The sequence below is a fragment of the Salvia hispanica genome, chromosome 6 (assembly GCF_023119035.1).
Source record: "Salvia hispanica cultivar TCC Black 2014 chromosome 6, UniMelb_Shisp_WGS_1.0, whole genome shotgun sequence".
Classification (NCBI taxonomy): domain Eukaryota; kingdom Viridiplantae; phylum Streptophyta; class Magnoliopsida; order Lamiales; family Lamiaceae; genus Salvia; species Salvia hispanica.
Window position 1 is genome coordinate 14319281 of NC_062970.1, and position 72089 is coordinate 14391369.

Here is a 72089-nt window from a genome sequence, read left to right on the forward strand (position 1 = left end):
CACACCCCTATTCAAAAGTGCACGGCGGCAATCAGGCAGTTGGCCTACGGAGGCGCGGCAGACATGTGGGACAAGTACCTCCACATCGGTGAGTCGACAGCCCTGAAATGCCTGAAGGAGTTCTGTGGGGGCGTGATAAGCGTTTTCGGTGAGCAGTACACTTCGAAGCCCTACTCCCGAAGATTGTCGGAATTTGATGCAGATGCACGGGGAGAAGCATGGGTTCCCCGGGATGTTAGGCAAAGATAGATTGTATGCATTGGGAGTGGAAGAACTGTTCGACTGCCTGGAAAGGGGCCTACACGACCGGCTACAAGTCAAAGAATCCCACGATAATCCTCGAGGCCGTAGCTGATTACCGGCTGTGGATCTGGCATGCGTATTTTGGGGTAGCCGGGTCGAACAACGACCTCAACGTCCCGAACTCGTCTCCCCTCTTCAACGAGAAGTGCCAGGGCGTCGGTCCAGCCGTCTCATTTGTGGCCAACGGCAACCGACATGATATGGGCTACTACTTGGCGGATGGGATATACCCTCGGTGGCCGGTCTTTGTGAAGACGATCGACAAACAAGTGATGAAAAGAAGGCCTACTTTGCGGAACGACAGGAGTCGGCGCGCAAGGACGTGGAGCGCGCATTTGGTGTGCTCCAGTCTCGATGGGCGGCAATTAAGGGTCCAACGCGTTTGTGGGATGTCGGATGCGTTTCCCAGATAATGTACGCCTGCATTATCCCGCACAACATGATCGTCGAAGATGAAGGCGTACAACTGACTAGTTGGGTCAATGACGATGAAGCCGGTCCAAGCCACGGAACGGCCACCCCTAGTGTACGACGTGGGGTACCTCTCGATGAAGTCGGCCGCCTCAAGGAATTTGCCAACATGCGCCAAGTGGATGCTCATATTCAACTCCAAAAGGATATAATTGAAGAGTTGTGGGCACGGAGGATTGCACGGCGATAGTTTTTTTTCTTTATTATGTACCTTCTTAAATGTAATTTTTTTTATCTATGTACCTTTTTTAAATGCAATTAATGAATTTTCCCGTATATGTCTCGTAAATTTAATTCCGTAATTTAATCGTAATTTTAATTCCGTAAATGTAGTATATTTTGAATTATTTTTATTGCGGCCGGCCTATGGCTGGCCTATGGCCGGCCTAAATCTGATGTGGCAGGTGGATTTTTTAGTGTTGCTAACGTGGCAGGGGAGAGAATGGCTGGCCTATTGCTGGCCTAAGCACCATTGCGGATGCTCTTATACTACTACTTCTATATAGAAACAATAAAATGCATTACTCAAGGTGAACAACAAATTGCATTACTGATTTCTCAATGCTAAAAGCATCCGCAATGGTGCTTAGGCCAGCAATAGGCCAGCCATTCTCTCCCCTGCCACGTCAGCAACACTAAAAAATCCACCTGCCACATCAGATTTAGGTCAGCCGCAATAAAAATAATTCAACATATACTACATTTACGGAATTAAAATCACGATTAAATAACCGAATTAAATTTACGAGACATATACGGGAAAATTCATTAATTTTATTTTTTTAAAAAAAGTACATTAACTAAAAATCAAAAAAATTACATAATAAAAAAAAATCCGGGCTTCCACACACGAGCCACCACCCCACTCTACTCCTCACTAATTTATTAAAAAAATACATTAAAAAATGTTAGTATGACATGTTTCTGTTTTAGGTCTTAATTTTGTATTGGGCTAGTTATTGTTGTTTATCGCTAGATGTTGCTCTTGTACGAAATTTAGAGATAGAGAAAATCGCGTTTATATAGTTTTTCAAAAATAAAAAAAAAAGAATTAAAAAAAATTTTAAAAAAAAGAATTAAAAAAAAAAAAAAAAAAATAAAAATAGCGCTGATCGATCGGGCCGCCACAATGGCGCTGCCAGCGCATCGGCCAGCGCATCGGCTAGCCACACGCGATCGGCTAGCCCACGCCGATTTTTTCGCCGAAATTCGGCTAGCCTACTCCAATGGTTCGGCTAGCCGATCGGCTAGCCACGTCAATCGGCTAGCCGGTGGCTAGCCTACCATTGCGGATGCTCTAAGATCTAATGAATACATTGCTGTACCCTGAGATTCTATGCAGCTAAAAGGTTCACATAAGCCAAACATTTTAAGCCAACCGAAACAACATCCACGAAGCACTTTCTTTGCAGCAATATGAACAGCAAGAGACACAAATGCGACCAATATTCTACTAACATTTTACCATTTCAGAATCAGCACAAAAAATAAAAATTCAAACTTGTAAAACAACAAATTCCAAGATTTAGTCACACATTCAAACAATTGCAATTATACGACGCAAAACATATTCGTTCGGATGGCATCAATGCCAATGGTTTAAGCTTTTGGCCTTTGAATGGTTACCAAGTATCAAGAATTTTTTTTTTACAAAAACAACCGATCGAAAAACGTCCCAACTCTTCCACTGGCTACATCTACATTGCACACCTGCAAAAGAAGAAGAAAACAAGAAATTTTAAACATGAAAGAAGTCTATTTTAAATGACATGACAAGAACATTTTAGATATTTTAATAACCTATTTTAAATCTTGAATTTCCCCTCCAAGTTTCCTTCCGCCACGAAGCCATAGAACACACCCTTATTTAATACTACTATTCATCCACAAAGTTTAACTGCTTTGAAACAACAGCACACAGTAGATACAAATACGTTTAATACGCTTACTAAATCTATCAAGAAACCTTAGGTATCAAGAAGCCTTACAAGAATTAGTACCTAATTCAGAATCAAGAAACCTTTAAAGAAATAGCCTAATTGAGAATCAAAATACCTTTAAAGAAATTACCTAATTCAGAATAAAAAATCCTTGAAAGAAATTACCTAATTCAGAGTGGATTCGCCGGCGGAGAGATTAGATCGCACTGGAAGCCATTCTTCCTCGCCGATTCAAGTATCTCCTGGCGATCTGCGAGGATTTGGACGTGAAGAGTCAAACCTTCAGTAGCAAGAAGGTCAATGTCCGCTTGCTCTGTCACAAAAACCGGCTTTCCTTTCAAATTCTGTCGACACTTAGCCAGACGTTTCTCCAAAGATTTTTCCTTCTTCCGTTCCTTTTTCAGTTGCAATTCCGCCTCCTTTAGACGAATCTCGTCACGCGCTATACGCTCTCGGAGTTTTGCAGTTGAGTTTGCGAGCCTCTTCCTCTCTGCATCGGCTGCTTCAATCTCCGCATCGAGTCGACGAAGAGCCTCGAATAAGTCCATGACGCCAGGCCAAGTAGTGTGAGATTGAAAGATGCGAAGAAATTGTGTTTATGGGATTTGTTGGAAGAAGGGGAAAATCATAAATCCAGCACCTCTACATATACGAGTTTGGGCGCCCAGATTTTTGGATATACTAATATTTGCTTCTCTTTAATTCTAAATAGACTCCGTTACAATTTTAGTTGTAATTTTATTCAATTGAAAATCATTACTACTAAAATCAAATACTTTTATTATTTAATAAATAGAAAAGTGTTTCAGAAAATAGAATAATAATATTTCAATAAGAAAATGTGTTTCAAACAATACACTAGTACTATAAAACAGAAAATGAAATCAATGTTACTGCTTGTTTAGAATTACAAGTATTTTAACGCTACGTTTGAAATCATAGAATTGAGGGAGTAGAATTGGAACCTTCAATTCCAAATTCAATATTTGATATCACAAAAATATTTGAACTTGGATATGAATTGCAATCCCAAATATTTCAATTACTTGATTTTGATATCAAAAATAAAAAATTAAAATTTTAAATAGTCATAAAATTAAATAGCTTCACTATATATCACAACACACCCTGCAACACATTACAAAATTTCAAGCATCCAATTTTCTGGATTATTTTTGGGCACAAAAATAATTCAGCGCATTTTTACCATTTCAACACATATGCCCAAGCTGCTCCTATAATCAGGACAAATAATCTAACAATTTACCATTTCAGCACAAAAAATAAAAATTCAAAATTTGCATGTTAAGATTTTGATTCCAAGATTTAGTCACGCATCCAAACAATTGCAATTATACGAAGCAAAACATATTCGTTCATTCATAGAGACAAGGATGATATATTTTATTTATTTAGTTTATTTATGTTTTAGTATTATTAAGTTGTTATATTTTTATTTACTTTAAATAGTGGTTAAGATTTGATTTGTTCCTCCTTTATAGAAGATCTTTTTATACCACACATGTTATAAATATGTGTGAAGTCTTTTATTATTATCAAAAAGAATGAATTAAATTAATATTTATCATTGAGAATCTTTTCTCAAATAATTTCTCTGATCAAATTGGTGCTTCTTGCTGTCGAACTCTCCTCCTCTGTTCTGTGAGATGGATTTTTGATATTCAGAAATATTTTAATTACCAAATATAGTCAAGAACATTTTTTAACAAAAAGAAAAAAACATCAACAACGTCCCAACTCTTCTTCTTCACCAGGCTACACATGATGGCACACCTGCAAAAGAAGAAGAAAACAAGAAATTTTTTAAACATGACAGAAGTCTATTTTAAAGTACACTAGTGTTAACACCTGTGTTATGTACATGACAAAAGATTTTTAAATAATGAAAATATATTAACTTAAAATAAAGAATATAGAGTAAAAAAGTATAAAAATATATTTACAGATAAGAACTAATTTAAATAAGTACTTGTAATATTATAAACAACAACAAAAAATTATTTGTACAATTATACTTCTCTCAACCCACTCTCAACAACATTTCATATTTTAGTATAGATGATTATATACTTTTTTAATATTCGATATGAGTGTAGTATAAAATAAAAGTTTTAACAAAAGAGGAGATGTGTGGATGAAATAGAATAAGACATACAAAGAAAGAAAAATATAATACTAGTACTATTTACAAAAGAATAAAAAAAGCAAACTATTTGAAAGAATAAATAGTAGTAGTCAAATAAAAGTACACAACAACAATTAATGTTATGCAATATTGTTCTTTGTTTGATAATAATATTAATTTAGTTTCACTTTTTATCATTATTTATTGGTATTTCATAATTACTTGATTTAGCCACATTTGAATTCAATATAAACATATTTCAAATTTTTGAGAAGTAAAAAGAATATAAATATATTAGTAAATCTAAAAAGAGAAATATGAGTAATCAAAGTTAACTCAATTCTAACTATGTACTATGACTTTAATTACTTAGTAAAAAGACTTCAAAAATATATTTCCCATCGAGTAGAAGTAACACCAAGTGTACGATCTAACATCAAGAAACTAACACATAGTAAATCAAAGTCAACTCAATTCTAACTATATATAGACTTAATTACTTATTGGAAAAAACAATTTAAAAAATATATATATATAGGATTGTGATCAATTGAGATTTTTTAGGGTAATTGAGAAATAAGATGCAATATCAGCCACTCATTTTTATTAAATGAGTGGTCCAGATTTTGCCACATGGAAAATATTTTTAGATTAATTAATTATGAAATGGCAGAATGGTAAAATCATGGTACATTTTCAATAAATATTTTTTTTTATATTTCATTTTAATTTTTTTAAATTTTTTTTCAAAAAATAATTTAATTTTTTTTTAATTTTTCAACTACATATACAATTCATGTCAATTACACACTAATAATGTCAACTACATGTACAATTCATGTCAACTATGTGTACAATCCATGTCAACTACATATACAATTTATGTCAACTATACACATATAATGTCAACTACATACACAATTCATGTCAACTACACACATATAATATCAACTATGTGTACAATCTATGTCAACTACATATACAATTCATGTCAACTACACAATATAATGTGAACTACATGTACAATTCATGTAAAAAAGTATTTATTGAATAAAGTTGTTGACATTTGATATGTAGTTGACATGAATTGTATATGTAGTTGACAAAAAAAAATTAAAAAAAAAAATTAAAAAATAATAATTTTTTTTAAAATTTTTTTTAAATTTTTTTAAATTTTTTTAAAAAATAATTAAAAATAATAATAAAAAATAATAAAAAAAAATATTTATTGAATAAAGTTGTTGACATTTGATGTGCAGGCTATTAACGATAATACCCCCTAGTTGACATAAACTACATGTTGTTAACATTTCATAAATATTCTAGATGAGTGGTTGAGATTGCATCTCAATTCTTAATTAGGTTAAAAAATCTCAACTTAACAAGATCCTATATATATATATATAGGGAGATGTTAAAATGACAATGCTATTTGTGATGACACCATACCACCACTCTCAGCCGTTAGATCTTGGACAAGATGCATTTTTAACATGACACCTGGCAGACTCAATTTTCTTAAAAAAATAATTAAAAAATTGCAAAAGGCTATAACTGGGAATAACAATTCCAGCCGTTTCTCTCTTCACGCCAATTACGATCTTTCTCTTCCTTCTCTCTTTCTTCTATTTTCAGCATTAATCTATCAAATCTTTAGACCCCATTTGAAAAAAAACATGCAAAGGTGATTGATACTCGGGGCAACCAAAAAAGGGTTCATTTTTAAATTTGTCAATGAGGGTTAGATCACGGGGTTTTATTTAAAAAGACCCGAGTCACTAAAATACTTTTCCCTTTTGTAAAGATTTGATTGCAAACACGTAACATAATTCCATATTTGGATGTGAAACCGGGAAAGGGCCCTTCCAATTCGAGGGGAACTCCTTTTTTTAACTACGGTCCCCTCATTTTACACTAGTCCCAGTAGGGTTTTCGGGCCCCAGGGACCCAATTGTTTCAAATTGGGATAGCCCAAAGGGGTAGGGAATCTAAAACAAAAAAATGGCAAAATTTTACTTGAGCAAAGATTCACATTTTCATGGGAAAACACGTTTTGAAAGAATGCCCACCTCAAAAGCTAAAACCCTTCCGAAAATTTTCCCTTTAAATTGGGCTTAGATGGCCGGGGTCCCTTTAGAAATAAAAAGATCTTAATTAGATTTTTAGATATCCGTTAAGCTTAAACATGAATCATCCCAGGGGCGGGGTCATTTATTCTTTCTAAATTTTCTAGAAAAATTCTAGAATTCTTGAATATTAATTAAAAGTAGATTTAATTAAATTAGAAAAATTATCATTTAAACCAGAGGGGGCTACCTCCCATGCCATTTATTTGAGCACACTAAAAAACCGAGGGTTTTTCATGTTTCGATCGTAATTTTTAAAATTAATCATTTGACACTCTTGCTAATTTGGGGAAAAAATTTGACTTTTCTTCTAAATTAATTTGCGGGTATTAATTATTAAGTTCATAACATCGAAGGGCCCTGATTTTTAGCTTTTCCACTTCAAATTAATTAGAGGGTCAAAATTTAAAACCTACTCACCCAAAATCTTATTAATTTAATTGAGGCCCAAAAAAAGAAGAGAAGCCCAAAACTCTTCCTAACCCTCGGCCCCCCCCCTTCTCAAAACTATGGCCCCTCCCCCCTCTAAAAATCTTCCCAAAAACTAAACCCTAGTTTGGGGGGGAAGACCCCGCCTCTTCTCTCCGCGTTCGCGACCCCTTTCCCCCCCCGCCCGGGTTCTCCCGGCCGAGGATTTCCTCCTTCCCCTTTCCCTTTTCGATTTGAATTCTTCATAAAGGGAGCTTCCCTTGTGTGATCTCCCCACGCTACCACCACCTGTCGCCCCCACACCTGCAGACCCGGGACCCCGGACCTCCCAAAGGGGCCCCCTTCCCCCCCCCCGGGGGAAATTTGTCGTTCCCAAAAGGGGGCTGGTTTAAGGGGGCCCGGGGTTCCCCGCCGTGTGGGGCTTCGGCCCCGTCTCCCGATGCCATCCCGCGCCTCGCGAAAAAGGAGGGGGCGGCCTCCGGTTCCCCCCTCCCCGGCTTTCGCGGGGGTGCAGCACCCAGGGGCCCCTAAACACGCCGAGCGGGGCGGTGCCCTGGAGTCCCGGCTGCCCTCCTGGCCTCGCCGTCTACGGTGGTCTCCGAGGGAGCCCGGCCTTAAAGCTACGTTCTTATACTTCCTTTCATTATTAAGAATTTCGTTTAAAACTTGGTGTAGTAGTTATGTGACTAACGACTTGATTGTGGAGCTTAACTCACTGGAATGAGATTGAGCTTGGTTAACTTGCTATGTTAAGTGCTGCTTCTATGATTTCAAGGGTTGGAACTTCACAAATTTGGGTGAAGCCCAGGGTTTTTTGGCAAAGTTGATTCTTTGTTTTTGGTGCTTGCTATTGGTGGCAACTTAAAGTGGTTAACGGCCCCCAAAGCTCTTATACTATGTTGTGGTTGATCTAGTCATGATGCAAGATAAGGTGTTGGGGTTTTTGGAGAGTTTTCCTCGGGTTCTACGGGCCTTCAAACTCCTCGGCCTGGTTTTTCCCCCCTTCCCCCTTCTTTTTGGCTTTTGGGTTTCCCCCCCAAATTTTCGCAAAATTTGCCATGTGTAAAAGGAGTTGAATGTTGTGGGGGGGATTTTATAGTGGGTTTTGGGCGTACTATGGGGGAAATTTAAAGGGGGTGTCTCTCTTGTCTTCTATCCAACATATCTTCCCGATCATCACCCCCTTTTTCTTAATTAGTTTGTTGCTAGTTTGGGTACTTGGTTTTGGGGAATAAATCCCATTGTTTGATTGGCTAAAACCTTTTTAAGTGAAAGGGGTTTGCGGGGGCTTGCCCCCTTTTTTAATCTTGGTCTTCATAGGAAAAAAAAGGTTTTTTTTCCCTCAAGATTTATTAATTACCTTTTCCCATAAAAAAAACTTGTTTTTATCTTGCGGGTGAGAGAGGAATCTTGCTCCCACCTAGCGCTTGACGGGCTGGATTTGATGGGGCGGGGTGCCCGGGGGCCCAAATTGGGCCGGAGAAAAGGCCGAAATGCCTAAATTTATATTTTTTCCCTTTTCCCTTTTTTTCTTTCTTTAGGACTTTGATCCATGTAACCTATTCCTTAGTTGTTCATTTTTGCCTATGTAAACCATTCAAACATTTTTTTTTCCAAATGTGTCTTTATCTGTTTTAACTTGCTCACTTCTTCTTTAGTTTTTTTTCTTCGCAAAAAAAAAAGATTAAGTTTCATTAAAGGCTCGAACCTAAAACTTCCAAAAAGGGGGACGTTTTTCTAGTTCCATATTAATATATCGAAACAAACTAATGGGGCGGGGATTACACCTTTGGGCTACAAATTGCTTTTTTGACGTTTATGCTCGTGAATGACAGGCATGGAACCTCTTCACGTGAGGTGTTACGGGAATATATTTTCCGGGAAAGAATTTTTGGGATGGGATTGAAATGGATCACATTCAACACGTGAAGGATTCATTAAAAAGCGCAAACGACCACCTTGAAGAGGCTGGAAGAAGGGGCCTTGTTGAAAAGATGGTGGGAGTTCCCCCAAACCTTGAATGGTGACCTTGTTTTATAAAATGTAATAACTTTGTTTTGATTTAGGTTGAAATTCTTTTTTGGGTTTGGATTGCTTGGGTTTTTGAATTTGGTTTGCTTTTGGGTTGGGGAAAATCGCTACTTTATTTCAAGCTTATTTTTTGCTTGGTTGGGCCCTTTAAATTTGCTTATCCGGGTATTTCGTTTTTTGGGTTTGGGTTTTGCTTTTTTCCCTATTGAAAAATATTTAACACTTTAATATATGCAAGCAAAATAAATTAATGTTTTACAAACCAAGCAAATCCATAAACATAGCCAACGGAAATAAACTTATAAACCCAGCGATTAATCTAACTCATGTTAATTGTGAAAGTACATCAAGAACTATTCGAATTGAAGTAATTACGGATGGGCATGCTATTTGTAATGCTTTGGAATAAGAATCAAGCAATAAAATAAATGTAACCGAGCAATAGGTTATACGTACTATCTAAAACCTTCTTCAATACGGGTATTCCTTAGCACAAATTGTTTGTCTTAATCATAAGCGGGATGAACGATAATGGCTAGTCAAAGTGTATCCATAGTATGCGCCAACATTTTTAAAAAAGCAATTCAGTATAAAATAACATGCAATATCGATCATTCATTTGTTTGCAATAGTAATGGAATTTAGTACACCCCCTGCTAAGCAATTCTAAACGTCAACCCCCAATAAATAAGCTTAAGCAAAAGTTTGATATTCTACATCCGAAATGAAATAATAAAATATACTCAAAAAAAGAGAACATTCTAGCGCAAAATATCAACGAGATACAATGTTAAGAATAAAGTGAAGAAACAACAAAAATGAAATATAGTTCCCTAAAATTATAACTAATTTCCTACCCGACGAGTTGGGATTGTCTTTGGCATCCCTCTTCGGGCGTCTTTCTCACCATTGTATAATCGTTCCTAAAATAAATAAGAAAAAAAAGATTTTATTTTAGAACAAGCATATAATAACTTTGACCAACCCAATTTGGGTCTTTAAACCCAAGCAATCCGACAATTAGGGACATGCCCAAGCAAAGAATTAGATAGAACAAAACACTCTCATCGAATTACACGGTGATGTCTCGTATCAAGACAACAAAATTACATTAAAACAAAGCACTTACAAGGTAACAATGTGCCATTAATATGTAAAGAATCGGCGGGACCCCGTTAATAAAATGTGTACAAAATCTTCTTCCACAAAATAACCAACACAATAAAAACAACATGTTAATGCTCATCACAATTCACGAACCATGACTACAATGAAGCAAGCGGTTCTCACTCCCGAAAAAATTCTTAATGCTCATCACAACAATTGCATGAACCATATCTACAATGAAAGCAAGCAATTCCTGCGCCACACAACAATTCCTAATAACAAACAAACACCGATTCATACAAATGCAATCCAGGGAAAAGATCAAGTATAAATCACCAAAAAAACCCTAAAGGGAAAAGGTCTATCATGAGACCAATCATTTTCTAACTCAGAATAAGCAAAGAAATCAATCTTCAATAAGCAGAAATGCATTTTAATAACACCGGCATTTCCTAAATCTAGAATAAGCAAAATATCAATCTTAATAGGGAACACATACACTTTAATGATACCCAAGCAAACAACAAAATAGAACAAAGCAACAAAAACAATAAAAACAAGCAATTCTAAATGATCAAAACGTAACAAAAACGTATGAAACGAGTTTGTCATGAGACCAAGCATTTTCTAACTTTAGAATAAGCAAATAATCAATCTTCAATAAGTAAACAAATACATTTTAATGACACCCGACTTCCAACATTAGAATAAGCAAAATATTAATCTTAAAAAGCAAACAAATAAATTTTAATGACACCCAACAAACAACAACATAGAACAAAGCAAAAAATAAACTAGACCAAAGCATCCCAAAACGGGATTTGGAAGATTAACCAAGCAAAACCGATTCATACAAATGCATTCAAACCGATCGATTCATTCAATTAAATAACCGAAAAAAAAACGAATATTCAACCAGGACGGAATAATGTTGGTGAAAACAGGTCCCAAATTAACCCAATGAGGATAATCACTACTCAATAAACCCTCAAACCCTTTAATAGCGTCGACTAACCAATAATGAAACCTGGCAACTTGGATGGAGAAGACGGCGGTTGAAGGAAGCGTAAACTTCAAGCCGATTTTTGGGAACCGCGGTGTGACAATCGTCGCGAAGAAGAAGAGGCAATCGCTGACGGAGAGTTTTGGTGAGATATGCGAAAAAAGAAACCGCGGGTGTGACAATCGCTCGCGAGAGAAGAAGAACCTAAATCGCTCGCAGGGACTAAGTTTGATTAAATGTAAGCCAGCTGATTGTTGTATTTGAGATTTGGAGAGAAGGAGTCGATTCAGTTTTTTTCACGGAGTGGCGTCGTTATGGCGAGTGGAGAGAGAGAGAGTGAATCGGCGCCAAAAAACCCCGGGAGTTTCCTTTAGTTTCGAATTTAATTCCAACAAAAAAAGACACGATTACATTAAGCAATACTGATAATCACAACCAAGCAATATAAACTACATTTCTTCAATCCAATCTTAGTCATCATATAAGAATCTGGTTAAGAATGGAGTTACATTGTCACTTTTAATATAGGTATATGTGGTGTGCCTATATATATATATATATATATATATATATATATAGGAGTCATTAATGTAGTGTGTGATAACCATATAACTAAATCTCCACCACACATTTTAAAATATGTGGTGAGCAATTTATTTAACAAACTATAGTTTTATCAAATAAAACTATCATTTTGAATATATTAAGGGCAAAATTGTCATTTCAATTTTAAAGTGGTGGGAAAAAGAAAACGTCTGAGATTGCATCTCTCGGACCTAAAACACTCCAGATGAATTTCAAGCCCTACGAATGGAAAGTACAAACACTACGAATCGCATTTGAAACCTACGAATCGGAAGGAAAAATCATGCGGAATATGTGAAGAAATCATAGTTTTTCATCGAAAGGTTGGATGAAGTTTGTACTTATTTCACTTTTGATTTTTAATGATTTATCATTTCTTGCTACTTGAATTATTTTTAGATTGTAGTTTTTAGTGTAGATATTTCTTATATTTATACAATATCGTTCATGCATAACAATATGCGGTGTGTGTTTAACTTTGTTGTATTGTTTGCTTGTGTGTTGCTATGTGTTTGCATGATGCATTTAATGTAGATAAAATGATACTTTGATAAAATGGTTCAGTTATAAAATGATAGTTTCATGGGATATGGAATAAAATGATAGTTTACGAATGAAAAAATGATAGTTTCATAAGGATAAATGATACTTTATGTTTGTTTTATTGATGATCTGATCTTTACTAACTCTTTGTGTTTTGTGTGTTGTTGTGTGTGTCTGTTTTTGTATGTAGAAATTGTGCCTTTTAGCAGTAAAATGACTGGGTGCATAAAATGATAGTTTGAAAATGATAAAAATGATACTTTGTAAATAGTCGTGTTTTGTTCTACTTAAGTGACAAGTTATTCACTCTCTGCTTTTTTTAAACTCATTGAAATATAAAATGATAGTTTCGGGAAAAAATGATAATTGCCCTTGATAAAATGATAGTTTCGGATTATAAAATGATAGTTTCATGGGATATGGAATAAATGATAGTTTCATGAAATGATAGTTTTTGAGATGAAAAAATGATAGTTTCATGGGATAAAATGATACTTTATGTTTGTTTTGTGTGTGTGTCGATGCTCACTGGCTAGCCTGGCGTGTGTTTTTTGTGTGTGTTGTTGTGTGTGTCTACGTGTTTTGTATGTAGAAATTGTGTGTTTTCTTTTGATAGAAATGATACTTTGTAAAATGATAGTTTAAGTGATAAAATGATGCTTTGTAAAGTGTTTTTGTTCTACTTAAGTGACAAGTTATTCCCTCTCTGCTTTTTAAACTCATTGAAATATAAATGATAGTTTGAGAAGAAAAAATGATAATTGCCCTTGATAAAATGATAGTTTGATTATAAAATGATAGTTTCATGGATATGGAATAAAATGATAGTTTCATGGGATAAAATGATAGTTTACGAATGAAAAAAATGATAGTTTCATGATAAAATGATGCTTTTACATGTTTGTTTGTGTGTGTGTGTCTGATGCCTCACACTAGCTGTGTTTTTGTGTGTGTTGTTGTGTATCTGTTTTGTATGTGAAATTGTGCATCTTGATAAAATGATACTTTGGGTGCATAAAATGATGGTTTTGAAAATGATAAAATGATACTTTGTAAGTAGTGTTTTGTTCTACTTAAGTGACAAAGTTATTCCCTCTCACGCTTTTTTAAACTCATTGAAATATAGAAAATGATAGTTTGAGAAGAAAAAAATGATAATTGCCCTTGATAAAATGATAGTTTTGAGATTATAAAATGATACTTTGACTTTATATAATGACATAAACTATTTAACATGAAATCTTTTTGTTTATTAGGAAAGAACATTCGTGATGATGATGATGATCAACGTAGAACATTAGCGAAGAGTAGAACATATAAAAATAAAGAAAGAAAGAATAGCGATACGATGGTAAGAACTGACATCAAAGAAGAAGCGAGAAAAAAGTTGTTCAAGATATTGCGAGTCATTAGGATAGCAACTTTGGCGAGGAAGAGAATCCGACTTCTTCGTTGACATGCTGAACCTCTAAACGAGAATCAAAGAAAGGAAATCATTAGAGAGATTGGGTTTGGCATCTAAACTTGATATAAGAAGTTTCCCAAGAGCATTGGCGTATTATCTAATCAACAACTGCCGGTAAAACTTCATCAATTGAGTTGGCAGTGGGGAATCACTGTTTTTAGATGATGAAGATGTTCACATAACTCTTGGGTTCTAGATTGGATCTTTACCTATCAATAAAAGCAAATTTCAGAAAAAATACCCACATCAAAACTGAAATTGCTAAATTACGTAAAGGTGGAGAGAAAAAAATGGTGCCAAAAGTATGTTGTAGAGCAGATGGAGAGAGAGACAAGAAGGTGGTGAGTTCTTTAAATGGACTTTTATGGTTCTCATGGAGTATGCCTTGATTAGCACTCCTGGTGATGGAAATTTGAGGCCAAAAATTTTAGATTACATAGCTGATGTTGAGAAGATCAAAGAATACAATTGGTGGCTATATATATATCAGTTAAGCAAACAGGTGGAAAAAAGACCGCAGTAAAAAGATAATATTTCTGGGTGATTATCTTTGTAGTGGTAAGAATATATTTGTTTTCCATTGTATGAATCTATTCTGAGAAAAACTAATATTTAGTTTTGTTTAATGTAAGAGCTTGATTCTCTTTTGAAAAAAAAATAGTGCCAAGATGTTATACCCAACGGTGAAAGGATGGTGCAGGCGTTGAAAGATGAACAAGCGAGAAATGGAGAATTGACATTTGAAATTGCAGGTCGTATGTATGGCCAGAATATAAAAGAGCCACATGAAAGAAAATGATAAAGATGAAGAAGATGAATCTCAAGATGTAGAAGTTTTGAAGACAAATGATCATCATGATCATGATGAAGTGGGGACAACCCGATGAATGGGAGAATTTCATAAATGAATGGAAGGGAGTGCAAAGGATGTTAAAGCCTCGATGTTGAAGATGGTTGATGTCCTTGAAGCGTATGGGATAAACCTCGAGGAATCTCGATAGCTTCAAGATGTCTTGTGATACAACGAGAAATGCGATGGGATTGAGAGAAGGGTGTGGAAGCATGTTATAGAAGGGGATGTCTGATGACAATTTATAAACAATGATGAAATGATGATCTGAATGGATTGATATCATGATTGAGTTAACTAAAAGTGGCGAGAGGACATATATATTGGCTTCACTCGATACACGAATGTGATGGCCAGTCCTAGTAAAGTCAAATTTAATCGGGGAAAAGGATGTGGAGAAGGAAAGATGATGAAGAGGTGAAAAAGCGGCGAAAGCAGAGAATGAAAGCGAAAAGGAAAAGGCTAATAAAGCATTTGTAAAAAGAAAAGGAAAAAGTTTGAGAGAAAGAAGTTCGGAATGAAGAATATGAGGTAACTTTTTAAAAATGATAGTTTAAGTACATAAAATGATTGTTTATATGTTTAAAATGATATATGTTTGATGATGTTTTGGTAGTTGTTTTATTTGAAAGCGATACTTTGAATCATAAAATGATAGTTTAAAGCGGATAAAATGATACTTTTGCCTGATAAAATGATAAAATTGATACTTTTGCTGATAAAATGATAGAAATTGTGCTTTTTGCATGATAAAATGATAAAATGATACTTTTGCACGAAAAAATAATAGAAATTGTGCTTTTGCATAATAAAATGATAAAAATGATACTTTTGCATCATAAAATGATACTTTTGCATCATAAAATAGTATCCCTTCTATCAATAACAATTTATATTTTTTAAATGAAAGCATGACGAGTTGATAACATAATATCCACTGTCATCCAAGGATATAAATGTTGAAAAGGAGATGATGAAGTTTTAAAAACTGAGAGAGAGAAAAGAAAATTTGAATAGGACAAGGGAAGAAGGTGGTTTCTCAAGATCAAGATCCTCCGGTCGAAAGGAGAAGGAGAAAGTGAATTGAACAACAAACAAAATTGTTGAAGCAATGTGCTCCTGATGTCGGGCGATGTCGAAAGAAAGTGAATAAAGAAGAGAGAAATAATGTGCGGTTGATGAAAGATGAAGAAAGTGAACGGTAAGTTTTGAATTACTAATTATATTCTTATTGGGATTCTTAATAACATTATATATGGTGAAATCTCAGGTTATGAGTAGTTTATGAGAACGACAAGATCACATTGTTCAAGATTGACTTCCCGGCCTTGCTCCACGTTCATCGTCGAGGATCAACATCATAGATGCATGTTTGTGTTCCTCGGCCCAATGAAAAATTCAAATCAAAGGCATCACTTAGAAGTCGTCTTTTCATCAACACGACACCTACGGTACGATAAACGAGTAAATAAATAATAGTATTACATTAAAAATTAAAATATATTTACAAAATGTAAACATGACAGTTACAACATTACTGCCGAGGAGATGGTTGGGTGACAGTGAAGATTTTGCTGAATGAATTTGTGTCATGATTGAAAATTTCAAATGGGAAAATTATGACTGCAAGCAGAAGTCTTAATTAGATATACATTACGAGAACAAGAGATGCGTTATAATGGTAACCAGTATTTATGTGATAAGTAATAACCATTATCATTTTATGGGTCAAAAGTATCATTTTTACTAAAAATGATATTTTTAAGATCCATAAAATGATATTATTCTAAGTGATACTTTTCATCCATAAAATGAGATTTGTGGGTTATCACAATAAATATGGGTTATGATATGATCACATCCCTTGAACAACATACCTATATTTTTGAAAATGACATTTATATAATGTTTTTGAAAATTAGATATTCTTTCCAATGCAAGAAATGCGAACATTATTATATCATGCGCTTGATCTCAATGCAAATGATGGATGTGATTGACCAGTGCGGTTAGTCGAATTTACTTGAGAGAAGAAATATGAAGATACTTTGAAAATTACTCTGGTATGTTTAGTTAAAATGCATTATTAGTTAAAATGCATTGACTATATTGGTATGGGTAATATAATTTTTAATCAACCTCGTATGTTTTGTGTTATTTTGAATAGAGAAATTTAGCTTCGAACTTTTAATAGCTTGGAAATGGACTCAATCCATCAATGGGAAGAAGCGTGGCCTGTCAAACGGATACATGAATATGCCATGAAAGCGAAACGATACAAATAAAGTTGGTATTGGAATTTATGTGATGCGCCATTTGGAGACTTACATGGGTGGTCTGTTCGTAGCTGGAATTGAGGTTTGAAAGAGGAGCAGTGCTCATAAAACTCGTGCCGAGATATCTTTTGAAGCATTGCTTATTAGATACCTATGAAGGCTTTTGAGACCTGATGATAAAGAGAAGTTTGAGAATGACGGCAAAAAGAAGATATTGATGTTGAAAAGATGATTAGAGAATTTAAGCCCCCTTGTATACTAAACTTCTGTGTTGATAATAGCGTTTTGTAATAGTGGTTTGAGATATAATCACCCAAATTATCATTTATACACTTCCTGACTATGATTTTGTCATTATATCGTTTTATCGGTCAGTATCATTTCTATCATTTTATCACTGCTGAAAGTATCATTTTATCAGCTAGCAGTATCATTTTATAATTTTATAAATTGAAATGCTTTATCGACTTATATATCATTTTGTGTGAGATTAAAACATCATTTTATCTAGTTGATAGTATCATTTATCGAGTACCTATGTCATTTTCCGACTTATACATCATTTTATAAGGTTATTGTCCATTTATTCTTTATAGTATCATTTTCGAGTTAAGTATCATTTTATCGGTTATAAACAAAAAGAATGATTAATTATCAGCCAAAGTATCATTTTATCGGTCAGTATCATTTATCATTTTAGCTGTGAAAGTATCATTTTATCCAGCTGTAATTATCATTTATAATTTTATAAGCCAAAAACATCATTTTATCGGCTTATATATCATTTTTCGCATTACCGAAAAGGGTTAAGAACATCATTTTATCGGTTTATATATTAAAGAATGATGTTATCGGCTAAAGTATCATTTTATCGTCGGGAAATATCATTTTATCAACTAATTATCATTTTATCAAACTGCGAGTATCATTTTTATCGGCTTATATATCATTTTTGATGTCATTTTTCGGGTTAAAGTATCATTTTATCGAGTTTATAACAAAAAGAATGAGTTTATCGGCCCAATGTCATTTATACTAAAATACCTAAACTATATCAAATGGCTAAATCGACTTCTCATTGACTCTACCACGATTTCTTGAATCATGACGACCCATCTCATGACATTTTACCACCGTCGTAGAGGCTTATTTGCTTTCCTTGTGCACTCTGCCACTGCTGCCTTCTACTTTGCCACTAAATTTGATCCTTTAGTACTAACAAGCGTCTGGAGATGTACATCAATTGTCGAATGCTTGCCATTCCATAAAAATCCTCCAACCATCTTCTTCTTTTATTGTGAAGGTCTTTGCACAATTTCCAAACATATCTTGTTCCAAATCATCAGACCGGCCTTAACAAAGGCAAATGATCCCATCTTTCCTTGGTTTTGGATGTCGATAAAGTTGGAGAACAACTTTTCTTAACTCTGCTTTTCATCCAAATGCGCAAGATAAAAGATAACATTATTACAATAGTACTATCATTTCTCATTGAAAAATAAATTTTACAAATAAAGGTTAAAAATGGAACACCGTTCAAATGGTTGTTTGTTCCTCGGATGGTAGTCGTATGCCTTTAGTAAGAAACTCTTGACCACCTTCGACCAAAATATTTCTCGGGAATGAGATTAGCGGGCTTATTCTTCAACAAGCAAAATATATGACAACATAACAAACCAGTGTTCTGGAAAACTTCTTGCAACTTCACAGTCGAATGTATTACACTTTGATATCATGGCATCGATGTTGCCATATTGGTCCTTGACCTGATCTTCTTGATGTTATCCTGTGATGTAGTTATAGAAACAATCTCACACCTGATACTTATTTCTTTGTTGTACATGTTTGAAAATAGAATCGATTAGGTGTAGATGCATGCTTCAAATAGGCAATTGGGTTGACAAATCGGAATAGTTGAGTAATCGAAGTAGTTGATCGTGAATTGGCATTCCTTTGATCTCCCAGTTATAATTAAAGAAATTGATGAAGCGTACAAGATTTGCGTGGCTTTGTGTAGTTTTTAAAAAAAGCTATTCTCCGTTGTTCGGTTGTCGATGTAGTCTTTAGAGGCGACCTAATGGGAAAATCTCGAAAATAAGCGGGAGCCAAGATTCTCTATCTTACGACATTGATCCCGAACCCGATTGCGTCTTCTAATCCGTACAGTTCCGTGACTATATCATTCCATATTATATCAAACTCATCGAATACTAACAAATCGAGACCAAACACATGCATTCGAATTTCTATCATTTTATCATGCAAAAGTATCATTTTATTAGTAAGAACTATCATTTTATCTACTGCAAGTATCATTTTATCAGCAATGAGTATCATATTATCAGATATGAGTATCATTTTATCAGATATGAGTATCATTTTATCAGCAAAAAGTATCATTTTATGTCTATTAGCAACAAAAGTAATATACCTGTTAGTGTTGTATGTTGAATCAAATGAAATTACATCTCCAAACATATGATAATTTCGTCTTGAAATAGCATCAGCCCAAAAGAGTCTAGTTAACTTTCCATGAGATCCTATCTCAATTTCATAATAGAAGGCATCAGATGATTCCTTTTGAGAACGCATATAATCAAAAATCATTTGAGCATCTGAACCATCAATATTGGACATAATATCACGATAACCATTTCTAATATCAATAATATCACATCCAACATTTTCAGGTCCACCCATTATCTCCTTCAAAAGTTTGAATGTGAGAGTGGGACCAATATTACACCTGCCACAATCCTCCATAAACCTCCGATGAATAGGATCCAGATTGCGATTGGCCATCATAAAATGCCTATGCTCATCCGCAACCATTAAGTGATTATGATACTCAACAAACTGATAAACCTCATATCCTCTGCTCTTGCCATCTGAATAATATCTCAAATTGAGCTTAGCAAGACATTCACACCTAAATGACCGACACCTACGCTTCTTAAAAGACACTTCAGTTGATTGGGATGCATGACCAGGTATAAAATTCTTAGAGCCTTGTCTGTTGCAAGCCAAATACTGCCACTTAGTAATACCTTGAACTGATTTGTTACCCATTTTACGAATGCCAAAACCAACTGAACGAGAATAATGTTCATAGAAACCAACTGCTTCTACTAATGTATTGAATTTCATACCAATCATTGGCTTCAAAGCATCATCACAAACAGGAATGTACATACCTACAAATCAATAAAAGTGTCATTTTATCATAGTATCATTTTATCATAATATCATTTTATGCACTAAAAGTATCATTTTATGCAGTAAAAATATCATGTTATGCAATAAACCTATCATCACAAACAGGAATGTAAATACCTACAAATCAGTAATAGAATCATTTTATCATAGTATCATTTTATCATAGTATCATTTTATCCGACAAAACTATCATGTTATGCAGTAAACCTATCATCACAAACAGGAATGTACATACCTACAAATCAGTAATAGTATCATTTTATCATAGTATCATTTTATCATAATATCATTTTATCCGACAAAACTATCATGTTATGCAGTAAACCTAACATTTATAAGCCAAAAGTATCATTTTAACACATAATCGACAATACATAATATAATCAAATAAGAATTTCAGTACATCAGAAACATAAACCAATCAACAACTAATATTAATCTAAAATCAAATTCAATACATGAATATGAACACAATCAATAAGCTAAATAATAGATAATGATTGTTACCTTCGTTATTTGCTACAGATTCCATCGAAGCAAATTTTCACAGCAATTGAAGAGGTAATCAATGAAAATAAGAACGCAAAATTGAAAACATCTTCCCGATCACAATTATGGAAACAAAATCTGAAGACTATGGAAAATGAATCAAATCTGGAGCCTATGGAAACAAAATAAGCGAAAAGTATGGAAACAAAATCGCAGAGAAGAGGAGAGAATCAAATTGAGTGATCTGGATCAAAATGGAAACAAAATCACAGAGAAGATGAGAGAATCGAAAATCGCTGAGAAGAAACCGATGAGAAGAGCGTGAAATCTGGAGTGAATCTGGAGCGAAATTCAAAAATTAAATTAGCGAAATGACATATTTACCCTCTGCGCCTATTTTTATTAAGTAAATCTAAGTTTGAATCTCAACCACAAGATTATAAAATATGTGTGGTCCAGATTTAGTTATAGAGTTATCATGTGATTTGAGAGTTATGATATGATCGCATCTCTATATATATATATATATATTAAAATTTTAATTAAAAACTATATTTAATCAAGAAAGATGTACTACAATAAATTGATTACATAGTTTTACAATACTACTATTTGAAATCTAAATTATACTCCAAAATCCAACACACTAAAAGCCCACTAAATATTACACAAAAATTCCAAACAATATACAATAAATTCCAAAAAGCCCACTAAATATTAAACAAAAATTCCAAACAATATTGCAATATACTTGAAGAGAAATAAAGAAATATTAAATAACTTAATATTTAAATTTCATTTATTTAATAAAAAACTTCTAAACTAAATATCATAAATTACTATATTTCAATATTTCAAAAAAATCTAAAGCAATGTTAATATTTCAAACCAATGTTAAGAATTAAAAAAATAAAAACAAAAATGTACTTATCTTGTCTCATTCTAATGAATAAAACATTTTTACAATTTTAATTTATAATTTAAGTAGAGTAAAAGTAATATAAAATTAATGACAAAAAAGAAGATGTGTGACTAAAGAATAAAGAATATGTGTTAATTAAAATAGGATAATTAAGTATAAATAAGATATAATATCATTATTTACACTTAAAAATAAAAAATAATGTAAGGTCCCAATCTAAGTAGAGCGTTTCCTATTCAATAGGGAATTTTATTTTTTATTTTGTGAGTTTTTGAATAATTTAATTAAAACTGAAGAGGAAAGAAAGAAGAAAATTGAATATTAACAAAAAAACAGTTCTTAAAAAGAATTAAAGGTGCAGTGCTAAATACGAAATAAAATAAAAAATTAAATTGAACAAAATGTAAGTTAGTTTCATTTTAACATAATTTTGAAACTAATCAATAGTGTGATGCACGTTAAAAAGTTACTGGAATAATGATAATATATTATTATGGTTTTTATCAGTCTTCATCCTCTTCTTCCAGCTGCCTTTTTTTCTATCCAATGGTTGCTTGCTATTTCTTAAAATGACTAAAAAGGTAAATAAAAATAGCTTTAAATTTTTCCTCCAAAAAGAATAAAAATGTATTTTCATCAAACTGTGACTTTAGATTAAGATAGATAGATGCCTAGATATTTTTATAACCTATTTTTAGTCTCAAATTTCCCTTCCAAGTTTTCCATAGAACATAATAATTCAAGGTATGAAGAAATGTTTAAAGAAATGACCTAAATCAGAATGGATTTGGCGGCGGAGGCATTAGATCCTGACGTTTATCCATAGCTTTTTGCTTGGAGAGTTCCCGTTTAAGTTGGAACTCCGCCTCCTTTAGCCGAATCTTGTCCCGCAGTAGACGCTCTTTGATTGTTGCATTTGAGTTTTCGAGCCTCTTTATGATTTCCTTGTTTGCTTCAATATCCGCATTGACTCGACGAAGATCCACACAGACGAGTCCATTGAGTGAGATCAAAGATGCCAACAAATTGTGTTCGCGGGATTTGTTAAAATCATTAATACTGCTCCTATAAGCCCAGATTTTTGGATATCATCACCCAACTTTGAGATATATTTGCTTCTCATTAAACTGAAAAAGACCATTTAGTTTTAATTTGATTCAATTGTAAATCATTACTACTAAAATCAAATACTAGCTTTTACTTCTAATGAATAGAAAGAGTTTCGGATAACAGAATAAAAATATTTCAAAAAATACAATATAAAACAGAAAATGAAATCATTGTTACTTGTAAGAATTACAAGTATTCGAAATTATCGTTAATCGAATTTTATAGTACTCCATTAGTGGGAGTTTAACAAAAACGAGTATTTTATGGAGTAGTAACAAAATATACGTACATACATATAATAGAGGAAACATAATGATTCGAAGCAGCGTTTCATTTGTTTTTTTTTACAGCGTTGGCCTGCTGCCACATAATTTCTTTCATATTTAACCAACAATACTATACTGTAGAAGGATACCTGACAATTCTTGATTTAAATAAGCTTTACTAATTTATAAAGCTTCCAATTAAGTGCAAACTGTAAACATGTTCATTTTGACATTACTCTATTTTAATACTCCCTGTGTAGAAAAGTTAATTAGAATATTGTTAGAAATGCAACACCCACCCTTAAAAGGCCTTCTAAGGAGAGGATCATCCTTACATAGATGAGAAGGAATTATCACCAAGTCGATGTGGGACAAGATTTAATAGTTTTAACAACTACTCACATCGCTAGAAGAAAAAGAGGGGTTGGACCGCACCTGGGTCCGGCCGGGGGCCTGGTGCTTTGGAGGTGGCAGCGGAGCTACCTGGGATGCCCACGAGGATGGTGGAGTATATGTTTATATGTATATACTTGTGACCTGTCCGTAAAAATATAGTGCAATCCATTCTCTATTAATATTTTTTCCTGCATCCGTCCAAAGCCTTTGTCCTAGTGAAAAGGAGCTTAGGGTGTCTCCACCGTCGCCCTTCCCGTTCGCCCGTCGGCGACGAGCGACCGGACGTCCGCCGTAGTGAGCGGGACGTCCGCCCACGCCCGTCCCGAGTGCCCCTGCGATGGGCTCGCCCCTCGCGTCGACGTCCGACCGGATTTTTAATTTTTTCCGTTTTTAAAAAAAAAAAAAAAAAAAAAAACTCTATAAATAGGGCTCCCCCAACTTCATTTCATTCACACCACTTGTGTTGACAAGTTTCTCTCTCTAAATCTACAAATTTCATTTCTACTATAATGGAGTACAATAGAAACTCCCCCACCACGAGCGGAGGAAACACACCCTCGATTCCCATCGGATCGGAGGGAAATTTTGCGGGGATGAATCCCCAGATGGCGGGGATGGCGGGGATGGGCGGTATGCCGGCGATGACTCCCCAAATGTTCTACACTATGTACACTTGGATGAGTCAGATGGGTCAGATGATGCCAGGGGCAGCGGGTATGCCGACAAATATGTCGGGGATGGGTGGGACGATGCCAGGGGCAGCGGGGATGGGTGGTATGCCGCCAAATATGGCGGGGGTGGGAGGGATGATGCCCGGGGCAGTGGGGATGGGCGGTACGCCGCCAAATATGTCGGTGGGTGGGTCGATGGAGAGGCGGAGCCCGAGGACGCCTAGGGAATCTGTGTATCGGCCATATATAGATTTGTTGGCCGATGATTCCCCTAGTACTGTTCCGGAGACTCAGTACGCCGGCATCGAGACTTTCTCTTTTGAGGATCTGGGGCTATCGCCGATCCGTGAGACTCCCGATGAGGCGGAGCCAGCTGCAAGGGGCAGGAGCAGGCAATGGCAAGGGCAAGGCCAGAGGCGGGGGTAGGGGCAAGGGCAAGGACAAAGTCCCGAGCTCTTCCTCGCACACGGGGGCAGAGGAGGAGGAGGGCGGGGATGAGACTGAGAGGAGGACGATCTGGTCCGTGTGGGAAAATGCCGCGCTTGCGAAGGCATGGATCGGTGTTGTAGAGGATCCTTATGTCGGGGCGAACCAGTATGTTGACCGAATGTGGCATCGCATTAGTGCCGCCTACCGCAACGTCAAACCTCCTGGGGCGAAGCCTCGCATACCCGAGCAATGGCGGAAACAGTGGCTTCGGTTGAGGCCTAAATTCAGTCGTTTTGCCGCCCTCTACCAAAACAACATGCGCATGGTAACCATCGGCATGTCTGAGGATGATGTGGAGAGACAAACCTTGGCCCAGTACCCCAACCGAGATTTGAACATCAAAGAGTTTGACCAGTGGGAGGCCTTTCTCGTGGTCAAGGATTCGCCAAAGTTTGCGATTGGTGTTGAATCGGGCTGGAAGCGGACGAAGATCAACTCTTCCGGTGAGTACAGCAGCAGTGCTGGTTCGCACGAGCTCCCCGAAGCCAAGGAAGAGGCCCCGCTACCACGAACAGACTCTCGCCGTCGTCGGCGCCCGATGGGGCAACAGGCTGCGCAGCGGATGGCGAGGGGAAGCGGCAGCGGCAGCGGGTCCTACGAGGTCGAATCGGAGGCCCCAGGAGGCCCAGAGGACGGCGTCCTCGCCCGCGCGCAGCAAACGAAGACCCTGATGCAGAGCACTATGAAGTGGTATAACACGCAGGATCCAGTGTTGAAAAGGCTGTGCAAGGAGGTGGTCGACCAATGTCGGCGCGATTTAAGGCTGCCACCCATTGATGATTATGGCGTCGAGATCGGGGGCGGGGACGTCGGAGGCGGCAGCGGCACGGGCGATGGGGACGAGGACGAGGAGGAGGAGTGAGAGCCGAGGGTATTATGTAATTTTATTTTTAAACTATGTTTTTTTTTAAAATTATGTAATTTTTTTTTAATGTAATTTTTTTAATGAAGTTTTTGAATTTTCTCGTATTTCGTTTCGACGTATTAATAATTCCGTAAATTTTTAGTCCGTAAATTGAATAATTGTGGGAAGGGCTAGTGGAAGTCCTAGTGGGAGGGGCTAGTGCAGTGGGAAGGGCTAGTGATGTGGCAGTGGAATGGGAAGGGCTAGTGCTGACGTGGCAGACAGTTTTTGTGGGAAGGGCTAGTGGAGGTCCTAGTGGGAGGGGCGCCACCGGAGACACCCTTAGACATCAATGTATGAGGTGTCGAGTTCGAATCCTCTTGACATCAGTTGTAATTTCCTCCTTTCTTAGGAGTTTATTTATAATCTCGTCCTTCTTATGATCCATAATAATAATACTACATGAAATAAGAAACAAAATGACCGACTAATAGAGCATAAAAAATGGTGGAGAAAATTGCATCTTGTGGCGGCCACCACACTTTCACTGGCTGATTATTAAGTCTAGGTCGACAAATAAGTATATTACTAACATCACAATCAAAATTTGGACCATCCAATTGGCAACAAACACACACGATTTTGGCTATTTTAAAAACTCTACAACAACGTGACAATATTATCTTGAATATATAATTAAATAATTTTTTTTAAAAGTGAAATTAACTGCACCAAAAAATTATCCTTATTGAATGTATATTACGCAAGAATATGCTTCCACGAATTCACACACAGTGGATCATCAAGAGCGAATAGTTGAAATAGTTCTTCATTATCACAAAATTCTTCCGATCATATCTACTACTGTACATTTCATATTAGTGTAATTTTTGTATATATGTTTTTTAATTCCCAAGTGGTGGTCAGTTAGTGCCCAAATCTAGTGTTATAACAAGACAACATTACAATAATGCAATGTATTAGTTAGAAGTATAGTTGGACTGATCTTTTTTTTTTGCAGCCGACTCCCTTGAGAAGTAGTTTCTGTGTCAATGGTGGCTACCGCCTACAAAAAATATCTTAGATAGTCAAATTTAAACTTTGTCAGCTCTGTCGACTCTAAAATATAGTCCACCTAATAAATGTGTGTGCAATATGTATTTATTTCATATTTGAGTTTCCAACGTTTTTTCAACTATGGCTATCCATGTGATTTAAAAATGAAATCTTTATCCCCTCCCCAATGGGAATATAGTTTTGAATGACAAAAGCTAGCTAGTGAAATTGCGTATATATTTTTCTTTGATGCAAAACCAAATCAAATGTAGGTACGTGGCACACAAGAACAATTAATTATTTCAAGCAAGATATGTATAAGTAGGTGAGTAGCAACACTTGGTCATTAATTAATTGAATTAAAAAAGGATAGGCCATGTGTCATCCTAATCGGCTACCAAAGAGAAAAAAAAGGATTGTGGATTAATTTTCATCCTAATCTAGTTATATTTTTATTATTCTTATCTCAAATATTCGATTCTATTCTCCTCAAGTTAAGGGGCGGCAAACCAAATAGGAGAGCCCACCTTGAAAACTAGACTATCTTACACAATAATTGTAGTACTATTAGTTTTAGTTTTCATTGAAGTATCAATCTTAATTATAAACCAAATAAAAGAATTTATCTAAAAAAATGTCTAAGAGAAAACTGATCATTTGATCTATAAACCTTATCTTACGCGATTGATATGGAATAAGTTTCACTACATTAATCTGTAATTGGGGAGGGATTGATTTTTTCACCTTTAGTTAGGTCCATTTATTGAGGATCAAACTAGTGGAGTACTATATGATACTACAAGTATTTGGTATATTCATTAAAAAAAATACTAGTATTAGTGTGTTAGAAAGTCTATTACTACTACAAATTTGTGTGGCGTGTGGTGATTTATCAGCTGAATTAGCATAGGTTGAATTGTATTTTAAATAGTTATATAGCTCAAACATTTGACCTTTTAATAATGAGTACACAACTATATAAAATAGTGTGTGAACAGAAATATATGGTCACAAGACTCACTACAATACTAAAAAGCGGAATTGAGCTAAATTCAACTTTATATACTAGTACCTCTTTTCTCAAACGTTTCCGTCGAAAATTCATCATATTTTTTCATTTTAGATTCTCTAAAATAATTTTTATCTATGGTATTTTTCCATTATAGAAAGAGAACCTAATTCGCCGATGGCCCGAAGAACGTGCAAAGAAATGAAGAGAGAGAATATGCTAAAATGAGCATGTGGTGCAACGCGTAAGATAAGACCCTACACTCCCTAATTATTCACCCACATTTGTCAACGTCCCTTTACTAATTAAAAAAAGTGTAAAATTTTAAAAGAAAAAATGTAAATTTACTTTTGCATGACGAATTGACTCACATTCAATAAATGCTCCTTTGAAACCCATAAAATGGATTTAAGCTAAAATAAATTCAACAATGATGATAAACTCAATAATTTATAAATAAATGAATGAATTAATCTTCACCATGTAGTCGTATGTACACCAAAAACATTATCACCAACAAATAATTAATACAAAAAGAAAATATTGAATTTCTCAAACAATTAAAAATAAAAATGGAATTTTCAGTTGGTTAAGGTTTGTTCCAACTTCGCCGGCGGCAAGGAGAGGCGGGACTTCTTAAAGGGGTGGGGGCTCTCCACTTCTTCGTCGGCGCCGGCGCCAAATCCCATCCACAATTCCGGCATAGCCGGTAAGTTCAAGTCGAAATTCCTGAGCGAGCCCGTTGACCCCGCCCCCTCCGATGACGTCACGCCGCCGTTGCCGCTGGCCGCCCCGCCGTCGTAGTGGCGGCGCTTGTGGCCCCCCAAGGCCTGCCCCGTGGGGAAGCTCCTGTGGCATATGGAGCACTCATGCGTCCTTCCGCCGCCGCTCGGCGCCGCCACGGCGGAGGCGGAGTGGTCGTGATCTCCGCCTCCGCCGCTGAGCTTGCGGTGGCTGGCCTTGTGCCCTCCCAGGGCCTGGTAGGACCCGAAAGCCTTGTTGCAGACGGAGCACTTGTAGATGAGTTTAGAAGCATCCGGTGGAGAAAGAGGAGCTCTTTTTTGCGGCGGCGGAGGGGCTGTGGAGGTGGAGGTGGAGGTGGGGCCGCCGCGAGCGAGCATGATGAGGCAGAGAGCCAAGTATTCCTCCTCGGTGGGGTCGTGGGTGCGGGGGCGCTTGCTGCGCTTGCCCTTGCTCCACGGGAGAGACGCGGCGCTTTCGAAATCGAACGAAGGCGCCGCTGCGGTGGGAGAGCTCAGAGCTTCTAGTGCCATTTCTTGTGAAATTTGGAAGAGTGTTTTTGTAGAGAGAGGGAAAGTAGTAGTAGTAGTTGTTGTTGTGATGAAGAAGATTGAGATGTGAATTTGAGGAGTGAAATTGGGTATATATATATGATGGGAGTGAGGATGGAAGTTGCGTGACAAGTCTGAAAAGAGTAGACTAAAACACGTTTAGTTCAACAAGAGGAAATGCTTGGTGGCCAAGTGGAAGCTACTGGAGTAATGAAGTCGGTTGGAGAGAGAAAGAGAGAGTGAGAGAAGTAGAGTGTGGTTGGCCGACTTGGTCGGGTCAAACCTTCTACGTGTTATTTTCATTTCTGCAAAGGGCAAGTCCTCAGATGCTATTCTAACTTTAATGTGATCATGATGTAATAATGGCCTCACTCTCAAGCACCTGCTAGTTACTACTACTATACAAAGAAACTTATCTTTGTGGAGAAAAGTTAATTAGTACTCCCTCCGTCTCAAGGTATTAGACCAACTTTTCTTTTAAGGATGTCCCAACATATTAGACTCATTTCACTTTTTAGAAAAAAATATCTATCTTATTTTATTCTCCACCTACTTTTTTCTCTCTTCTCTCCCCTACTTTTTCCCTCTCTCATACTTTACTCTCTCCACTTTAACTATTTAAATATCAATTCCTTAAATCATGTGTCCAAAAGAAGTGAGTCTAATACTCCGGGACGGAGGGAGTACTAGTATACTAACAAACATTAAAGAGATATGCGAAAGTTCTTTTATTCAAAATATGATTTTAAAAATAAGACATAAAGATACTACTATCATTCCTTATAAATTTGCTCATAGTATTATTTTAACAAATTTTAATAAATGTATAATTAAGAAAAAGATTGGTCCCCCATCACATAAGTATTGTATTAGTTGTAAATAGTAGATAAATGTATGATTGCTTTTGTATACACCTTTATCAAAGCAGTTCAGGTATCACATCCGCTTTTCTAAGCTAAACTATATTTTAAATTTAAAATTAATAAAACAAATAAAAAAGGTAACAAATAAAGAAAAACAAAATACAGGATAAATGGTGCGATCGGGATTGTATTTCCCGTGTATTCATCACCTCATCTCGAGCAGGTGTGACCCTCGGACTGGATAGCAATCTGGATCACCTAATGCATTCCCTAATTCATTTCCTACTCCATCCTTCACATACATGAGAGTGGACCCCACTATAATATAATATATTTGTGAGGGGTGGCGTAGGAAATGGATTAGGGAATGCATTAGGTGATCCGGACTGCTGAACTACCTAATTTATAAAAGAGTGAAATAACCGAATATGAACACTCACACGTTTATCTATGGTGACTTCTCAATGACTCAATACTTATCGCTTTATTTTGCTGGTAAAAATTTGAATAATAGGATAATGTTGGAAAAGGGCCAAATAAATTTAATTTAGAGTTAATGCGTGCTTAGGAAGAAAGCGGTGGGCATGGTTGTAAGTTGTAACAGAGTAGCAGCCAGCGAAGAGAGCAAAAGCAAGTGGGTATTTTCCTGTTAAGGTAGCATTTCGTAGGCGGCGGCTTTTTATAAGTTCATGAACTTAACCCATTCTACTATTTAATTAAATACGACTCTTGACTTTTTCCATAATTCATAAGTAACACTTAAAACTCATTAACCTATTTCACTAATCTATCCAATCGTCGACTTTAAAAAACTAACTTTGGACTGGTCATAATTTACCAACTTGTTCAATGGTCAAATGGAGAAGTTTTGAACGATCTTAAGTTTCAATTTAGGCTACTTCATACCTTAGTAGTTCACATTTTGGATTGTGATTGTTTAAGTTATGTAACAATAATGTGCACAACAATTACTGGATGTTTATATTATATTTAACTCGATTTCGAGTTAAATAAGTGCAATTTCAGTTGAGATCCGATTAGAAGGAAAATATATGATTTTGTTTGTATGGGCATAGTATATAATGATATTTTGTACTACTATTTAATGTCTCCACACCAATTGCAAGAATCTGGGCAAAAGTAGCTAAATCCATACCAAACTACCTAAATTGATTGGTTATGGACTTAATAGATGAATTTGGACATATAACATGGGGTCACCCCCTTGCAAACTCAGTCTAAAGCGTCTAGCACCAACCTTTGGTCTTTTTTCTTTTGAGTTTGGCCAAGTACACTACACTACTATTTCTTCTTGCTTTCTTAATACATTCATGATTCATCTACTAGATACATTCATATCTCAACTTGTAGATGCATTCATATCTATTTCACCACGTTTATATGCTCACCCAACTTTTGAAAATATTTTGAATTCAGTGAACTCAGATCAACGCGGAGGAGTGAGTTGTGCAATTTAAATAGTACTATATGAGTATATATTTTACGAGTCTTTATGTTTATTTTTTTATTTATTTATGTTTTTTAGTCTTTGGGCATCAAACATAGTATCGTATGGGATTTTCCTTACCTCTTTCGCTAACACTTTTAATCAGAGTAGTTATTTTAAGGGAAAGTGGTGCTTTTAAATTTCATATTTAAGATGCTACACAGTTGAAACTCAGAATTAAATACAGGATCAAAGACTGGCTCTTCAATTAAATAACTTATAGGTTTAGGTGTTAAATGGGAAACATTAATAGTGTAGTAATTTTTTAAAGGAAAATTATTACTCTGGCATAGTGGGTAAGGACTAAGGAATGATCAAAAGCGAAGCTTCCTTTAATTGGTGGCGGCGCCACATTCAGCTTGTTTGGTTATAGACAGTTTAAAATGTCCAAATAATGATTAGCTAAGCAATGACTCAACACTTCATGCTGACGAACCGCCTAAATCTTGGTAGGAATATGACTTTTTCTCATTCAACTATTTCATGGGAGATTTATCTTCAACAAAACTATATTCTAGTTAGAATCATATGGATTTGGAGGCAGAAAGTTCACATTTTTAGAGGTAAAATTTTTAATGAGGTTATAGGTACCCAACACATCGAAAATATAATACAACTACACGAGCAATCTCCATACCGATTATATATGGAGCTAGATCAATATCTAAATTTTTAAATAATACAATTACACATTGCAAAACAAAGCCTGCCGAATAATAATATATTTAAATCTATTACATAATTGTTGTTTTTGTGTTCTTATCTTTTGCCATATATATTGTCTTTTGAATTAGTATGTTTGTCACACAATTATAAACCATACATAAATTAATTGCAAACATACTTCATCCCAGTAAATGTAAATAGTTTGAATGTAATGACGGATAAAAGTTTCCAAATCATTGAGTTTGATGTTAACGAATCTTGACCCCCTTAATTAAATTACTAGATTGATCATAAGTAAATTTTTAAGAGCATCCACAATGAATGCTTTGGTGGGCGTCGTTGCCACATCAGCATTTCTGAGTCCGTCCCTTCTTTTTGCAATGGTTTCGCCCTAATGTTCGTCATATCTATTAAACTCAATTTGCATTTAATTTTTATTATTATTATTTATTGTTTTTTGTTATTAATTACAAAAATACTAAAATATATTATTAAACACCACAAATTTTAAAAAACATCTACATTACTTAATTTTTTAAAAAAACTACATCATACTTAACTAAAAAAAAAACTAAATTACTCAAACTACACCACAAATTACTAGAGAGTATTGTGTGTAAAGTGTGTGAAAAGTGAACGAGGGTTTAAGGTATTTATATTGGTTTACTAAAGAATAAAAAAATAAAAAAAAAATACAAAATCGTCGAGATCGGGCTCGGGCACGTCCCTGCAATGGGCGCCCGAGTGGGACGACCGATCTTTCGGTTGACTCACTCAGGCGCCCGATCCATCGGGCTCCTGCAATGAAAGCCCGAGGACGCCCGAGCCCGATCTCACGCGATCGGGCGCCAAATCGAGCATCTACAAAGGAAGAGGTAAATGGAGAAGTAAAGAGAAATAACTACCATAGTTACCTCTTCTATATAAAATTTTATTATTCAAGGGTGGGTATTTAAGAAGCTATTATACATTCTTTTATTTGAGAAGGTATTTTGACATTTTTTTAAAAATAAAAGGTAAAAAGTTAGTTATTTTTATTTGCCTTTTTTTATTTACCTTCTTCCATTGGAGCCCATTCCTTGTTGAGAAGGCATAATTATATTTTTAAGAAGTTAAATGAGAAATGTACCTTCTCAATTTACATTTCTCTTTTCTCCTCGTAAATTCTCTAATAGGATCAGTCTTTCGCGATCTTTTAACTAGCAGCCTAGCTCGAGTTCAAGCTCAAATATGATCGACTAAAATTCAGCTTGGAGTGGAGACTGGAGTCCTTTATCGCCCTACCTAAAATACAAAAGTAGAATTCAACTTTGAGGCACACTTTATGTAATTATGTCAAAATCTCAAATTTGCACATTTTAAACCTTGTGATGAATGCGCTCTCTCAGCCGCCTCCTCTCAAAATTAGCGACGTCTCGTCGCTGCGCACTTCAGTCTTCACCAAAGATTTCTTCACACCTAACACTGCACCACCCAGCAGAAGCGATCCGCTTATCTACACCCGCTTCACTGGTGGCGCAACCATACCGGAGCGGCGGAGAATCAGCGGAGCAGCTATGACCACATCGAACGTCGGCGGTACCGACGATCGCATTGCTCGGATCGCCTCCACTATTCGGGTCATACCTGATTTCCCCAAACCTGGTCAGGCACCTGGATTTTGATCTTCGATTTTGGAATACATGATTGAATTGGAATTGATTTTTCGGAAAAATGTGGGCAGGGATTTTGTTTCAGGATATAACGACGTTGCTGCTTGATCCTAAGGCGTTTAAGGATACCATCGATTTGTTTGTTGAGAGATATAAAGATAAAAATATTAATGTTATTGCGGGTAGGTTACGTCTCCGCTCGATCTCTCTGTTTTCTAGTAGTGTATTTTCATATCCTTGCGTAGTTGCAGTTTATGTTGTTAGCTTTCCAAAAATTAGGTCTTCAAACTGTAAGCTGAAGCTCGGAAAGTAGTTTTAATTTGTTCGTGCTTGTCAGTTGTCACTGCAACAAGCTAAGCTTGAACGATAGAGAAAGTTTTATAGGAGTAAAATTTTGCTGATGTTTGAATTTGTTTTAGAGGTAAATTGAAAAGAAATTGCGATGTATTTGAAGGTAGGGCTGCACAAAAGCTTTCCTCAAACCAAACCAGAAAATGTGTAGGCAGGTCTTAAAATTTGAGGCTCTGTTTGGATATGTTCCAGTGAAAAATTGTGTATGAAATGCAATTGTACAAAGATGATGTGATTTGTGCTTTAGATGAGATTGTTTTCTAACTAAAGAGAGCCATACTATCTTGCCATTTGTTTAGTTATAATAGATGAGATTAATGTTAAAAGACCAAAAAAAGTTGTTATAACAGATGTAGACTATTGATGGTCTTAGTGAATATTTAGATGGTCTGTGATAACTGTGTTAGTGGGGGGACTTATTCAAGGTGTGTATAGTCATCTCATCGAAATGCACAGAGGTGAAGTGGGTTCTAAAATTAATTCTCTTATCAGTAGAAAGCTTCTTACCTAAGAAATCAGTGATGATCTTGTAACATCATCAGACTTTTCACAGGCATTGAAGCAAGAGGTTTTATATTCGGTCCTCCGATTGCATTGGCTATTGGTGCAAAATTTGTTCCAATGAGAAAGCCCAAAAAACTACCTGGTACGGCTGAGTAATCTTAGTGCAATCTTCTTGATATGTGCTTTCTTTGATGACATGTTATGTTATGAGTGAAAAAGGGATGTTCTCAAGCTTGTTTCCTTACTGCTTTACACCTCTAGTTCGGTTGGCAGATCAGAGAGATTCAAAATGTTTACTGCTTTAATCACAGATTCAAGTCGTTTTTTCATTCTAAGTTAGATGGGATGCTCACGCAAAGTCAATTAGGCTGCCAATAACATTGATTTTTTTGTTTACATTGCAACAGTTTTGTTTCGCTTTGCATCTTTGATTTATATGCATCATTCCTTTATAAATTTTGAGTTTAATATTGTTTTTTGTTCATTGCGATATCTGCTGCTAATCAATTCTGTTTTGATGGAAGAAGCCTTTCTAAAAATTTAGGGTTGTTGAATATCATTAGACATTTGTTATATAATATGAATTGGACTTTATTTTCTCTGTAGTTAGTTCCCTTTTTAAGTGTTATCTACCTTTTTCTAGTTATTAGATTGATTAGCATATCAGCTGATCCGTTTCACATGAGCACCTAATAAAAGTAATCCTGACAGGGGAGGTAATATCAGAAGAGTACTCTTTGGAGTATGGAACTGACATAATGGAGATGCATGTTGGAGCTGTACAACCTGGTGAAAATGCAGTTATAGTAGATGATCTTATTGCTACAGGGGGTACCTTAAATGCTGCAATAAGCTTGCTTGGTATGCATTGGCTTTCTTCTGTGCATGTGCATTTCTGTGTGTTTGTCCATGTGCTTTCTATATTCCTTTTGTTAGAAATTTGAAGTTAGCCTTGGAAAGAAGGTATCAGCGATTTTCTTTTGAATTGCATTCAACAAAAGAAATTAAAATTTCTTAGTATTGCCAAAATGCAGCGTAGCTTCACTTTATTTCCAAAATGCAGCATATCTTCACTTTATTTCCAAAATGCAGCATACTTAGTTGTGATATTCTTATCTAATCAATTATTCTATGTTTCAGTTCAGCGTGCCACATGTGTACATGTCAAGTACCTTGTTTGTTAAAATTACAATCAACATTCCAATGTTGCTTTAATTTCTTTCCTGCAGGCGACAGTGTACTTTTCTTGGTTTACCATTTTTAGGAGAAATGTTAAGTTAATTATAACCAGTTGACTAGTGTTATCAGATAATTGAAATTTCTAAGTATAATCTTAATGCAGGACGTGTTGGGGCCACTGTGGTTGAGTGTGCTTGTGTCATTGAATTGAAGGAACTGAAGGTATATGTAATTCCTCTCCAAGTTAAGGTGGCACATTTTTATTATTCCTTTAGCATTTTTAAGGTGCTTGCTAATTAAATAGATTGGAACTTGTCCATACTTCAGTATACGTCTAATTGCAGGAAATAGAGCTCCTACTCTGTAGATACTAAGCTATCTTAATCACTGCTCAACCATTTTTCCAAGTTTGGATGATTTAGTTGGCAAGTTTCTTCTACAAAATTGGACTATCTTAAGCACTCAACAGTCAACATGACTAGCCCTCGCATTGCAACAGTTTTTTTTACCAAATTTCCCTGAAACAGAGAGGCACTAAACTTAGCAAATTCATAAAGCAAGATGGACACAATTTGAAAGATTCTATTATCGACCAATATGAATTGAAATAAGGACACACAGTTGGGCCTTATGATTATCTCTACCTAGCAATGATATGAGCAATAGTGGCCGATGGCTTGCTTTATATGAGGTGCTCGGTTTTGTTGGCTGATTGGTTTCTCCATGCTTAAGGAAGGTAGAAAAGGTGCATCCCTTAATAAATGGAACTCGGCAGACAATACTTAAGCGACTGAAATAGAGTTAGTCTACAGACAATACACCTAGACTGACTGAAAATCAAACTAAACTTTGTTTACTTACTCTCAACATTGAACTCAAGTGGTTACCTTTTTTTCCTGCCATTTACTTGCTTTCTAAATCTCGTTATATCTTATTTGATTTGTGTTTGGATGTTACTAGTTTTTAGTTTGTTAGTAACTCGTTGGTGTTGATTTTAGGGTCGGGAGAAATTAGGGGACAACCCGCTGTTTGTTCTCGTGAGCGAGACTTGAGGTAAGAAAGAATGCTGCCTTGCCCCACACATAACTACTGTATTTGCTATATTCCTACAAGAAATACCAGAGGCTGTGCCTAATTCTATGTGCTCACGAAATACTCTTATTTGGGTTGATATGAAAATATTGGGCCATTTAAATATGTAAAATATTTTGAAGATTGCAGTCCACGAAGGTGACATGGTTTTCGAAGATGAGATTTTCTTAATATGTAGTACAATTTAGTTTTAGGTACTAGTAGTACTATTTATTTACAGATTTCTAATTTGCCTGTAGATTTTGGTGCCCTCTATCCATTTTTTTTTTTGTAACAATCCTTAGTTTTCCTTCTAACTAGAGGTGCGAAATGGGGGGTTGGCCCGAAATAAATTGCGGCGATTGTTCATAACAATTAGAGGTCATAAAACAATAGTAATAATTGTACTTCAGAAAAACTTAGCAATATTATCATCGTAATTAGCCTTACTAACTAATAGGGGTGGGAATATGAATATCGGGTATTGGGTTTACCCGTACTCGACCCGATACCCGTCGAGTATTGGGTATCCAATATCCACTTTTATGGGATTGGGTATGGGGTTGGGTATTGAAATTTAATATAATTCAGGTATTGGGTAGCCCGAATGGGTATCGGGAATTACCCGAATACCCAATTTATTATTTTAAGTATTTTTATAAATTAGGTTTAGTCATTTCGGGCTTCAAGAGCCAAGCTAATTTATTTACTAATTATAACTTTCTCTAAACTTAGTAGGATAAATAAGTCAATCTCTCTTACTCTAGGTCACTACTTCTACATTTTAGTTAAAAGTGTAACTTTTACTGTTTTACTTACATAACCAATCCTCATAAATATAATCGTGTACTTTAAAATAAAAGTGAGCCATTTTTTTATAGTTTTATACTACAAAATAAATACAACATTAAAGATATTAGTCTATTTAAATATTTTCTGTAGTTATATTAATATAATTATAATTTGAATTTTTTTATTAGTTATTAACACATGTGAAGAGTCAGGTATTTGGGTACCCGATTCGTCGGGTTTGGATACCCGGGGCGGGTATTGGATTACCCGAAAATATATCGGGTCGGGTATCGCGTGGACATTTTAAATAATTTTCGGGTTTGGATACCTGATTTTTTCGGGTCGGATATCCACAGACACCGTATTCCAACCCCTACTAACTAAATCATCATGAATAAAGAAATGAATTAGTATCACCTTCTCTTCAGCCTTTGACCTTTCAATGAATCAATAATACCAGTTAAGTAACGACACAACAATGAGTCAAGAACCATATTAAGTTGTTTACCACAAGCAACACGCATTCGCAATTTAAGTTAATTATTCATTCCCTTTGTTCATTCAAGAAAAGAGAATTACAGCTTACACCAACAGAATAGACCATGCCATGGATGCACACACATACAACTATATATATATATATATATTTCATAATTATTTATCATAAGGCGAATTCATTAATTTTGGCCGCCACCTCCACCATACATTGCTTCATCACCTCCATATCCACCACCATGCCCTCCTCCTTTGCCACCTTCATATCCTCCGTTGTGCCCTCCTTGTCCGCCTCCTCCATATCCACCACCACCATGGCCTCCTCCATATCCACCACCGCCACCTCCACCTCCACCTCCACCTCCACCATGCTCTCCTCCTTGGCCACCTCCACCATGCCCTCCTCCTTGGCCACCTCCACCTCCACCTCCACCTCCACCATGCTCTCCTCCTCCTCCACCTCCACCATGCTCTCCTCCTTGGCCACCTCCACCTCCACCATGCTCTCCTCCTTGGCCACCTCCACCATGCCCTCCTCCACCTCCACCTCCACCTCCACCTCCACCATGCTCTCCTCCTTGGCCACCTCCACCATCCCCTCCTCCTCCACCTCCACCATGCTCTCCTCCTTGGTCACCTCCACCTCCACCTCCACCTCCACCATGCCCTCCTCCTTGGCCACCTCCACATCCACCACCGTGCTCTCCTCCTTCACCACCTCCATGCCCTCCTCCTTCACCACCTCCAAATCCAACATTACCACCAAACCCACCATTGAAATGGAACCCACCCTCTTTGCCACCAAACCCATCTCCTTTGTCACCTCCAAATGTTTCTTTCTCTAGCTTCCGGGCATTGGCCATCTGCACCAGAACCAACCCTAGCAACAAGATCATTACCAACACCCTACCGTTTCTGAAATTCATCCCCATCTTTCAGGTTAAGAAGAATAGATGGAGATAACTGCAAGCAAATATTCTTGTGATTCATTGTTCAAAATCTTCGATCCTATTTATAGTTTCAATGTTCATAAATGCATGCTGTTGAGACATAAATAAAGCCTTTACGTTTTTAGGGTACAATGATATAGATTGCTAAACATTCCATCATGTGCCGGTTAGATACTAATTAAATTTCTCAACCACCTTAGTTAACTCATACTTATATTGCTAAAGTTTATCATCATTGCATTTTTACAACATCTCTCCTTCTTCGTGTATGTCTGTATGACTTTGATTAATAATTTAGGTATCCTTACTTACTCTTCTTTATAATCTCATTAATTGAACATAGATTTAGACTAGTCGGCACAAGATTTAATTATGTTTTATCACTACTTTCTCGTGAAAATAGATCTCAACTTCTACTATTACTAATCAAATACTACACAGTTAACCTCTCATATATGTGCATCCTTCTTCAATTCTTCATCTACTTATACAATTCTTCATCTATTTATACAGCTGCATTTTTTCAAATAGATGACGTCAGCTATCTAGAAGAGTATAAGTAATTAAATTTATCACGGAAGACACATTTCCTCAGTACGTAAAATTGGTTGTGTAATAATCTAATGATTTAATTATAGAATTAAGAGCATTAGCAATGAGTGTCGATCGCTTGGCCCGAGCGAATGCCCCCAGGGCTCTCAAAGGCCCCCATTGTGGAGCAAGGGCCGATGGCCACTCACCATGGGCTTCTCCCCAAGGCCGATTCCTCTTCTTTTTTTATTCATTTTTCATCCCCTATATATACCTCATTCCCAACCAATTATTCACATTCGTCCCAATTCATTTTATCTCACCCTACATTTTACTTCTCTCTATAGTCACAATGTTTTCAATATTTTTATCAATATTTTTAGTTTGTTTTTTCTATATTTTTTTTAAATGTAGGATGTTTTCTTTTTAATGATTTTTTTTATTGAGTTGTATTTATTTCTTGTTGTTTTATATCACTTTATTTCACACTAAATCAAAAGTAAAAAATATAAAATAGTGATGATGTGGAAAAGAGATAGGTTATGAGATAGGCTCTGGGATGAACTCTCATTGCAGGGAGATGGGCTCTGAGATGGATCTGCTGACGTGGCAGGAGAAAATGGAGATAGGCCCTGAGATAGGCTCTGAGATGAGTCTGCTTACGTGGCAAGAAAAAAATAGAGATAGGCTCTGCGATGGGCTCCGTAGATCGGCCACCATTACTAATGCCAATGCCCTAAGTGGTCTTATTTGTTTCCTCATTTTAAAGAGAATTTTTACCGGGAAGTGATAACGTATTGATAAAGGTCTATTTTCCAAGTAAACTGAAAATTTCATGTGCATGACTTTCAGATTCAACTATATATTCATGTTAATATTCGTTCAATATATGTAAGTGGAGATGCCCGATGCCAAACTCATCATCCTTTTTATTTTATCCACAAATTCTATTTAATCCACGTTTTCCCATTTCTTCACTACTTAAGAGCATCCGCAATGGTACTTAGGCCACCCATAGAAATGCACCATTCTCTCTCTCCGATACCACGTCAAGAATACTTTAAAAAATCCACCCGCCACATTAGATTTAAGCGCCTCCATAAAGTCACCGCAATAAAAATAATTCAAATTATACTACATTTACGTGTAATTAAAATTACGACAATAAATTACGGAATTAAATTTACGACACATATACGGAAAATTCATTAATTGCATTTAAAAAAGTTACATATATAAAAAAAAGTACATGCATAATAAAGAAAAAACTATCGCCGTGTGCAACCCTCCGTGCCCACAACTCTTCTATTATATCCTTTTTGAGTTGAATATGGCATCCACTGGGCGCATGTTGGCAAATTCCTGAAGGCGGCCGGCTTCATCGAGAGGTATCCCACGTCGTACACCAGGGTGTACTGCCCGGCTTCGGACCTAGCTTCACCGGTTACACGACCCAACTAGTCGGGCCAGGTCGCCGTCTTCGACGATCATGTTGTGAAGGATAATGCGCAAATTTCGGAAAGACCCGCATCCCACAAAGCGTTGGCCCCTTAATTCCCCCATCGAGCCGGAGCACACCAAAGCGCGCCTGGGCCCTCCCGGCCGACTCGGGGCCCAAGTCCTTTTTTTCATCACTTTTTTGGGCGGACTTTTCCCAAAAAGCCGCCCCAGGGAACCCCCCACGAGTAGCCCTATACCGGTTGCCGGGGGCCCGGGGAAAGGGAGACGCCGGTCGCTAGCCGACCATTGCGGATGCTCTAATTTCTTCTTCTTTTTTTCACTTTCACCAATCTCAATTTCGTTCACGAAACCACGAAACCGTATCATCATGTTAATCGAAAGCTCAAATCATTGTAGTATGACCGTGACTCAAAAAGAAATTTCACATAAGTTTATAAGGCATTCTTTATCAACGAACAAGTTCCAAGCTAGAATTTAGTAATGGTTAGACAGCATTATATTTATTATATATGTTTGTAATTATAAGAATATGTTTAGATACGTGAAATTACATTCACATTTTAAACAGTACTTAGTTTTAAAAACATTATTTGATAGACGACAGATGTTTTTTCAGGTTTTTTGCTTCTTGATTTAATTATATTATGATTGTAATTTGTTCAATAATGAATATCAAAACTTATCTTTCTAAATATCATTTCATGGGTGGCTTGCTTTTTATAAAGTGCCAAATTTGGTTTATACATACATTGCATTCATTTTAAGTTATTTTTAATTAAAATTAATGAACTCTTGGGATTGACCATTTGTGATTTATTATTTCCTTTTTTTAAACGTAATTTTACTTATTGTTGACACTGCCAAATTTGGTTTAATTAGTTAATTGATAATTAAGCATGTGTTTTTGGTGTTTATTTGCAGTTGCAAAGCTCTGATGATATGTGGATGCATGCTCCAATTGCTTACAATGAGATGGACATGGGCCTTTATAATGCTCCAAATTTATGACACCATCATATAATTAATCCCAACATTATTAATTTATTATCACTATTTTGTTAAGATTTCTAGCTCCGGCCCAACCTTTCGTGGTTGGGGTTTTTTTTACTTATGCTATTTATAATCCATAATCTAGATTATCTATGGAAATTGCGTTCATGGCCAAAGAAATTGAATTGGGAAGTAGATGCAATAAACATACTCCATAATTTACGTAGATGAAATAATACTCCTTTATCAAGTCGATTTAGCAGACGTCATAGCTTCAAGCCTTCAACACACTCTTGCACGTTTGGGCTGAAAAAATTGACACTAGATTATTCATCAAGTTTATGTGAATAGAAACAGATACATTACTTTAATATGCCTCGACATATAGGAAATTGTGACTTATCAACTAGCAGTACAATATGAATCAAACAAATCCATTCCATCGATCCTTACTAAATGAACGTCGTGGTGACTTCAAAAACCTCCGTCTTCAATGAATTAAATTGAATGGTAAAATTTGTAGGACTAATCTTTGTAGTTTTTGGGTATTTTGCATAGAACAAACTTTCGGATTGTTTTTTAACTTTACATATTTTTCTATAAGTTTGATGTTGTCAGTTTGTAGTAACAATTTTTTTGGTAATTATCCAGGGTATTCACCGATGAGTAAGTGACTATTCCCTACGCTGATTTGGAGACACCTCAGTAGACCAATAGAGCTATTCTTACAAAGTTTTGACAATATATAGCAAAAATCTCAAATTTTGGAGTACAACTGTACCCCTGGTTCCTATACTGGATACACCAATGATAGATTGGACAACTGCCATATCCTTATTTGTATTCCCTCTGTCCGTGAAATATTGTTTAGTTTTGTCATTTTAGTGAATGGATCCCACTTTCACTAACTTTTTACACCGACATTATATTATAATACTCGCTCCGTCCCTAGTTACTTAAGTCGTATTCCTTTTTAGGTTGTCCCAAGTTACTTGAGTCATTTCTCTTTTTAGCTAAAAACAAAGCATTTAATCTCACCTCCTTTATTCTTTCTTTTCATTTACTCTCTCTTCTTTCTCTTACTTTATTTTCTCATCTATTTTATTTAACTTATTAAACACAACTTTCTTAAATCTCGTGCCGAAAAGAAACGCTTCAAGTAATTCTTTCTCTTACTTTATTTTCTCATCTATTTTATTTAACTTATTAAACACAACTTTCTTAAATTTCGTGCCGAAAAGAAACGCTTCAAGGAATGTGGATGGAGGGAGTAGTACCGTATAAATGTGGAATTCTCATTCCATTAACTTTTTCAACATACTTTTATTCGCATTTCTTAAAACCCTTATTAACATTAGCGGACACACAACCAAGGGAGGAAGGGCTTATGCCCTCTCCCAATTTTTTTTTTTTAATATTTTGTACTTTAAAAAGTTTTGAAATTTCTAAAAAGTGTCTTCAGCCTTCACCAAACTACTGTATGTGAAGTCTAAAATGTAAAAAACTGAGTAAGAATGAGGGGCTGAAATTGAAATTTGAAATTGCATAAGAAAGTTTAGAAAAAAATGGTTGTCGTTGTTGGCTCGTTGCTACTTAAGGAAGAAGATGAGATAAACAGAGACTGATTAAATTAATATAATAATAGTTAAATTGGCAAATGGCAAGTCCCCTGTCTATAGGCTAGGCCTATATCACATGTTCTACTTCTGTTAGTAATTTTAGTGTATTAAACATAGTTTAATTATTTTACTTCAATTTAACACTTAGGTTTAGTCTGGTAGGCTTGAAAAGGCACTTTTCACAGCCTTTTAACCAGTGTTTGGTAGCTACCAAATCAATCCGCCAACCCGGTACAATCTTCCGGGGTTCCACCCCACACATACTACTATCGGCGCACTCCTGTCAACACTTTTACGGCCTTGAGCAGGTATTAGGGGAGGGCTTTTTCCGATTGTGCTGAAACTGTTGTGTATGTCCATTTTTACCCTTTGGAATTCTCCAATCGCTGTTGTCCAGTACCTCCGATTGACGGTGTGGAGCTCTGGTTCGACACAAATTCAGAGCTCCGGTTTGACGCAAATTCAGACACGGTGGTGTATACCCATTTTTACCCTCCGAATTCTCCAATCGAAGCAACCGTCGCCCCCTTTCGTGCACAATTGAGCTGGTAAAGTGCACTTCTCCGACAGACGCAATTTCGATCTGTGGAGTTTTACCTCGATTAGGATCCAATTCCCGCTCCAGGGCCTCGTGCGAAAATATTGATGTTTGTGTTTGGCGACGGCTTCTTCGAGGGTCTGGAGGAGGAGGGCCTTCTCGATCAGCTTTGAGAGCTCAGTGTAGTATGAGTCTAGGAGGCGACGAGGACGGAGTTGGAATTGATCTGGACGGTGGAGTTGGAGGGCTTGGCGGGGGGATTTTCTGATAATGCGGAGGCGAGGGAGAGAAGGAAGAGGAGGGTTAGTTTAGTCATGGCATAATTGTTTTCAAGGGTTCTCAAGTTGAACCAAACGATTGAATTGGGCTCAACAATCTGGGTGGGCTGAACCAAACAGCTCATAACTTTGCCCATCAACTTTGGAAAAGCCCATTTCCAACAAATCCCTGAAAATAATTATGTGAGCTACCAGACGGGCCTTATTGTATAAAGTAGGTTCAAATATTTATATTGGAAAGGTTATTCAGCTTCGCAAAGCCCTTATTTATTCAACTTTATTAGTAATATTTCTTTCTTGGTATATTTTAAATGAGTTGATCACAAAATTAGAGTAATATTATTATTGGGTAGAGGGTTTTCTATAAAGTACTACTCCTTTTGTCAACAATCCTCCACAATTAATTGGTGTAAATTTTCTTTATCACACTTCCACGATTAATTCTTTCATTTACTCCATCCGTCCCATAAAAATATATTATATAGGAAAATGATAAATACAAAAATTGATCCCAATACAAAATCCAGACCAAATCATGACCATGAGATTTGACAATCTAATGGTCAATAATTAAAGAAAAACACGGAGGGTCATTATAAAGCAGTTTTAGGTCATATTATAAACTTTGGGGTTGAGGTCATTTTAAGATCATTTTATGTCATCCTTATAATAATGACATAAAAATAAACTTACGATTACTTAAAAATAACCTCCATATCCTTGGTTCTGTATTTTTATATTAAAAATAATTTTGCATAGATCAAAACCGCACTGCACCAATTTCAATTGTAAACTTGTGTCACTGCATAAATATCTATTTTAAAAGACATGTTAACTACAAAAAATTTACTATACAGCCACGAAATATTTGGTTATTAAACGTTGCATAATGTTATATACCTGTCTTGTGTGGTTGTCAAGTCCATTGTCCAAAAACGTAAATGTGCACGGACGCAAAATTTATCCCCAGTTTTTAGCCAACTGCTACATTGGTTTCTCCCTTATTTCTCCCTTATTTCTCCCTAACTCAACATTTCATTTTTACATCATTATTTTTTATATTATTTAATTTTCCCTACAAATGTATTTAATAAATAGACTAATAATGAACAATTCATCGTTGTATTAATCATTGGAAAATATAATACAACGAGAAAAAAAAAACTACAAATAAAAAACGCAAATAAACAAAGATTTAAAAAAAAAAATCTAAGACGGAGGGGCCGGAGGGGCGTCGGGATCGAGCCCCAGCGTACTCTGCAGGTGTTGGATGCATTTCCAGAGGGCCGCCTTTTCTTCAGGGGTCCCGCCGCCGGTGAAGTACAGCGTGTACATCTGGGTCAGATTGGCGACATTGCTCGAATAAGTGGCTTTTTCTAAGTCGATGACGGATTCCGATAATGTTATATACCTGTCTTGTGTGGTTGTCAAGTCCATTGTCCAAAAACGTAAATGTGCACGGACGCAAATGCAAAACCCTTTGGAAATTGGGGGCTGAATTTGGAGTGACGACGCATCAACGCCTACTTCTCCCAGTTCTCAATCATCCAAATCTCCTTCCAGTTTATGCTGCTACAAATTGCTGCATATATATACATACATAAAAACACACGCACATAAGAAATTATCGAATTTCCGATATGTCAAACCGATCCGTTAACCAGAACAGGAATGATTACACAAGTTCCGCAAAATCGCAGAAGAAGTTTGTTCCGAAGAGGGATTTCCAGAACCCTAACACTCACCAAACCCTCTCTAACACCCTCCGCGCCACCACAAACACCCCTACTGCCGATACCGTGGCGGCCTCGGCTAGCAGAGTGCGGACGGGGGAGGATGGGGTTAATAGAGCCTCCACGAGTGGCAATTTTGTAATTTACTTGCCCCAGGATGAAGCTGTGGCGGCTGGCCTCGAGGAGGGGGGATTGGATCCCGTCGAGTCTCAGCGCGTTGTTGATCTGCTCAATAGGGAGTTGTCTCGGTTGCTGAAATTGCGCCCTAGAGATTTCTGGAGAGAAGGTTGTTATTTTTTCATTGCACTTGTTGAAGCTATATGAAGCAAATCTTAATATTGGTTGGTTATGTTCGATTTGTAATTCGCTGCTTGACTTTATCTTCTTTTGAGCTGATTCGTTTGATTGGATGAATATCTAGATGTTTCACTATGGAACAAAATGAGATAATTCTCAGAAGGATGTTAAATATCACTATGAAGTATTGGAAGTGATGTGATATGTCTCAAGTTATATGTCCAGTGCTTCCAAAATCCAAATTCCTGAGCACAACATAGTTGATTGTATTCTGCAGTATCATTTGAAAAAGACATTCTTCCAATTTGTTTGCAGTGGCCACTGATGAATCACTGGATGCCTTTCTTGAAAGTTTTCTGAAATTCAGAAGTAGGTGGTATGATTTCCCTCACCGTGGAGCCCGAGGAATAGTTTCTGGAGTAATTGTTGGTGAGTTTGAGCTGTGTCGGCGTGTCTTCATGGTCTTGTACCGTTTGTAAGTTACATGGGAACTCTTTTTTCGTTTATGTTGTTTTGTTTTTTGTCTCTGGTTTAAATGAATGTGAAACTTCTTGCTACAGATCATCCAACCGGGATCCTGGGGCTAAGGCTGCTGACTCATTGAGTGCAAAAGATCATGAGGGTGTGTGGTTCTCTTTAATTCCAGCAATAATAATACAGCGTGTGTTTTATGTTGTTTTCTTTTGCTGTTTTTTATTGCACATTGGTGTGTTTATGCATCCCCGATAGTCTGACTGGTCCATTTCTGCACATTTACCATGGAAATATAATAATTTCTGATTGCATTTTAACTTGACTTGTATGTTGTTTAATGCTTTATTTTATTTATGTAAATCATTTCTACATATAGCTCTGGTCTGACCTTGTACTTTTGATCTTACAATATGAAGCCTGGCCATTTAGAAAGGATGCCTGCATATCTACATTTTACCACAAAAATGCATACATTATGAGGTCATGAAAGAAAAAGAAAAAGAAAAAGGAATTTGATTACACCTTGTCCTCATTAGAATCATGAATATTATATGCAAGAATGCGATACATTTTTTTGTTGCAAAAGGTTTGCATAACTTGGATCCTTCTACTGCATGAAGAAAATATACTAGGTATACATGTAGTATGTGCCAAGTAATTTATGGGATAAAGCAGATTGAACCATTAAGAAGCTTGTTAGCTTACTATGAGTGAAGACTAGGGATGTAAAAGCCTGAAACCAGTAGCTTGGTTTGCATAGACCAAGGAGGAAGGTAGGTTAGGCTCAATAATATTTCTTCAAGAGCCTAATTGATTTCTAGCTCAGAATAATTTCTAAGGAAGTGGTTTTCTTACTTGCTTGCCAAGTATGTGAAAAATATTTTGTTTGAATAATTTGTTACTTGTATACTCTTTTTACGAGTTGTATGTGGTAGCCCTTCTGCAGAAAAAGAAGTTGCTTGAATTACCAAAATTGTTGGATATATGTGCCATATACGGTCACGAAAATGAAGAATTGTCCCAAAAACTGGTATGTATGTATAAACAGCTTACTACTATTGATTCTATCCTTTATCCCTTCCCCAGGACTCTTCTTTCTGCCAATCTCACATGTGATGCTTACATCTTTTTTTAAGGTGACAAATGTAATAAAGGCCCAACCATACATCCAGGATGATTTTCCTGCTCTGATATCGCACTTCATTAGCATTGTCCAGACCATGTATCAACGTTGCAACTCAACTTTAGAGGTGCTTTTTCTATTGTTGGAATTTTACCTTGACAGTACATCAAGCTTTTTGTAACATTCCATATTCATAGTTTTTGAAATTGATTTGAATGATTTGCTATGTGTCTTCAATATGTCGACTAAGTTGATTTTTCCAGCTTTGACATTCATACTTAGCAAGTGTAAGGACATTAAATAGAAAATTGAGCCCCTGGATATATCTGTCTTAAGTGATTGCAACTTGCATCCTGCAAATTACACGTGAAGAATTCAAGCTTGGGACTGCAAAGGCTACATTGGTTTCTTTGTCTTGACCTGATGTATATGCATATGGCAGGAATTAGCATTAATTTACATAAGTTTTTGTTTGCTTCTTTGGTCAGTCTAGTAGTTTCTTGGTCTCAGATTCAGTGGTTGAACTAAAAGTTCTGAAAAGTGGTTAAATACACTAGAAGTAATCTCCACTTTCTAAATACTATATCATACATACTGCTATTTTTTTTTTCATTTGGGGCTTGGCACACAGGGTTTGCTTAGTTCTGGTGGCCATCAAGACCAAGGATCCAGTCGTCTTCATCTCGACTATCTGGAGGTACTCTTAATTCTATGTTGTATTACCCCATCTGGCTCCTTATCTTTCAGTCATCAGTGCGAAACAGTCAGCTTAACAGAATCTTTTGTTCCAAACCAGGATCAAGTTCTTCCAATATGCACATCCATTATCAAAACTCTAGTCTTAACTAAATTTGGCTGCAATTTGTGTTCTGGCCTGATAGATGTATCAATTTTATTCTGTGACTTGCCTTATGTACTTTATTTCATAGGTTATGGACTTCATAAATGATTCAGTTGTATCGTTGGATTCATTTGTTAATGCACATAAACCTGCAGCTGTTTTCTTCTCTTCCCCAGTTGAACTGAGGTACTACACTTACTACTAACTGAACTAGTTCAGTTAATTTACTGACAGTTCTTCAAAATTTCTAAAGTTTTAAGTTTAAAGTTTATGCCATATCATCGTATAACCTATTCTTGGGTCTGCTGGAAGTTTTCTTGCTTCAAATGCACCCCTACTGCACTAGTAACAATTATATGATCTAGAAACTAATGATATAATATTTGAAACTTGTACTTAATTGGATCACGTGAAAATTAAACAGCTCCAAGACCAAGAGAATGTAGGTAAATAAAGGCAGGTTTTACAGCCATTGAGTATATTTCATGGCTGTCTCAACCTTTTCTTTACTGGTCTTCCTCTTATGGCCATGATCCAAATTGAGCTACTGCAGTATGAAGGAAAGCTTATTATAAAAAAGAGATAATTGCATAGTACATCTCTGTCTTTGGCCATTATTTCAAATTTGACCAGAACTTTAGCAAATCAAGCACAAGTAGTTCAGCATGTCAAACTGCTGCTATCTAGTTGAGGTTGTCTTGTTACAAAAATTCATTAAACATTTGAGCAACAACGTGGTTGGATTTTTCAAAAGGATCTTGTAATTTCCAATGTGAATTTGACTCATTGGTTAAGAATATCTTTTATACTGAGAGAAGAATCCTATAAATGAGAGGTGTTTGATTATCTTGGGTAAAGAAGTCAATTTCCAACTGCTTGGCTCACTGTCCCTTTTCATACTCCATTAGAGGGTCTGTCAAAATTTTGTTGTCTCTGCAGTTATGGGAATGAAGAATTACTCACCACCCTTGTAAGGCTACATGACTCATTTCTTCCATCATTGCTACGAGGCTTCAATATTCTTTCTGGAGTAGCTGAAGATAGAAACAAGGAAATATCAAGTGATTTGCTTTCAAGTGCTTTTACTAGTCTGAAGATATTGTCAACGAGGATTGCAAAATTTGGATGGAGATTACTTTATTCATGCTATCTTAGTGATGAGGCATTTGAAAATAGTTATTCTCTTCCAGTTTCAATGAAGATGTTTCCAGCAAATGTGGAGGATCCTGTTGTTAGGGCTGATATTCTAATACAAACAATAAGAGATCTCTCTATTGATCACACCGATGGTCCTGGAGGACAGACGTGGGGAACACTTATCCAGGAAATTGAGAAGAATCACAAAATGATGAGTAGGATTGAATTATTACGGGAAACAGGTAAGAATTTCTGTGACAAATATATATTCATTTTCCTTCTACTTCTTGTATATGTATTGTTCAATTTCATTGTCTCAGTATGAAAGCTCAGCTCCTTCAAGGTTTCTGAGTGCATAAACTAATGTGAAACTCAAGATATATAATCATATACACACTTGGATGCTTGTATATCAAAACGATTGACTGCTGAATCATTTCGTATTATATTTTACACCACTTCCTACACGAGTTTTTGAATGTTTTTGGATGATCTTTAGTTTTTAAGTTGTTTTGGAGCATCCAACTGAGGTTATTGTCCTGTTTGCAAGTTTTATCTTTTGATACACCTTGTGGCTTTTCCATTGTTCTTTGTCTTTATTTCACCCTCTATCCATGAATCCCATTCAACTAATAATTTTTTGTCTGGGTGGAATGAAGGTTGGTTATCAATGGATGATGAACAAAATCAATTTCTTGCTATGATTATGCGGACTTCAATGCGAGCTGATATCAAGCAGAAATCTTCTACTTCATTACCAGCTAGCAGTGACAAGGCCCAGACAGATGAAGGTGTGGCAATTGTAGAGTCAAAAATTAGTCAAATCAAGGAACTGTTTCCAGATTACGGTAGAGGCTTCCTAGTAGCATGTCTCGAAGCCTACAACCAAGATACAGAAATGGTGATTCAGAGAATCCTCGAGGGAACTCTTCATGAAGAATTGCAATCTCTCGACATTTCATTAGAAACAATGCCTCCCTCAAAGTCCACGTTACTGGTTAGTAGTCAAGACAAGGGTAAGGGGAAACTAGTGGTGTCTGCAATATCTCCTCCGGAAATCGTGGGACCCACTGTCACAAAATACCAACCTGGAGCATCTTCAGTTTCGTCGTCGTCTTCATTTGGGAGGTTTACGCGGAAGAATATGAATGACTTGTCTGATTCTGAGACCCTAAATGCCAAAAACGAAGAGGCACTAGCAAAAACTGCAGCTCTTGCATCTCAACTCGAGTATGAAGATGAGTATGATGACTCCTTTGATGATCTGGGTTTGAGTGTTGGTGATTCAGGATTGGACGAATCTGAGACCCTGGGGGAGAAACATATACAGGGGAGAAGAGCTACAGAAGCTGACACAGGCAGCTCGACTTCTGGTGCCGACAGTTCAAAGTGGGTCTCGCGGAAAACCCCACAGTTTTATGTCAAAGACGGTAAGAACTACAGCTATAAAGTGGAAGGTTCTGTTGCTGTGGCCAATCAAAACGAGGCAAAATTGGTTAATCTAGCACAAAAGGAACTTATCCATGGCCTTGGACGAGGTGGAAACCTCCCCTTGGGCGCTGTTAAAAGTTTATCAGATTCGAAAGACGAGCAGAACAAAAAATCTGATGGTGATGAAGGCGGAAGACGAGGAGGACGAGGTACTTACAGGGGTAGAGAAAGAGGACTTTTTATCACCAATAGGTCTTCTCCTAAATCAAATGAGCAGCAGCAAGAAGGGCAAGAAAATGACAGAACTGGGGGAAGGGGAGGCTTCGGTAGAGGTCGAGGAAGACGAGGTTTTATGTCCAGTACAATGAATAATAGGTCACCCCCAGAATCAAATGAGCAGCAAGAAGGACAAGAAAACAACGGAGCTGGAGTTAGGGGAGGCTTTGGGAGAGGCGGAGGAAGGAGAGGGGGTGGCAGCGGGTCACCCCCAGAATCAAATGAGCAGCAAGAAGGACAAGAAAACGATGGAGTTGGAGTTAGGGGAGGCTTTGGGAGAGGTGGAGGAAGGAGAGGGGGTGGCGGCGGCAGGGGAAGGAGCAACTTCAGGAAAGACAGAGCAATGAGTAAGCATCTAGGTGGATTACCTGCTCATTACAACTAATCACATATGTTTCTTCTTGCTCAATTCAATATGTTAGACCCTCTTTTTGTATAGACTTTGGCCAATTTTGTAGCTTTGTCAAATCCACTTTTGTGGCAACCAAATTTGTATCAGGGAACGAGGACTCAGCTTTTACATTGCTTGACTTTGTTTTTACAAGAACATAATTTTATTATGTACCCCGTGTTTTGTTGATCAAGAATTTATTTAATATCGAAGCTTTCATCTGATGGCCAATTCATTTCTCTCTCTTTGTTTTAAAATTAATGACATAAAAATATAATTCTAAAATCTTGATGGATTTAAATTGAGTTCGATTTTTGTTTTGAATGAGAAAGTTGTGAAATGATTTTTTGAACCTCCATAATAAAATACCTAGCTCTGCCACTGTAAACTAGTACTCCCTCCGTCCCATTAAAAATGCAACGTTTAATTTTGCACACTTATTTTGAAAAAATTATAATAAATAACTAAAGTGGTGAAAAAATAAAGTATAAGAGAGAATAATGTAGATGAGAGTCCCCTTTATATTATTCTCTTTTTTACCTAATTTTTTCTCTACTTTAACTATTTATTATTATTTTTTCAAAATATGTGTGAAAAAGCAAACGTTTCATTTCTAATAGGACAGAGGGAGTATATCACAGGTATAATTCTAATTCCTTTCAATATGAAAACAGTAAAATGAGGATTGCTATAATAAGATTAATAGCATTTGCCTCTGATAAGATTATAGTGAAAAAATGGAGTGCTAATACAGTGGATTCCCAATCTGTGAACAAATGATAAAACTAGTATCGTGCGAATGTGCAGGCAAAAAGGGTGCGACAAATGTTATTTATCCCCGAGAGTGCTTGATCCTCTTTTACTCATCGACTGCAAAGTGGCCTGCGTTCCTCCCCTGCACCACAAAAACACCAACATCAAATTACTCATCCCAGAAGAATGAACAAGAAAAAGCTCGATGATCAGTCCCCTCCCTGACAAGAGAAAGGAGAAGTAGTTTGGCTTTCGAGAGATGAACAACTTACCTGGGCCAATGCCCGTTGTTTGTTCAGTAACTGCGTCCGTGCCTTGTTGAGAGCTGAGTTAGGGGACTTGTACATTCTCTGTCAACAAAGAGGGTAAACATGAGCAAAATCGCCTTAATGATGCATCTCAAGTCTCAATACTGTATTTCATACTCATCCCCACCTCAAGGAAACTAATCCTTACTTCAGAATTTACATCAAATGTCACACAAGGCTAGGTGCAACCACGTATTTAGATGTTACAAAGTTTAATAGACATAGCAATTCTTAATCCATATACTGTAACTTAAAAAGGTTCATCAAAAGACATGCAATCAAACATCAGAAACATGATCATCTTGAAGAGTCATGAAAGTGTACCATGAAATAACCCCTTCAGAACTTGCAATGCACTAATGTATTACAAATCCTATCTCACATTACATTCAATCAAATATGTATCAACAAATGTACTTGGCCAGCGGTTCTAACACCAAGAAAATTCAGATCCAACTAACCTTTTCGCGCCCTGACATACGCTGTTCGGTCCCTGATAGGAGCTTCTTCTTGGGCGTGAAACCAAACACATCATGGAGAAATTGGTTCTCCTGCCATACACATGATAAATAACAGATTATGATAACCTGTAAAAGAGTCGATTATAGCAGGACTACTGGCAAATAAGTACCTGCATGTGCTTCACAAATCCTCCTCCAAGGAAATGTTTCAGGAAGTTCAACTATAACGCAGAAAGATATTAGAAAATGTTAGAAGCCAATACAATAAAGTGCTAAAATATGTAGAGAAGATAGCATTACCTGTATCAATTGAGTCCATGAGCTTGTGTTCAGAGGATCTCCACCTATCTTCATCGAGGTCTCGGGTGTATAACCATCCTGGCATTTGATATAAATAAACTTCAAGCTGTCTAGAAACCAAATCTACGGAGATTAAACTAATAGAAGCATACTGCATACCTCAAGGAAGTCTAGGATATCACAGAATGTGTGCCTCTGACTATTGAGATCTTTCTTGGCAGAACCTTTACCACCGGCCTCAGCAGAGAGGCCCCGCACTTGACCAAGTACTTTAGTTCTCAATCCATGTAAGTACATCAATTTTCGGGAATCCTTCCCTTCATCAATAGTGGGCTCAGAAGAGTCCTTAGTTTCGCCACAGAATTTGTCCAGGCTCCCTATCTCAAAGATTAAAGCAAGTGCTTCACCAGCTGCAATACGCAGTGCTCTGTCATCCTTGTCCAACAGTGTAGAGAAGTACAAGATTGTCCTGAATTATTTCAAGTAAAACACTTAAAGTTCTTTGAACCCGACATACTTCCAGAACTAATGTCTTCATGATATGGAATAGCAAGCTTAACTAAATATTTGATATTAATACTTACTCTTGCCAACTCTTAGGGTTCAGCGCCCAGCCATTCACAGTAGTGAGTAAAAATGACCAGGAAGAGACCATCATCGCTATCACTGCTGGCGAAGGTTTAAAGGCAGCCACCTGAATGTAGATATCAGTTTTAGAATATATGATTGAACAGCACAGACTAACAGAAGAATAAATAGCTGACAAGAATAAATAGCTGACACATTGCACTCTTATATCCACGGCTCGATTGAACTGCACTGAGTATATGCACCACTTAACATTGCATGGTGACAAGAGGCGAAAAAGTAAAGCACACGACCATACTGATAACAAGAAACAAGATTACAGACTATATCATACTGAACGGTATCTGCTGTAGTTTTGTATGCTTACAGACACAGATATATTAATATAGGCCCAGGATCAAACAGGATGGTCATGCAGTGTGTCAAATCTAATTTGGATCATTGGTCTTTGCATGGCAATAATGCATCATTTCATGAAAACCATAGATCACAATGGTCCAGAGTGACTTTTACATACCATGGCACGGAAAGTTTATGTTTCATTCTCTACCTATTCATATAAAAATAAATATATATGTATAATATTGAAAAGAATACAAAACATCTTGGATCAGTTAACAGAAAGGATGCATACATTGGCACCCAATTTCGGATGAGCCACTTGCCACATTATGTGCATTGATTTTTCCGTTTGTTCTGGATCTTCACCGCCAACAAAAGTAATAACAGCCAAACATTGGAGCAACTGTGAACATATAGCAATATCCAGCATCAAATTAGGCATCCAAGGCAACAACTTGCTTAGCTGAGCTATTGAAACATAACATACCGACAGAATCTTAGATGTCTCAGGCCGAATTCTCAGAGCATCCGATATAGGGGAGAGTGATTCTTCCAAGATCTCTTGAGCCTTCTCCCCAGGACCCACAGTCACTGCTAAAAGTCCTGTAAAAGTGTACAAAGTAATTAAGTTCACCAAATACTAGCCAAACAATGAAAGGCTAGATACAATATGTCGAAGGCAGGTGAAACCTATTGCATGAGATGCCAGGGAAACCTCCTTTGCAGAACCCTTTTTAATTGAATTGAGGCACTGCTGCAGGAATGTAGCAAATCTAGGTGGAGAAACAAAAGACAGTATCGAACTAAAACTTTAGAACATAATACTGAAGATGCTTAGAACACAATATTTAAGACGTTATTAACCTTCAATATACATCTAAAGAATTTTGTTCAATGAAAATGCTTGAAAATGGAAAGATTTGGTAAAAGTTTAACTAGTTAATTGGTTGTAAAAAATACATGATTCAAACTCAAATTTATGCAAAACCAATACAATAGAGTTTAGAATGATACAGAAACACCACTGAATTCTTACTTTGTTTCGACAAATTCATTCTGCAAGCTGCTATTGAATGACTCAATAATAGATGCCAAAGCCTTTTCTCTAGTGGACCCCCTGTATGAAAATAATATACAGATATAATATCAGGATGATAGGAAAGTAGAATCAAAATTTATAGAAGTCTTCACATACCCCTCTTCAGGAGAAACTCAAATGATGATTTATTTCTGTTAAAAAAAGAAACACTTAAACCATACATGATTCATCACATACATTATCCAGACATGAGGAAACTTTTTAATAGACTATCGACATGCATTACATATACATCATTATGCAATAATAATACAATATGAAATAATCACTTTTAGAACAATAAAGATTAAAAGACAGTTCCTAGTATCTAAGTATCTTATACATGAAACTAAAAAGGATTACCTCTTCTCGTACAAAGCATCCAAGCACTGATCAAGCAAATCATCCTTATCAACCTGAACTTCATTGAGACCATTCTCTGTCATATTGTCTAAGCGCATGGACGAGGTCGATGAGCTCAGACTATCTGTATCATCGCTATCCAGCATGGTAGCAAATTTCTTCTGAGAACTTTCTATAATGCCCATAACAAAATTGTTCAGCAATTATTTCCAAATTCAGTTCAAGTACATCTAATACTAATAAAACTTGTTATGAGCAAAAAAATTTAGAAGAAACAATGTTTAATTTGAGGCATTCAGAAAGTACACCAACATTGCCACTCAACAATTCATAACTTGAATCATCATTTTATTAAATTAGTTACAATATGGAGAATAATTTACAGGCTTGCAACTCCCTTAATCCTGATTCACCACCAAAAACAAAAAATACAAACCCCAAATTCTCTAACATAAATGCGTCACAGTAATCGGCTTTCAAACTGTTCAATCCACTCGTAAAGTTGATCAAAATATACATTAAAACATGCGCATAAACTAGTGAAACGTCACATATCACAATTTGAGTTTTTTTTCCATAAAAGCATAAGTTAATAATTTACCGTCAAAGTCCAAGTATACTCTATTATTAAATGAAAAAGGTGTTCAACCTCGATTGCAATATAGCTAAAGAAAGCTCCGAAGGTTAATTCTTGAACCAAGATCGATTAATTTGATTTTTCCATGCGTAATTAACTACACCAAAAGAACAAGCACGCTCGGAAATTAACTTCTTGCCGCAGCAATTTTCGAGTTTCCGAAACGAAACAAAAAAACAGTGGAAAAAGAAAGGGGGGAAACTCACTTTTACCCATGGAGTGATGCAAATCGAAATCAAAATCCGGATCCGAATCCGAAAGCTATAAGCGGCGGTAACTTAGTTATTGAGAAACAATACAAGGACGACTAAAATCTGAATGATGAAAACAAGCAGCTAATAAGTAAGAATGGTGAATTGGATAGTAATAGAGCTTTGAACTGAATAACTGAATTGAATCGAGAAAGGAAGTATCCATGAAAAGAATTTGGAGATTGGAGATTATGGAGAAGGGGAAGAGAGAGAATTGCAGGGCCTGTGGAGGAAAAAATTCAGAGGCAAATTGCCAGATTTCTTAACAGCATCACTATAAATAATAACGTTCTCTCTATATAAATATTACCATATCCTTTTTTCTTTTGTTTTTAAGGAAGCATATTCCTAACTTAAAAATTGAGATTCTTAGGCCAAAAATAGCTGGAATAATTACCAATTTTGCAATTTTGTGGTCAATCCTTTAAAACTGATAAATTATACTCTCTAGGGGTGAGCATTGGGATTTCGGTTCCGTCTTTTACCTAAATTAAACCAAAATCGAAAGATCGAATTTTTTTCAAAACCCAAACTAAACCGAACCCGAAAAATCGAAAAACGAACTTCAAAAACCGAACAAAATCAAAATAACTGAAATTATATGAAAAATCGAAAAAATCACACACATATACATACATAGGGTTGTGATCAATTGAGATTTTTTAGGCTAATTGAGAAATGAGATTCAATATCAGCCAATCATTTTTATTAAATGAGTGGTCCAGATTTTGCCACATAAAAAATAATTTTAGATTAATTTATTATGAAAGGGTATAATGGTAATTTGCTCACAACGTTAGAATTTTCTGTTCGTACTTTTTCTTTTTCTCGGCGACGCGGCCCTCTGTGTGGCATGGCCCGCAGCTCCTGGCCACCGATTTTTTTTTATTAATTCTCTCAATTTTTATTTGAATCTCCGCTCTTTTCATTATCACCAGTCTGCTTTTGAAAAATGAGTTGATTCAATTGGGTGGATAGGAACCCCGATGAACTCGTTCGAAGGCAGGAGCGAAGAGGAGAAGAGGAGGAGGGAGGAGTGGCGGCGAGCGCGTTAATTTCCGCCCGTTCTATCGGGTGCATGGGCATGTCGAAGACGAGCCCGGTTGATGGAAGACTACTTGGCGTCGCCCCGTTACCCGAGCGGAAGTTACTGCGTCGCCGCTTCGGGAATGTAAACGGTTATTTTTGGGTTGTAACATGCTCAGTGTACACGCTGCAATTAGGCAGCTTGCCTGCTGTTCGACGAATACCACAGTTGGGCGAAGCCTTTGCCTATTTGACGCTGAGGAAGTTTTGTAATTGTATCCGAGCCGTCTTTGGTCTAGAGATCGGACGTTGAGCGTGCTTTTGGTGTCCTCCAATCGCGATGGGCCATTCTACGGTGCCCGGTTCGACAATGGCACGAAAATGATGTCGCCTCCATCATGTATGCATGTATCATATTGCACAATATGATAATAGAGGATGAAGGATATTCTGCAGAGAACTGGGCACCGGAAGAGGGTGCAAGTACGAGTCACGGTGTTGCAACCGCCCCACTGCAGATGGGTGTACCGCGTAGTGATGCATACTTGATCCAATGGTTCGCCGATATGCGGAGGGAAACATCACATACGACACTGCAGGCTGATATGATCGAAGAGGTTTGGAATCGTAGGGGAGGAGGGGGTAGAGTGTGATATGCGTTGGGAATGTTAGTTTATGAGAGGTCGAAAATTTTCGTTGTATAATTTTACCTCTTTGTATAATACAACGAAGATTTTGTTTTAATTTTAGTTCTTATGCATTTTTTCAATTATTATAGTCCAATAACTTTTATTGAAGTAGAATTAAAATATAAACAAAATGAAAAAAAAAAATCAAACTTTTTGGTGGCTTGGTCATGTCCACTATAGTAGGAAACATGGGCATTGGTGGCCCGGCCACGATTTTGTGGCCTGGCCACACTTTGTGGCTTGGCCCGGCCAACTATAGTGGACACTCTAAGGTGGGCTAAGTAAATAATAAGTCTTGGGCCAAACTTAATTAAATCCTTGGGCCGATAATCTATGTCAACTGCATATATAATCTATGTCAACTACATATATAATTTATGTCAACTACACACATATAATGTCAACTTCCTATATAATTCATATGTACTACCCACATATAACATCAACTATGTGTACAATCCATGTCAACTACATATACAATTCTTGTCAAACTATACACATATAATGTCAACTATAAGTTGTTGACATTCGATATTCTAGGTATTGATATGTGAATTGTAAGTGTTATTTGTTAGTTGTTGATATTTTAATACGAGTTGTTGACATTCGATATTCTCGGTATTGATATGCGAATTGTAAGTGTTATTTTTTAGTTGTTGACATTTTAATACGAGTTGTTGACATTCGATATTCTCGGTATTGATATGCGAATTGTAAGTGTTATTTTTTAGTTGTTGACATTTTAATACGAGTTGTTGACATTCGATATTCTCGATATTGATATGTGAATAGTAAGTGTTATTTGTTAGTTGTTGACATTTTAATACGAGTTGTTGACATTCGATATTCTCGGTATTGATATGTGAATTGTAAGTGTTATTTGTTAGTTGCTGACATTTTAATATGAGTTGTTGACATTCGATATTCTCGGTATTGATATGTGAATTGTAAGTGTTAATTTTTAGTTGTTGACATTTTAATACGAGTTGTTGACATTCGATATTCTCGGTATTGATGTATGAATTATAAGTGTTATTTTTTAATTGTTGACATTTTAATAAGTGTTATTTTATTGAATGTTGAAGATTTGAAGATTTGAAGATTTGAATGTTGAAGATTTGAAGATTTGAAGGTTGAAGATTTGAAGATTTGAATGTTGAAAATTTAAAGATTTGAATGTTGAAGATTTGAAGATTTGAAGACTTTGCAGCTAGAGTTTTAGAGCATCCGCAACGCTGCCTCGTTGCGGACTCGATCTCGTCTCGACGAGACGAGACGGCATCGAGACAGCGTTGCGGCTCCCGTCTCGTCTCGACGAGACGAGATGTCTCGACGCCCGACGCATCCCGGCGAGACAAGTCTCGAGCTCGCGAGACACGCGCCCGGCGCCACGTGGCGCGCGCGGGCTGCTGGCGTGACGCCCACTCGCCGACCCGCGAGTGGGCGTCGGATTTATGACGTCATAATTCAATTTTTTTTTTAAATCAGATTTTTCAAAAAAAAAAATAAAATAAAAAACGGTAATATTACCGTTGAACGGTAATATTTTTAATTTTTTATTTTTTTTTATATATATTCTATATATACTCTCATCTCTCTTTCTTTCCTCTCCAATCACTTCTATAAAATCATTCCTTTATTTTTTTCTTCTCCCAAATTTAATCAATTATGGATCCATTTGAGCAAATGCGTCGAATAATGGAAAATCGCTAGAAGCAGATCGACGTAGGGAGGAGGAAGCCGCCGCGCCTCCTAGGCGACGCCGGACATACATCCACCGTAACCGGGAGGAAGCCGCCGCAAGGTTGGAACGTGATTACTTCAGTCCGAACCCGGTGTGGGGAGATATCTACTTCCGTCGCCGTTTCCGTATGTCACGCCCGCTATTTTTGCATATCGCGAATACATTGGCGGCACGGGAAGAGTTCTTCAGAGAAGGGTTCGACGCTGTTGGCCGTCCTAGCCACACGACGCTCCAGAAATGTACTGCGGCGATCCGTCAGCTTGCTACTGGACAAACGGCGGATGCGTTCGACGAATACCTGCACGTCGGAGAATCCACTGGGCGACTTTGTTTGTTGAACTTCTGCAAAGGCGTCCGGGCAGCCTTCACCGCCGAATTTCTGAAGAAGCCAACCACCGCAGATTGTCAGTTTCTGCTCCGTCTTCACGAACAAGTGCACGGATTCCCCGGGATGCTCGGGAGTGTCGATTGCATGCATTGGCAATGGAAGAATTGCCCTGTGGCGTTGAAGGGGTCATACACGAGCGGCCACAAAGGCACCCACCCCACCGTTATACTCGAGGCCGTCGCCGACTACCGGCTATGGATTTGGCATGCGTATTTCGGGGTCCCCGGCTCGAACAACGACATCAACGTGCTCAACAACTCCGACCTCTTCGTTGAAGTTCTGAATGGTAAAGCGCCGGCCATCAACTTCGTCGCTAACAATCGCCAATATAAAATGGGGTACTATCTTGCCGACGGCATCTATCCGAAGTGGCCAACCTTCGTGAAGACGTTCAACAGGCCTACGGACGAAAAGCAGTCTCTTTTTGCGCAGAAGCAAGAGTCTGCTCGCAAGGATGTGGAGAGAGCGTTCGGGGTTCTCCAAGCTCGATGGAACATTATCAAAGCCCCGGCTCGACAGTGGTTTATAGAGAATATGGTCGACATCATGTATACGTGCATAATCTTGCACAACATGATTGTCGCCGACGAAGGACCTGAGGCGGGAAATTGGTTCGACCCTGAAACCCCGGGAAGCTCAACCGCAAGTAGTCCGCCTCGAACGGGAGTGCATCCGTCTTTGCAAGAGCGGTTGTCTATTCGGGCAAGGACACGTGTTTCTACCGCCCACGCCCAACTCCAGGAGGATCTAATGGAGCACATTTGGGCAAAATTTGGCAACCATTAGATGATCGTCACTAGAGAACTCCTTCTTCTGCTTCTTTGCCTCCATTTTTTTTTATTTGAGTTTAAGTGTGCAATTTGTAATTTCTAGTTTTTTAATTATGTCTTTTTTATTTTTTTATGTATTTTAAATTGTAATTTTATTTTATTTATAATGAAGTGTGTTTTTTATTAATTGAATTTGTTGGAATTAAAAATAAAAAAATGAAATTGAATGAATAGTTAAGAGATGGTTAAGAGATGGAGGGTTGCAGGTGTTGTCTCTTAGTTAAGAGATGAGGTGAAAAGTACAGTGGGGCCCATGAATAATGAAGAGATGAGACGGTTAAGAGACGGATAAGAGATAGCGTTGCGGATGGCCTTAGGGAGGATTTTAGAAAATGATTTCAAATACAATTTAATGAAAAGACAATTATACCCCCCATGTTGACATAATGTGATAGTTGTTGACATTAAGTTAATCTTGTGAATTAGTGGCTGAGATTGCATCTCATTTCTCAATTATGCCCAAAAATCTCATTCTAACAAGACCCTATATACATACATATATATATATATATAAGGATGTGATCATATCATAACCAATATTTATGGTGATAACCTAATAACCCTCATTTTATGGACGAAAAATATCATTTTATGGAACAGAATATCATTTTATGGAATAAAAGTATCATTTTATGCATGCTGAAAAAATATCATTTTATCGTGTACAAATATCATTTTTAGTAAAAATGATACTTTTGACCCATAAAATGATAGGGTTATTAGGTTATCACATAAATATGAGTTATGATATGATCGCACCCCTATATATATATATATAATATTTTAATTTATATAATAGAATACATATCTATAAAATATACTATAAAATTAATAGAATATATATAATAAATATCATATAGAATATATTAAAAGAATATAGATATATTAAATAATATAATATATTAAATCAATAGAATATATATAATATTATATTTAAACTATAATTCGATTATTTGGTTTTTTAGTTTATTTTTCACCCGAATCGAACCGGACAGAAAAACCGAAATATTTGTATTTTCAAAACCGAACTGGATTTCAGAATTTCGGTTCGGATATTCGGTTTTCGGCTTTTTTTGCACACCCCTGGTACTCTCCCAGTCTCTAAAAAAGTAAAAAGTATGAACTATTTTCTTTTTATTCCGTTCCTAAAAAATATAAACTTTCTAGTTTTGGAAACTTTTTTTATTTCTAATGAGGTAGGATCCATTATCCACTAACCATACTTTTAAAAAAAATCTTTCTATATTAATATAATATATTTTAATTTATATAATAGAATATATATCTATCAAATATATTATAAAATTAATAGAATATATATAATAAATATTATATAGAATATATTAAAAGAATATAGATATATTATATAATATAATATATTAAATAATAGAATATATATAATATTATTTAAAATATAATTCGATTATTTGGTTTTTTTTTCACCCGAACCGAACCGGAAAACCGAAATATTTGTATTAACCGAAAAAATTGAACATAATTTTAGAATTTCGCTTCGAATATTCGGTTTTCGGCTTTTTTGCTCATCCCTAGTACTCTCCTAGTCTCTAAAAAAGTAAAAAGTATTAACTATTTTCTTTTTATTCTGTTCCTAAAAAATATAAACTTTCTAGTTTTGGAAACTTTTTTTGTTTCTAATGAGGTGGGATCCATTATCCACTAACCATACTTTAAAAAAAATTATTTCTATATTAATATAATATATTTTAATTTATATAATAGAATATATATAATAAATATTATATAGAATATATTAAAAGAATATAGATATATTATATAATAGAATATATTAAATCAATAGAATATATATAATATTATATTTAAAATATAATTCGATTATTTGGTTTTTTGGTTTTTTTTTTCACCCGAACCGAACCGAAAAACTGAAATATTTGTATTTTCAAAACTGAACCGAACCGAAAAAATCGAACAAAATTTCAGAATTTCGGTTCGGATATTCGGTTTTCGACTTTTTTGCTCACCCCTAGTACTCTCCCAGTCTCTAAAAAAGTAAAAAGTATGAACTATTTTCTTTTTATTCTATTCCTAAAAAATACTCCCTCCGTCCCACAAAGATAGTCCCACTTTGACCTGACACGTGTTTTAAGAAATGTAATGAAAAGTGAGTTGAAAAAGTTGGTGGGATGTGGGTCCTACTTTTAAAGTATTAGTTTTATAATAAAATGTGAGTAGGAATGAGTTGGTGGAATATGGGGTCCACTACCAAAAATGGTAAAAGTGAAATGGGACAAACTTTGTGGGACAGACGGAAATAGAAAAAAGGGACAATCTTTATGGGACGGAGGGAGTATAAACTTTCTAGTTTTGAAAACTTTTTTTGTTTCTAATGAGGAAGGATCCATTATCCACTAACCATACTTTTAAAAAAAATTCTTTCTATCTCTCTTACTTATTTGGTGGAAATTATATATAATATGTAAGATGAAAAATACTATACGGATAAGGGGAGTGTTATATTGCTAACTACAACTAAATAATAGCCAATAGATATTCAAATCAAGAGCTTAGATCATTAATCCCTAAATGTCAATACGATCAACGAAAAACATCAATAAGGCCATAGGATTAATTCCAAAAAATATCAATAGGGGTATTAATGTCAATTAACTACATGTTTAGTTATAACTAACTTTTAAAAGAAATCCCAAAACTTTAAATTCATATAACATATATCAACTTAAAGATAATTTCATAAGGATTCCAACGATATCATACATGCATATGTTCCGACGTCAAAATTTGAAAAAAATTGCAAATTTTTTTAATTTTTTTCGTACAAGCAGAAATGTCAAAATACTTGTTACGGATTATGGTCATGCACAACAGCTGATGGTGCATGAGAGCAAGGTGGAGCTGCAGCATATGGAATCAAGACTTAGGCTAACTTTTGAGCTGGCATCTAGCCGTTGGAAGTTGGTTGCTCTAGCTGTTGTAACCGATTGAGTGTAGCTCTCATACACTCTTATTTTAGCTAGAGTATAAGTAGTGTAAATAGATTCATTGAGAAGTAGTTCTGTAGTTGTAACTTCATTTAGTTTTCTCTCTCGATCATTCAATAAGTTTACATTCTCTGCAACATCTCTTCTTCTACAACCCTCTTTCCATACTTACTTTAGCTTTCTTGTTCGAGTGCTTCTCTGATTACAACAATACTACATAAAATATGTCAATATAATACATGTAGAATATCAATATAAGCAATTGGTTAACATTCTTAAAGCATTGTGTTGACATTCTCAAAGCATTGTGTTGATATTTTCATCCAAAACCCTAATTTGGAGTTTTTTTTTTATCTTTTTTTATTTAATTAATAAAAATGAAAATTACACGTAGCAAATTGTAGATCACACGTTTTCTAAAATCCTATAGCCTTAAATTAGTTGTAGTTAGCAATTAAATGATGAGTTAGCAATTGATCACTCCCCATACGGATAAAATATTATGCTATTTAAACAATATTGTTAGTACACACAGTGAAACACATCTTCAGTTAAAATATTTTTTTATATCTTTTAGTATTTCACTAATTTTGCATTATTATAATGTTTTAACAAAATTTATTTTACTCTATAAATTATGTCAAAGTTCACATTCATAATTCTTACATGTCCCTACACTCATCGTATTTTGAATTCAAGCATTTTAGAATCATTTATATGAATTTATTGAGCCTAAATAGTATTTTAAATCACACGCTATTTATTTATGCATTTTATGAACATGTAAGAAATGTCACACAATATCATCGTCCATGACCATGAGTAAAAATGTTTTCGATAGGATACAGTGTTAGGAAATTATTTTTCTATCATGTATTCTTGAATACATAATTGAATATAAATAAAGCAAGATCTTCGAACAATATGTATTTCACGTAAACCATAAATATAATAGGATCGAGATATACCTTGGTGATCCATAGCGGAAGCGATTGGGGAAGACGGAGAGAACTTCCTCGGACTTTCTTTGGCATAGTAGCGCAGCTCCAACTCCAAGGATTTGTTTCTCTCGCTTTCCCTCGTTTATGTGTTCTCTATAATGTGTGTGATTTGATGGGATCGCCACACTTGTATATATAAGCAGAGAGATGACAAACCCTAATTATAAAACGTTAAAGTCCTTTCCATCAAAGTGGCTATTTAATTAAGACGTTTCTTTTTGACCAAGTAATACCAAAATCAAATTAAATAATTATTCATAACAATTTAATTTGATTTTTGTAGTCCATAACATATCAAACCGTAAATATATTCATGCGTCCATTAATAATCAAAGGAATCAAATAATCCTTCACTTAATTACTAAATCAAATACATATACTATAATGTGTTAATATATTCTCCTTTTCCTTATTAGTATAAGAACATATATTTATTCAAACTTAATGACAAATTTAGAGAATATATTATGCCTAATTGAATGATTATAGTTTACGAAAACGGCCCATTATATTAATAGCTATTGATAGCTAATTAATTAGGGAAAAATGTGTCTTATACCAAGTTAATGTATTATATTAAAAATTTAATTCCATTTAAGATTCTATCACATGTCACATATGTGAGACACAAAACTTACATACAGAAGTAAATTTTCACCAATTATTAGAGCATCCCCATCCGTGCTCTTAAATAAGAGCACGAAGATAGGCCCGGATCCATTTTCACTCCTTGTCCTTAAGCAAGAGCACAACACCCACATGCATGCTCTTCCGCAAGGACAAGCTCAAAGTTCCCACCATTCTATTATTCAATTTAAATACTTCAATTAGTAAAAATATTTCTATGATATAAAAATATATTAAAAAATAAAAATTACATAATTAAAATCCTAAAAAATAAAAATTACATAATTAAAATCCTAAAACATAAAAATACATAATTAAAATCCTAAAAAATAAAAAAATACATAATTAAAATCCTACAAATTAAAAACCACATAATTAAAGACTAAAAAATACCCCCGTGGAAGACTAGTCCTCTATCCCCAATGTTCTTCGGAGACCCCGTATAATTGGAAAAATTGAAAAATAAATTAAAAGTGTGTAGAAAACGGATATACTTTATTGAGAAGTGGAAAAATATATTTTTTAATTTAAAAACGTTTTTTAAATTAATTTCGAATTTTTTTTAAAAAAAGAAAACAACAAAATCTATGTCGTTGTCCAATTGCAGCCCGCCACGTAAGCCTGCTCAACGACAAGGACGTGCTCTTATTTAAGAGCACCGCCCTGTTGCTGGCAAGGACAGATAACGTACATTAGTGAGCAGTGGCGTCCTTGCCAGCAACGTACATTAGTGAGCAGTGGCGTCCTTGCCAGCAGCAAGGACGGACAACCTTACTAATATGGATGCTCTTATATTCAAGGAAACAAAAAAATGTCACTTTTCATCATTAAAATAAAATTTCTGTCTTCTATCTCCTGATTCAAATATATAACCACACTTTTTCTTTTATTGTAATGTAATCCACAGCACAACTCAAACTTAAAATTCCATGTTATACAATAAATTGATCATCAGTACAAAAACTACTACTACTACTAGAAAAAAGAGTATAGATTTAGATGTTGTGTACAAAGCATAGATCTCTTGATAGGGAAGCCTACGTGGATAGATCGAGACCGTCAATTGTCATTGATTCAAGTAGAGCGCACGTGGATTTACAACCGATCAGATGACGTGGCAGGTTCAGGAACACCCTACTGAGTACTGACTTTGAAATATTTTGGCCAAAAAACTCCGCTAGAGAAAAGAAAACGTGTTATGTTAAATAATCAAATACTCTATGGTCAATCATTTGCAAAAGTATTGTGTTACTATTAATTTATTTCTACTATCACATATTTAAATTCAGGATCAAATTGAATAAAATAATTTCTACGCGGAAACTTGAATGACGGTGCATCCGGCTTATTAATTCTCATTCATCAAGGATTGAGATTGACTACTTATGTTCAAAATTTAATTATGGCTTGTGTAGGGTGGAAGTTTGACATTTGGCATTGAAAATGATGAATATAGTTAGGAGATTTGTGTGGCTTCTTTCATTTTTGTGTGCATACAACTTATGTTTATTGCGTGCCTTTTTGGTAATTAATGAATTGTTTAACGCTAAGTAGAGATTAATAATCAGGAATCGGCTAATGAATATTCATTAGAATATGCCAATAGTTTCTAATTAAAAATTAATCCCAACCTTTAAAAATTATCGATTTCTTCATATATTTTGGAAATTTTATCTACTACATTCCATGGGTCCTCGTCTAATGCTTATAACACCATAATCCAAAACTAAGACTAAATCTACACCCTCAGATTTTGAAATGAGTTAATAAGATTAAAGCTCACAAATTTCAATAAATAGTAGACAAAATATCAACAAAAGGGTAATATTGTCATTATGTTATCATATGATAATTTTCGTGGGTGTTTTTTTATATCAACATAGTATATTACAAATATCAACAATATGACATGAGAATATCAACACAATTACAAGAAATATCAATACAATTTTATTGATATTTTACCTACTTTATATTGAGATTTTGCATACACTATATTGAGATTTTTTTTGTATTTGTTGATAAAATCTGCTTATCAACATCATACGAAAATTGAAATATAATTTATCAAATTTCATCACCCGAATATCATCGGAACATATGCAATTAAGATATCGTTGGAATCCTTATAAAATTATCTTTAATTTGGTATATTTTTTGTGAAAAAAATAATTTAAATCGAGAGAGTTACGTAAATTTAAAATTTTAAGATGATTTTGATGAGAGAATTGACATTGATACCTTTTAAGTTTATTTAATAATTTTTTAATTTAAAATATCCATGTGGTATTATTTCAACTAGATCTTCTAATCTAGTAGATAAGATTTGATCTTAATCTGTGATTATTGATCACTCCCCTACGTGCCAATATTTTCAACTTATCAATCTCACTTTCAAACCGTAATAGTTATATTAATCAATTTTTGAATAATTGTTTTGAAAAATAAATTTAAAGTGAAAACTGATATCTTTGTATTCAACTTATTTTTGGAGAAAAAAAACAAATAGATTATTCTCTGATAAATCGTGTCACGACTCAATTGTTGAAGTAATATTATGACGATACAACTTCAAAAGATTAGGACAGAAATCATAGATTGAGAAGATTGCTATAACCTTGAACATTTGCTAAATTTTAATAAAATCAATAGATTTCAAAGATTATGTGAGAATTGATAAAATTACTAAAGTTTTTGATGAATTGGATTATTAAAGTATAACTCCTACGAAATTTTGTGTGTGTTTTGGTGTATTGAAATTTAGGTAACAGAAAAACTGGGCTCTGAAGAAAAAATAGTTTGGGCCGACAAGTAAAAGCTTCTATTTTGAAGTTAATCGGACAACAAACCAAATTTGGGCTTTAGTTATTTGATTCGGAAAGAAATTAATTTAGACCCTCGTGAACTCGATAACTAATGTAACAAGGCCGGTACTATGAGTTATAATATTTGAATTAAAATTAACCCCAACAAAAATAAAATTAAAATCTATAAATTCCAACTCCTACATTAACTAGAAAATATACTAGTAGTATTTTGCAATAAAATATCTAGATCCTGAAACACACATAAATGATCTGTGGAAATTCTAAATAATTTTACCTAGAAATCAATAAAACATAATTTGAATGCTATGACGCAACAACTAAGTATAATGGCAACCTATTTTGAACCAAAATTAATATTGATCCTTGGGTGTAATTAATGTAGTGTATTTAGGTTTGATTGAAAGTGCTTTTTTTCTATTGATAGCGTTTATAGGTCCCCAACAAGCATGATCCTATACATTTGTTATTGTGTACAAGTGTATGAACTTAGACATAGTAATTTTTATTTTAATAAAAAAAGAGGTGTTCCCCAATTTGAAATGTATTTGCAGCTAGTGTTATAAGCTGCAGTGGTTATATACTTATATACCATGAGTAATTTTATTCGTCACAATCAGTTGGTTTGAAAAAGCTATGAGACTATGCTATGCAGAGAGAGTAAGTAAGAGATTAAAGAGTGGCAGCTTGCAAAGTTGGACTGGGCCCCAATGTGGCGCAGTGAAGTTCAGTCAAAACATTGGGAATCCAACCTATCTCTCTTGATTTTACTTGTCATTTAATTCTTGTTTTTATGTACCTATCTTTTTGTGTAAAATATGATGTGTGGTACATATATAAAGTACTATAACTAAATTAATCAGTACAAGGTAAGATTAATCGCAGAGCTGAGGAGATGGGCATGGGAGTTAGTGTCTTTTATTTTTTCCACAGGTATTTCTGTCATCAAAATTCATTTCTCTTTTAATAAAGAATGATCACATCTATATACATCTCTCTCTATATAGAGAGCTGTTACAGTGTTCCCACCGGCCTTCTCACTAGAGTGCTATTCTAGTTTATGTGGGCCAACACTAACAACATGCAAAATGGGAAAATTAAAAATATTAATAATACCTCAGATACTTGATTTTAGGATAATGCAATTCAAGAATAGTCTTAGGCTTAGATTATGAATTGTGGCCTCCCATAACAATGATTGCTAGTTTTTGTTATAGAAGATGTTTTTATTTTAGCCAACTTCGTTTTATTTAATTTTCTTAAACTGATTACGTTAAATGCGTTGAAATTATTGCAAAAGGAATCATAGATACGAAGCATGAAATACAAGTAAAATTAGATCACACAAGTATAATGATCAATTTTTTTAAGAATTATATATATTCACATAGCAAAATGATAGTAGCATATTTATGTTAATCTAATAGTAGAGTAAATTAATGTGTTGGATCCAAAATTTTCATAATCAAAATTTAAATCTAAAATCATCTTGACGCGATCTTCAGAAATGAAATCCAAATACACGAAAAACAAGTTCTCATTTTTTCCTTGCTAACAATGATTTTTTCTTATCAAGTTCCCAGATACTGGCCCTCACCATACTATTCTAAACTGCCCCCATAAAATTAAATTTTAAATTTTAAATTTTAAATTTTAAATAATGATAAATGCACTTTTTTGGCAGTTGTAATTTTCCAATAGCGGCCCACCATTGTATTAAAAATATAAAAATTTAATACTAATGATACTGTTTTTTCATTTTTGGCTGTTGTGATCCAATAACGACTTAGACGTCTGATACCAACTATTTCGCATGTGTTAAACTCTTCTCAATATTCAATATGGACCTTTATGATAATTTAATATTTAATTAATTAATTAATTTTTGCTGTTTCATTTATTTGTTTCTTGTTTTCAGAATAAAAAGTATTTTATTTTCTTGTTTGCTTATCTCTTTGTACATTTTCATAAATATGGTTTAATATTGTAAATTTTTTAATATGGATGTACTTTTGCAGAAAGAAGTCAAGTGTTTGGTTTTCAAATTTTTGTTCTTCTAATTAATTAATTTTTGCTGTTTCATTTATTTGTTTCTTGTTTTCAGAATAAAAAGTATTTTATTTTCTTGTTTGCTTATCTCTTTGTACATTTTCATAAATATGGTTTAATATTGTAATTTTTTTTAATATGGATGTACTTTTGCAGAAAGAAGTCAAGTGTTTGGTTTTCAAATTTTTGTTCTTCTCTCATTATTCGCATAACTCATACGAAAATCTTTTAAATTTGTTTTGGATGAAGAATGGAAAAAGAATAAATTTAAATCTATACACTCAGATATTAGTAATACAAAACTTATAAAAAATGAAATATTTAATTTAAATCATGCGTAGAAACGAATTAAAAATAAAATTGTATCTAAAGTTCAATACTACTATATTATATATATTAAAAATATTTTCAATTTTTTTTGTGATTTGGGGATTAAATATATGAATATATGCGCAAGAGTAACAATTTCTGAAAACATGTTTACTTTTTATCATCTCTACTCATATTTGTACTTCATATTTTAGCATAATAGTAAAAATTTTGAAATTAAAATTTAATTTTATTGAATTAACTTTTATGTTTACCGTGTATGCACGTGCATAAAATTATGGAATAAAAAGCCCTAGCTTTTCTAAAAAAAAGTTGAAACATTAGGTGTTCAATTTT

At 35.5% G+C, this 72089-nt stretch overlaps 5 protein-coding genes across 12 annotated transcripts; 2 read left to right on the forward strand and 3 right to left on the reverse strand.

The window, feature by feature from the left end:
• Positions 1–19390: 19390 nt before the first annotated feature.
• LOC125194760 (protein FAR1-RELATED SEQUENCE 5-like) lies at positions 19391–21246 on the reverse strand. The gene is made up of 2 exons (XM_048092987.1): positions 20999–21246; positions 19391–20469 (listed from the first exon to the last, which is right to left on the reverse strand). Exons 1-2 carry the CDS (start codon positions 21021–21023, stop codon positions 19391–19393), a joined length of 1104 nt encoding a protein of 367 aa, XP_047948944.1. The 5' UTR covers positions 21024–21246.
• A 6928-nt stretch (positions 21247–28174) lies between these two features.
• On the reverse strand, positions 28175–29111 carry LOC125197424 (zinc finger protein ZAT10-like). The gene has a single exon (XM_048096160.1). It carries the CDS (start codon positions 29015–29017, stop codon positions 28325–28327), a length of 693 nt encoding a protein of 230 aa, XP_047952117.1. The 5' UTR covers positions 29018–29111; the 3' UTR covers positions 28175–28324.
• Positions 29112–33312: 4201 nt separating this feature from the next.
• On the forward strand, positions 33313–42200 carry LOC125195812 (adenine phosphoribosyltransferase 1-like). 4 transcript variants are annotated; one of them, XM_048094056.1, is made up of 7 exons: positions 33316–33715; positions 33795–33905; positions 34628–34720; positions 35290–35439; positions 35921–35979; positions 36756–36810; positions 41979–42200. In XM_048094056.1, exons 1-6 carry the CDS (start codon positions 33442–33444, stop codon positions 36807–36809), a joined length of 741 nt encoding a protein of 246 aa, XP_047950013.1. In that variant the 5' UTR covers positions 33316–33441; the 3' UTR covers position 36810; positions 41979–42200. The 4 variants fall into 4 exon arrangements, with proteins under 4 accessions (XP_047950015.1, XP_047950013.1, XP_047950014.1 ...); XM_048094057.1 differs by lacking the exon at positions 41979–42200 and adding an exon at positions 40173–40438; XM_048094058.1 differs by lacking the exon at positions 41979–42200 and having other exon boundaries at positions 33313–33715; positions 35305–35439; positions 36756–37020.
• A 3715-nt stretch (positions 42201–45915) lies between these two features.
• Positions 45916–52354, forward strand: LOC125195811 (activating signal cointegrator 1 complex subunit 2). Of its 3 annotated transcripts, XM_048094053.1 has the most exons (10): positions 45916–46501; positions 46828–46987; positions 47073–47134; positions 47922–48016; positions 48123–48236; positions 48741–48806; positions 49039–49136; positions 49890–50011; positions 50141–50329; positions 50747–52354. In XM_048094053.1, exons 1-10 carry the CDS (start codon positions 46123–46125, stop codon positions 52177–52179), a joined length of 2718 nt encoding a protein of 905 aa, XP_047950010.1. In that variant the 5' UTR covers positions 45916–46122; the 3' UTR covers positions 52180–52354. The 3 variants fall into 3 exon arrangements, with proteins under 3 accessions (XP_047950010.1, XP_047950009.1, XP_047950011.1); XM_048094052.1 differs by having other exon boundaries at positions 49890–50329; XM_048094054.1 differs by lacking the exon at positions 45916–46501 and having other exon boundaries at positions 46921–46987; positions 47933–48016; positions 49890–50329.
• Positions 52355–52879: 525 nt separating this feature from the next.
• Positions 52880–57530, reverse strand: LOC125196251 (interferon-related developmental regulator 1-like). Of its 3 annotated transcripts, XM_048094690.1 has the most exons (14): positions 57222–57530; positions 56379–56550; positions 56133–56167; positions 55952–56054; positions 55628–55710; positions 55425–55540; positions 55230–55340; positions 54592–54701; positions 54167–54476; positions 54008–54085; positions 53878–53928; positions 53708–53797; positions 53211–53288; positions 52880–53080 (listed from the first exon to the last, which is right to left on the reverse strand). In XM_048094690.1, exons 1-14 carry the CDS (start codon positions 57229–57231, stop codon positions 53045–53047), a joined length of 1383 nt encoding a protein of 460 aa, XP_047950647.1. In that variant the 5' UTR covers positions 57232–57530; the 3' UTR covers positions 52880–53044. The 3 variants fall into 3 exon arrangements, with proteins under 3 accessions (XP_047950647.1, XP_047950648.1, XP_047950649.1); XM_048094691.1 differs by lacking the exon at positions 56133–56167 and having other exon boundaries at positions 55974–56054; XM_048094692.1 differs by lacking the exon at positions 56133–56167.
• Between the last annotated feature and the right edge of the window lie 14559 nt (positions 57531–72089).

Bases quoted from the DNA above. Each gene is read 5' to 3' on its own strand.
- LOC125195812 (XM_048094056.1), top strand. From the start codon at position 33,442: ATGAATGCGCTCTCTCAGCCGCCTCCTCTCAAAATTAGCGACGTCTCG. The intron at 33,906-34,627 runs GTAGGTTACGTC...GACTTTTCACAG, and splicing joins AAATATTAATGTTATTGCGG to GCATTGAAGCAAGAGGTTTT. The intron at 35,440-35,920 runs GTATGCATTGGC...ATCTTAATGCAG, and splicing joins TGCTGCAATAAGCTTGCTTG to GACGTGTTGGGGCCACTGTG.
- LOC125197424 (XM_048096160.1), bottom strand. From the start codon at position 29,017: ATGGCACTAGAAGCTCTGAGCTCTCCCACCGCAGCGGCGCCTTCGTTC.
- LOC125194760 (XM_048092987.1), bottom strand. From the start codon at position 21,023: ATGGAATCTGTAGCAAATAACGAAG. The intron at 20,470-20,998 runs GTAACAATCATT...ATTGATTTGTAG, and splicing joins ATCTGTAGCAAATAACGAAG to GTATGTACATTCCTGTTTGT.
- LOC125195811 (XM_048094052.1), top strand. From the start codon at position 46,123: ATGTCAAACCGATCCGTTAACCAGAACAGGAATGATTACACAAGTTCC. The intron at 48,237-48,740 runs GTGCTTTTTCTA...CTTGGCACACAG, and splicing joins GTTGCAACTCAACTTTAGAG to GGTTTGCTTAGTTCTGGTGG. The intron at 48,807-49,038 runs GTACTCTTAATT...TTTATTTCATAG, and splicing joins TTCATCTCGACTATCTGGAG to GTTATGGACTTCATAAATGA.
- LOC125196251 (XM_048094690.1), bottom strand. The intron at 56,168-56,378 runs GTAATCCTTTTT...TTTTTTTAACAG, and splicing joins GATGCTTTGTACGAGAAGAG to AAATAAATCATCATTTGAGT. The intron at 53,929-54,007 runs GTAATGCTATCT...TCTGCGTTATAG, and splicing joins CATGGACTCAATTGATACAG to TTGAACTTCCTGAAACATTT.